The sequence below is a fragment of the Ricinus communis genome, chromosome 10 (assembly GCF_019578655.1).
Source record: "Ricinus communis isolate WT05 ecotype wild-type chromosome 10, ASM1957865v1, whole genome shotgun sequence".
Classification (NCBI taxonomy): domain Eukaryota; kingdom Viridiplantae; phylum Streptophyta; class Magnoliopsida; order Malpighiales; family Euphorbiaceae; genus Ricinus; species Ricinus communis.
The window spans coordinates 18,051,605-18,112,650 of record NC_063265.1 but is presented as its reverse complement, the minus strand read 5'-3'; the positions used below and the strand labels follow the sequence as shown (position 1 = coordinate 18,112,650).

The following is a 61,046-nucleotide window of genomic DNA, read 5'->3' as shown; positions in this document are numbered from 1 at the left end:
TATATAGTTAAAAATAGCATCTACATTTCAAGATATGTACACTGCATAAACTCATATCATATGATTAATAAATATTTAATAATAAAAGATATACATTATATAAATATATCTATTTTTTCATTGTATACTCGTATGTTCTAATGGGATATATTTATCATGTGATAGAGAAGATGTCTCCATGATATGATCTTCTCTATCAAAAAAAAATTCTCAATTAGAAAGAAATATATAGTGAAGCGATAATTTTATTTCACATATAAAATTAAAATAATAAACCCGACAAAAATGGTTTATGAGAAATTATAGATTACATATCTATTAAAAATAAAGCGTGGTATTAGTTTTCTACCATCAATATCATCTTTTGATTTATATAGAAAAAACTATAAAATGGGATTGATAATATTATTGACATCTGATTGCAACTTAAGGGATGAGTTATAATCACGGCTTTATAACATAAGCTCTCCAGTTAAAGAAAAGAAGCTGTATATGTGAATCTAAGAAAGAAAAGGTCATCTCACAATAAATGGTAGAGCCCAAGAAATAATGAGAGAGAAAAGAAGGGATAGTGACTCGTCCTTGAATGGCAAAGAAAAGTAGAATTATGAAGTAAAAGAGGCAGTTGGGTCATTAGAATAATTGCAAAACGAGTCAAGCATGCACGAAAAGAGCAGTCTGTATTTTGCAGAAACACACCAAAACTACCATCAATTTACCATTTTAGATAGAAACCCACGAAAAATTGCCATTCTACACACAACTCTAAAAAAATAAATCCTTCTTATAGCAACAAAAGTGAAGATCTCTCCCTCTCTCGTACCTCAAATTGAGAAGAAACAAATAGTTTTTTAAGCTAAACAACGGTTAAATTTGAAAAATAAAAAAAAAGGGGGTTGGTTGGTCCTTCCGGTTCTTGAAAGAAGTGAAAGAAAGAAACAAAACCCCTTTTGTTTACATAGATGACAAGTGTTTATAATCAGTTTCTATATCTTAAGATTGCTAGTGAGTGCCAAGAAAACACACCTAATTTTCTTAATTATTAGATTAATTCTTTTTAATTTCCTATAAATTATGTTTTTCACACTCTTTTTATAAAAATCCCAATTTACTTGAATCTTCAAAAACAGTTTCTAAAAACTCAAATAGATCTAAAAAGAGTTTCAAAAATGTCTTACCAAATGCATTGCTGTTATATGTATTCTTATATCCAAAAGCATAAGTTGAAGAAAAGAAAAAGGAAGCATAAAAATTAGTTTTCTTAGCATAATTATCTTCAGTTTTATTTATTGTAAGAAGATATAATAATGTTACATGTGATAAAGATTAAGTAGTATAACGCTAGTTCAACATTAGTTCATTTTGACTTCCTTTATTAGAGTGATCGATCATTTGTGCTTCTATTTATTCATGTGTAGACATATGAATTTATGACAGCTATTTTATATACTATGATGCATATATCAACAAATTAATAAGACTTGAGTGCACGCAAAATTAACTTTTAATTTGGAGTGCATGTTAAATAGGTCTAAGGTTTTTGCTTCATAACTTGGAATTAGTTGGAAACATATACAACTGAAGTTGCAATGATGGCTGAGCTACCAGCTATTTCTACTTACTTTGATGCACATTTTTGGCCGACATATCTATAACCTAATTAATATCAGAAAATAGATAATTTTGCAATTATTACGCAATTCCTAATTAAATAATTACCATATATAGTTTTATGACCTGTTTAACTCGTGATAACGATATTGTGATGCCATCTTTTTCATAAAACATTATACGAAGAATGCATGTTCTGTCGATGATCTTATTGTTCTTGAATTAATATTATAGAAATATCAGTATATTCTTTATTGCTCTCTTTCTCTCTCTCTCTCTCTCTATATATATATATATATATAGACACAAAAAAAGATGAGAAATTGATTCCATGCTTGTAGGATTTTTTTATTGCTCCAAGAATTTCTAAAATAAATAGAAAATTTATATTCTAATTCTATTGTATTTGCTGTATATATATTTAAACTAATAAAAAAAATGATACATATTATTTATAGGGATGATTTAGTACTTAAAATAAGATACCCATAAGATTTACGAAACATAAAATAGAGAAGTTAGTATTAGCTTTAGCCTCAAGTATCAAAGTAATCCACAGGCTATGGTTTAGGTAATGGTTCCAATCTAAGGAGAGAAAAATTGTGAACTGTTATTTAACTATTGTTATAATTAAAACATGTTCAATCTAATTATAATCAATGGATGAGCTTGTTTTCCAAGAGTCTCGTGCACGCATAATCGTTCTTTATCCAATTAGCAATTGCCCATATACATGTATATGGCAAATAGCTAGGTTTAATTTCAGTTACCTCTTTCAGTGATATAAAAATAAGCTAAATAATTAAATTTTTTTCCTTAAAGTGTGTATGTAAAATGAGAAGGCAAAAGAAGATCATGTCACTACAATCAAGAAAGAGAAAGAGAGGAGAGAGAGAGAGATGTACTTTGTAACAGAGGGAGTGAGAGAAAGAAAAGAAAAGAAAGAGAGATGATTAGAAGTGGTGAAATAGGAGGATGATCCATTCGTGTAATATGGGTAACATTTTTTGTTGAGGACCACAATTGGGTTCAGAATCCACTGCCACAGATATAAAAACAGCCAACAGCTATAAAGAACCATCACCAACTGCTACTACTACTACTACTACACCACCACCACCCACCTGGTCCATGAGAGAGAGATATTGTGTATTTTTAAGCAGAAAGAGAAAGAGAAAGAGAAAGGAAGAGAATAGTCTGTTGTCAATATTATTGCTTAGCTAGCTAGTTGATGATAATGAACATCTTTTCTTACATAACTTACTACTCTGATAGAGACAAGTTTATGCAAAGTATATTGTTTTCTGAGGGAAACAAATCAGATGTGTGTGGTGAACCTTCACTTTCTTATTGCATGTTGTCTCAACCAATCTCTTAATTGTTATATTACTTATATGCATCCTCCTTTTTGGATATATTCACAAATAATACAACATCCTAAAACATACCCAATAATTGACTGATGATCCATGATTATTACATTATATATAATAATAATAATAATCCATGGTCTATATTATATTTATTTTGCATTTCTTATTCTTTCCTTTTTTCTTTCTACCCCTCCTCAAGACAAGGGAAATCTCAAGCTAAATTTGTCTTATATATACAGTTTAATTTAATGACTATCACATATCACATGTTGAATTTATTTTTCATTTTAAGTTTTTTAGAACAAGATGAAATAATCTATTATATAATACAATAACTAGCATATATATTGGAATTATTTTAATCCACTCCATTGTTTGAAGTAACCTCATCTTTACCAATTGGGTGTAGATTAATTAAAACTGAATCATAGTCAATTATTAAAAAGAAAATTATGTTATTAGGCAATCAATCATCAATTATTTACCTTGGTAAACAATTATTAAACCTTACAATTGTTTTCGTAAAAAAGAAAAAAAGAAAATTTAATGTCAGAAAGTATATATTTTATATATTATACACATATGTATACAAACTGTTCAATTATATAAAACAAGCCACATGACAATTTCCTGAAGAGTGGTTTTCTAGAATATGTCCATGTTATATAGTTCCTGTAAGATATCTTTCTTCAAGTGATAACTGGCCCTAGTACACATATATTGTTAGCATCATAATAACTACGGAAGATACATGTGTTCCATGATTCATCAGAGACTATAAATAATATATAATATATATATATATATATAAATGGTGTATTTTCAGAAGCAATTTTGCCATCTGAGTTCTCAATCCAGTAAACCCTTGACCTGATAGAAGATTAATTAGCAAACACCAACATAATATATAGAGGAAAGGAAGAAAGAAAGTGAGGCCTACGTTTTGCCTATGTTTATAGGAGACACAATTGACTTCTAAACTATAATTGCTCGTTTTTACATAGGGTTTGAAGATGATCAATCACAAGAGAAAGCTTATTGAAAGAAATTATCACCCTAGATCCTACCTTTTCCAGCACACCAGGAACAGATTAAGAGAAGCCATGGCTTCCAAGCTTCTTTAGATGGTTGCCTGGTTTGTGATCTTTGACTTTCTCAGCCTACTAAATTATTTTGTTGATGTCTCTTGTTTTTCTTACAATCTGAATGCTTTTTCTTGAAAACATTGATAGGTACGTAAAAGCTATTACTGAACCCTCAAATTTCTATATTACTACGTACAGTTGATTATTAGACTTCAATTCATATGGTGATTATGTTTTCTGTCATTCAATAATATGTAGCAAATCATTGATAGAAAGAAGGTACAAATACCTCTACAAATTTAATTCTAGTATGCATTGTGTGAGTATCTTAATTTGAATAATATTTTAATTTTGATTTTTTTAATCTATAATTAAAAAGTATTCCGAATGTAAAAAAAATAATGCTGCTCCAAATTAAGACAACCTAGACTTATAAAAATATTAAACTATTATGCCAACAAATATTCAACTTTATATTTAATTTTAATTTAGTTATACAATCTTATTTGATTTATTTAAATCATTAAACTATATTTATATCTTTTATCCAGTCTATGATAATGATAATGGAAATGAAGACGAATTTAAGTTTTTCTACTTTTATTCTATTTTGATTTATGCTAATAGATATATTTATATATTATTATAATTTTATATTATATATATTATATTTTAAAAAGTATACGCTTGAATATGCAATTTTATTTTTTAAAATATAAATTAAAAATATATAAAACATAAGTCAAATATATATTAATTATTTAATATTAATAAAACCATTAAAAATCTAAAAGTTTTTTATTCCGTCCGGTCTCATTCCTATCTTTCATGGGGCGATGATGAGAATCTTAATATTTGTCATAATGCGCTATCTTGCTTTATTGCCATTTCTATTAGTCATTAATATCTGAATGACATAAATAACTAAATTATTGCAATACAATTAAAGTTTAATAATCAGGAAGATTCATATTAAAATTCCATAACTAAATCGAAATTAAGTATGTAATATTAGTGATGGTGGAAGGAATCATGATTTCTAAATCATGATTATCGAGAACTTTCCAAAACAAACCCAAATGAAATAGGTGAAAGCAAGGCAAAGATGGTACCTTTTGTTTTGTTTTGTTTTTTTTTTTTTTCTTTTTTTCTTTTTCCACAGTAAACGCAAAGATGGTACTTGGGTTTTGGTCTTTTAAAGATGGTACTTTGAGAAGCTCGAAGCCACTCTCAACTCATCTCATCTGACCAGAAACTTGTGGCCTTGTCAGCCCTCACTCTCAGATGGGTCACACCCCCCAAACCCAATTGTCCATTTATCAAACCACCCTCTTTCAACCGCACCTTTATAGGCCCCACTCCTTCTCTACAGACTACAATACAAACCCCCTCCTCCCTTCTCCTTCCCCTCTTCCTCCTATCTCCCATTTTCCTCCGCCTGCCCCTCCTCCTCCTCCTCCTCCTCCTCCTTCTCTCCCTCCTCCATATTTCTTGGTAACCTAAACAACTAAGATACATAAGAATTAGCATATACCTTCATGGATAAGAGTGAAAGAGAGACTCATGACTTCATGAACGTGGAATCTTTCTCTCAGCTTCCTTTTATCCGTCCAGCACCCGTCAAAGAAAAGAGCATTCGTCTTTTTGGCATAGAATTCGGAGGAAACGACAGTGCAGCGGGCGATGATTCTGCGTCAGCCGAAACCAATGAAGACAACACTAAAGAAAGCGAGGGTGGAGACAATAATAGAAGATTTGAGTGCCATTACTGTTGTAGAAACTTCCCTACTTCTCAAGCCTTAGGTGGCCATCAAAACGCACACAAAAGAGAGCGCCAGCACGCAAAACGCGCTCACCTTCAGTCGGCTATGGTTCACAATAGCTTCTCTGATGCTCATATCTATGGCATGATGAACTACAGGATAGGTTCAAATCCTACCCCAGCCATGTCTTACCCTTCTTGGAATAGTCACGCCAATAGTTCAAGGTTTTATGGTTCCCATGGCTCTTATCCGCAGCAGCCTATAAATGGAAGTCCATTAGGCTTGTGGCGGATTCCGACGGTTCACAGTAGTGCCACTCTTCATAGGGACCGTTCCATGAACCCTTTGCCATTATTTTCAGGCGAGGAATTGAAGCTATCCCAGGTGGGTGGCTCTAGCTCTCAGGGACGATATGGATATGAAGGAAAGCCAAGCGTGCAAGACCATGTGAGTTTAGATCTTCATCTGTAATTTGATATAACATCCAATGAAAGGAGAAATTGAGATTTTTCTTGAGCTGATGCTAATCTTTAATTTGTTCTGCAAAATGAAACAATTTTTAGAATAACCCATTGCTGTTTTCTACTTCCATAACCATCATCATCTTCTATTACTTGATTTTTTAGCATAATTTCTTTCTTGAACTCTGCCCTTGAATGCAAACTAGCATAAGACCTGAGATTTATGTACTTTAAGATTCTTTTTAGTCTTCTTAATTATAGTTTAACATAAGATAATATTTTTTAATTCTTTTTTCTTTCTTCTTTTGTTGACTTCAAGTACAACCAAAATCAAGAGAAGTAGAAACTATTCTTTTTCTGATAGTGAAATCTGAAAATCATGTAATTTAAAATGCTTCTTTTCTTTTCACAGTACAATTGATTGACATTGTAGCTTCATAGTATATGAACAAAACCCATGTTCAGTTTTCTCTGTGTATCCCTTCAGAACTTTGTCACACGTGTGAGGAATATAGTTTAAACTGGGTACATGAGGGTTAAGAGTGCATGAAGGTCTGTAGATAAACACGTGTATATATCTCTATATGTTTGTCCAAGACAGGTGTAGTGATGAGAAAGGTGAGTTTTGATCCACTGCAATTGTTCATCAGAGATAAAAGAAAAGAAAAGAGAGAGAAAGAGAGAGATCCAGGTGATAAGCTTTTCGTGTCTCTTCTGATTAAGAATTGCAGAAAGAAAATGATACATCAATGGCATGCATTTGCAGCTTGCACAAATAAAATCTTGCCATAATTGAATGCATGTATGTATTTATATATATATATATATATATATATATTGTTGTCTTTCTTTTTTCTTTTTCCTGTAGCTACCTTCTTATTATTATGTTCAGATGGAAAAATAGAAACCTTTTTCTTTTAATGTACGAATGTATTCAAATCAAAGCTTTAAATGATGTCTGATATCTAGTTAAGATTTGAGGTGGAACCTCTCCTGTCAAAAGTCCTGAAGCTAAGGAAATCTATGTGGCAATTTTAAGACCACTGATACAAATTTACATGGCTGTTCAAAAAATAAAATGCAAAATATACATGTTTAGAAGAAGAAGAATTATTGGATCTGCAAATATAGTTATAGTTAGATACTAAAACTGAAGAAGAATTAAATGTGTATATATTTATTTATATGATGCACATATATTCAACTCAATCAGAGGTTTTAAATTTAATTAATTTTTTTTATTAGATTTAATATTATTTTTATAATAAATCTAAAAATATTTCTGCTGCATAACTTATGACCCATTGAACAGTAATCAAATAGAAAGAAAATAAAAATGGTAGCATGGGGTAACTATGATAAAATAGAGATTATATAGAATAGTTACCAATGTATTTAATATTTGTATAATGAAGGGCATAGGGAGGGAGGGATGGGTCACTTTTGGTTACTGCTGTCTAGAATTGGACACATTTGTTCAGTATACCAAAGGTAGAGGAGTACTAAAAGCTTTCAAGGCTTTGAAATGGCAAAACCAACCCTCGGAGAAAAGGCTGTGTCCTTAATTTTTGCTGTGTGGGAGACACTTAAAGTAACCTATGACATGGTAGTTAGACAGCCCCATCTTTTATTTTCTCCACCTTTTATGTGTACCTTGTTGCCCTTTTATGTCTGCAATACAGAGAGAAGTTAGGTGGATATTTTAGTTTTGAGTGACTTAGACAAAACTTTCAGATTCTTATATGGAGAGGGGCTTTTTCTACTTTTGGCTTTTCTCCCGAATAGTACTTGAAAAAGAGAAAGGCTAATTCTTAACTATATTTATTTCCATACATCGCATCCCAGTAAATAAGAAAGTATTGTAAACAACGGTATCTTACATTTTAACGTTGGATATTTAATAATATATTATTATTTATTATATAGATGGTACATATACTAATTAATAATTTTTTAAAATAGATAATGATTTTTTATAAAAAAGCAACCGGAAGCTAAACAATTTTTTTAGGCACATAATGAAAAAGATCTCTTCATCCTACGTATATGATTTATAATATTTTCTTTTGATATTCATCACAAATACGATAATTTCTTTTGATATTAATAGACAGTCGAAAAGAAATTCAAACTTACAATCTTGCTAATTTCATAAGTGACAATATCAACTAGAGTTAAATATTGTAAGTGAAGATTTTGAACTGTTATAAAAAGCGATCACAGGCCTCTTAACTGTTTAATTTTTTTCTGAATTACATCATTCCAACTAATTGCAATTCTAAATTCCATTATCTATATCAAGAACTATACCAAATTATTTTAAATTGTACCGAATCGAAGAACCAAAGTTAAAATTAATTTCCTTTGGAAAAGTAAAAATCTGCAATCGATTTAAAAGCACTTTTTATTTAATCTTAACTGTTTAATTTCCTTTGTTTAAATTATTTATACTATAGAGTAAAAATTAGTAACCATGTAATGAATTGTATGACACTAATATAAATATGCTAAGAAAATTATTTGTCTTTTCATTTTTATTGCCATTAATTAAATGAAAAGTATTAAAAAGTAGAAAATTTTTGAATTTTTACTTAACCCGGAGAATACCAAATCGTTCTATTAGACGATCAAAATTTCATACAAAATCATTCCGAAAAATCGAGATAGTTCAGAATGGAAAGGTTTTAGGTGTTTCTGCAAACCCTAATTGAGGATCTCTGAGTTTGGAAATCTTTCAATGAAAAATCCCCATCACTCCAAATACTAATTAACCAGGCCATTCCTGATCAAAACTTTAGATAATTCAGGGAATCAAACTAAAACATATATTTCTTCCCTTCACATCCTTAGAAAGATCGGAGAACACCAGCAAATTTATGCCTCTTTACAAGCTACAGTGTGAAGATTCAAGTCTCAGATGAGCTCGCACTTGCATTGCATGGCTTATAGTAAAAGATTGGGAACGCAGTACTTCCCTATGTGTGAGTATTGCATATGTGAGACTGATTCCATTACTATTATCTGTTTGGAATTTTTCTAGTTTTTATTTTCTTTTCCTATTCTGAAGCAAGTCACTGCATTTTATGTCTTCTTCCCTAATCCCACTGTTTCTTTTTTTCTTTTCTTTTGGGTGGCAGCACAAGAGATCAGGTTTCCTTCTTTAATCCCACTGTTACTTTGGCAGCACAAGAGGTCAGTTTTTCCAAGATGCTAATTGGCATCATTCGGTGAATTTACTAACAAACACTGGAATTATAAAATTTTGCAAGATTGCGGATCCATATCATCAACTATTGATGTCGGGATTTGTGTTTTGTCTCACAAGCAAAATATATGCTAATTAATTCAGTTGTTCCATAATAGAGACAATTTGAAGCTGACATATTAAAGGTATTATGTTGCCAAAAAGCAAGTTTATTGCTATTACCAATAATCTTAAAAATCTGTAATGAAGACAGAAAAAAGATAGAATTGAGAACTGGGCGCACAGAACTCAAGACCTCTTACCAAAAGAGTTTGTCTGTGTGAATGCATTAGATGAATAAACATATATAAGATTGTTGCAAAATCATAAGATGGTCAAATAGAAACGCCAATCTTCTTACATCCTAGGAGAAGTTCAAGTGTATTATGCACTGTTGAATCTTAATCCTAAGATGTCATAAAGGAGCTTTTAATTTTTCCAGGAAAGTTCAACATCTAAATGTCACATAATTATGATGGCTTCTGTTACATCAGAGCTTTCAGTTTCAGCTAAAACTGCATTATCATGTGCTTCACTTTTTCAGTGAATCCATAAGACTGTCCTAAAAATAGCCATTCCCTCCAAACAAACCTCAGTTGGCATGTAGGCCTTACTTTGTAATAGAAGCTAGAAAGAAAAGACAGTTTTAAAGATTTCAATACTCATATAATTGCAAAGACATTATTGTCAAATTAACGGTGACATAATAAGTACTATTTGTACAAAAGATAAGCTCAATTATTACAAGGATGTAAGAAAAAGGCAGCAAAGTAAAATAACTCCTACCCAGCCAGCCAGGTCTGTCATCCACTGCCCCAATTATTGTACTGAACATGTATATAATTCGAATCAGTTTTGGAAAAATACTATTTAAAAAACCAAGCTTGAATGCATAATCATGATCAACCTATGCAAATTTCTGACCATACCTGGTACAAATCTTGTGAAGATTGTACTTTTAAGTAAGTGCTCAATTATTTAAAGGGCAGTAATTAATTGTTAAACACTTGATTAACTGTATTGCCTATCCACAAAATATGTTTGACCAAGACCATAAGCAAGTATTCATTAACCTATAAATCCAGTGATTAAGTGCCTCCATGTCTCATAGCACAGAAAGTTATACAGGAAATTAAAATGGAGTGCTTCCTTCCACTTTCCTTGGGTCATGTGAAAATTTTTAAGGAAAAAAAAAAAAGGAATAAAGGGGTCCAAACTAGAGCATCTCCAAAAAGGAAACCCACTCGTAATACCATTTATCACAACCCTAAGTTCTTGGTAGAAAAAGAAAAATATGATATAAAGGAATATTGAAGGTACAAACTACCACTGGTCAGTAGTCAACTGAGAACAATGATTTAAAAGACTTTGAGCAGCTTTGATAAATTTCAGAAGTGATGATACAAGGTGGAGGAACTATTCACAAACTCAAATGGGAAAACTCTCAACTCAAGAGTTCTTATCTTAATTTTGCCTATAGAGGACAGCCCACACAGCCAGAAGGTAAGCAGTAGGTCCAGCACTGCTGCTATAACTACATCTGTATCTATCTATTCCATTTTCACCACTGCACAGAAGTACCAAAAGAAAATTTACTCCTAGTACAGTGTTCTTTACTGCTAAATTCTAAAATGTACTTAAAAACAGAAAAATCTTTTGTATATTAAAGAAAAAAATAAGTTCTTGTATGTGACCTTGGAAATGTCAGCCCTATGATAAAGGGAAAAGAATAGGAAACCCTGTTGAGGTATTCTGTTTAGATGGTGTGGTGGTAGCAAGCGTCAAAAAGGAAAATAATAATAAGAAGAAGAAGAATAATGCAATTACGGATGTTCGTACAAACAAATTATGAGTGGGTGCTTTTGAGGACATTGAGATGAATGGCACTGAACTGGAACTTCATATAGCAATCCAGCAAATGAGAAATCTATCTTGACATACCAGTTTTGCTTAGGCTAACTGGCCAAGGCTATACCCACCCTACAAATTGTACAAAGGGACATATTTAAATACCAACCCATGCAGTAGACTGTAAGTTCAAACCTATGTTAACACAAAAGGATAGCAAATGAGACAACCCTCTCCCAATTAAAATAGGATTGAGGCTTCAGTTTCACCAAGAACTCAAAAGGGGCAACTGAGGAACCATCCAAAATAATGTTGCTGCATGCACCCAACTTCAATGTTAACATCAACCCCAACTATCTAGGGGTCCACAAGTAAATGCATCTAGGGTAGGGCATGTGATGATATAAAGAAGCAAAATAAAGACTTGTGAAAAGAGTACGTACATTATCATTAGGACCACTTCCACATTACCTACACAGTTCACTCTTTTCTCTTCCACTGTTAGCAATAGCATGTATACATATAAGAGAGAGAAAGAAAGAGGGAGAGAAAGATCAGTGGAATTTAAGAAGCATCGGCCCACATCCCTATGAAGTTTCAAACGAGGTTGATAGTTTATACAGTAGCTAGCCAACACTTTTTGCTAAATCTGCGCCTAAGTAGGTGCATCAAAAACTGCAAAAAAAAGAAAGAAAAGAAAAACCTCAACAAAAAGATTATTGCTTTTTGTTTTCACAGTACAATTGGGCTGAGGTGAGGTGACCGTGGTAGGAGGAGTGGAGGCGAAACCCATATAGCATTTTTGCATTTAATAGTCAACAAACATGTACACCCAAGTGGTCCGACCTTTCGTTCTGCTTCGGCCACCTTCGTTTTTTTTGTTCCTTAGCTTTTCTTTTTGTTTTTCTTACCTATCTTCCTTCCTTTCACACAGGAAAGAAAATTTTAACCATGTTATATACCTAAAGTCAATTTTGTCCTTTGCTTTTCTCTTCTCATATTAAATTGTTCTTCGCATCTAATTGCAAGGCTAAAACATCATTATCTAAACCCATTTGTGAAGAAAGGAATTAAAAGTGTATTAGGAGACCGTTTTGAGTATAGTTGGGACACAGAAAGTGGGGCTCCGAACCCAGGTCACTCTAAACCCTTAATGGGACTTTATTACGACACTGATAGAACATGTCTTTCTACCCCACTGTGTTGCCCACGTAAGTACATAACAACATCGAGGTTCAGATTTTGAAAGCTAAAATGCCGTTTGGAATTTAATGAAGGAAAATTCAGGTCCCATTATATAACTTGGGGAACAACTTTAAGGACCACCCTGCCAAAGCCGGACTGAGTTAGATAATTCAAACCTAATTTCTTTTTTATATATATTTTAAGGCAAAAACACCTTATGATTTACGAATAAATTAGTGTCAAATATGCTATACTTATGGCTTAACAATTTATGTTAAGATAGGAATTTAATTTTCTTATTTTCATGGACAAATAGTTTGATATATTTACAAAGTACAAGATTATTATTGATTCTTTCTTATTCAATTATTTAAAATATATATATTCTAAAAAAGTATTTGTTGAATTTGGACATTTACCTTACAATTTCTATCAAATTATACACTATAGCTGCTGTACCCTAAATATGACAATATTAAAAAACAAACAAATAGACAAAAGATCCTACAGCCTCAAGTAATGTGACCAGCTGTATTTCAATTCTGCAACTCAAGACTTCCAAGTTTACAGAGGCAACTAGGCCAAGACAACTCACTGGATCCTTTCTGCCCAATTACCATAACACTCACTGCGGCAATTAAATAAGTTTTATTTTAGCCCAGAACCACCTACCGCTGCTGCTAACCGTGCAATCCTGTAGAACTATGCATCAACTGCTAACGGTTTTTGTGCCTACCAATTAAGGACTACCCACCAATTATGTCGGACTCGATGAAGATTCTAACCAGAGACTAGAACCACCCTGTGGGTCAAGGCAATCAGCTCGAATTTCACACCCTTCTGAGTACATATATCTACTGCATGAGAATAAGGATGAAGCTAATGCTGTAGCAAATATCCACTCCTAGTAGCCATTCCAGATCACTGCATACATTTGCTAAGAACAGCTCGACCAACTTGTGGAAAAGATAGTTACCATACTAATCTTCCAAAATTTGATGATTTTGTAGGCCATCAAAACATGCCACCTACGTAGCCATAAGTAATATACTAGTCAGGAGTTATTGATAGCCAAAGACATCCTCTTGTTCACAACCATTTAACAAAAAGTTTCATTTAGTTTGGCTGCAGAATTTCAAATGTTAGAACAGCTAGTGACTCTTGAGAAGGCCTAAAAGAAAATGATGGGGAATCCTAAACTGTTCGCTGGCTAAAACCAGATGTGCTACAAAAGGAACCACCAAAGACATCATAATTTCACAATTGTTCATGACATTTCCTTATACTGACTTTCCATGCTTACTGATTTATTAAAGCCTAAATCCCTGTATGTTTCAACTTCAACAATGACCATATGAACAAATAATATCAACATCTACCATCAAAACATTAATCAAGTTAAATTTTTCCATAATCAATAGCATAAAAGATGTTATGCCATCAACCTTTACAAGTAAACTGGTTAAAAATCACCAAAAAAAGCCAACTCGACTGCAATATTTAGCATCCATCAAATTGGTTTTAGAATAAGGAAAAATTGTTTCTCGTAAAAAGTAAAAATATAAAGGTGGCATATTCCACCACCTACAAGACCATACATCTGCCAATAAATATTAAGTGCTTACAAGGTTGAGACAGCTCAAGTAATTTCTATATTATGTGCACCTGAAAAAATTCATCTGTGCCTTTCTTGCTGAACCCGAGATGTATGGGACTCTTCAATGTGTCGGGTGAGCAGTGAAATCCCATAATGTGAGGCACTTGAGGCAGCATAGTAGGATGTTACAGTGAGTTGAGCAAACTTTGGAAGTGCATAACCTACAAGAGTGCAATTTAACACCCAGATGAAGTTGAATTACATCTGAATCCAAATTTAAGAAATAAAGGAAGATAAAATAATGTTAAGAGATTCATTTAGATCGAACAGGAAGCTCTTCTATAAACAGTGTGCTTTGATAAGTGACTTTAATATCCTCAAACATGTATGACACATAACTAATAATAGACTTTAAACAAGCCCCATACAATGTCCATAAGAACACAATAATGCAACATCAAAGACTATCATGAGCATAGCCAAAAGATAAGTGACTTTCTGTAAGATCACTCATGAAATAGTAAATGAAAATGCTACATATATATCATACTTATCAAGCACTATAGTGAAATTTCCAAAATCCTAAGATCCTTGATCGCTAATGGAAATGCTCAAAACAAAATACAAAGTCTCTGGCCACAAGGCTATAGCTACATCTCTTCTATCGTTTAATTAGCTAAATCCTCGATTCTGAGAGGAACTCACTAAAACACAGACTCTAGTCAATCATTTCACAAGATTAACCTACTGTTGCAAAATTATATTCCTAAAATGTCTACAACCCACTGCCATATTACTAGTATGATCCAGCTTTAGATAGTTGACCTGATGTTATAACTTGTAAGAAACTATATTCCACGCAGGTCTGACAAGCACAGCTTTGGGCCCCTCTAAAGTAAGACAGGTCGAAGTTGAACCTCGTCCAGCTCAAGTAGGATAAAAACTCTAGACCTCATAACTATCATACTCAATTCTTCAATTCAGCATTGCTATCTGCTGTGGCTACTAATGTTTAGATTTCCTTGCCTTTCTCAAGACAGAACTACCTGGGTGCCTTTCTGGGATTGTTTGCCAGTTTATTTATGCTAGCCAACAAATTCTAATTAAAAAAGAATAATGACAATAGAAAAGAAAAAAGGTTCTTTACAGGGTGGTGGGGAAGGGACCTGACTGCACACAAGTTTGAAAGCAATCAATCTCGCATTGTCAGTTTCACATAGGATGAGCTCAAGCTACTCAAGCTGAAATTGCGAATCCCAAAATTCTTGCATTTCTATGCATAATGTGAAATCCTAACCAATTCAAGGAAAAAACTAACACGAAAAGTCCAAAAATCAAAGAAGAGCATATGTAAAAATTGAGGCATGAAGCCTAAAGCAGAAACCTACAAAATGACCAGCGAAACCCAGAAAGCAAAATTGAGAAAATTTCCAAAGAGGTATGTGGGTGAGGACCTCAATGATTTGCAAACAAGTGTTTTCTCGAACAAATGAAAACATGTGATAAATCGGAGGAACCAGATATCACCAAAATTGAGGCCTTTGGACCTTGTCTCTATAGGTAAAAGGAAAAGATCTTGTAGTTTAGGAATTGGCATACAATCATGTTGATTGGTTAGCCATTGTAAAGTCAAATTTGTATTAGAGAAATGATACAGTCTTGCGCTATTTTCTGCACCCAGCATATGCCCCTCCACCACCACAACCACTAGGGCCCCTTCTGTTCTTTGTGAAAAGAGAATTCTTAATACACAATTAGATATACCAAGTTACCAACAAGAAAGGTACAAACGGAAAAATAATGACAAATGTGGTTAAAAATGTTCAGGACAGTCTTGAACCAGATCTTGCAAAGTTATGCTTTTAGAGTTCTTTCCCTTATAACAAAGAATCCAACATTGCTAGCACATTTGATTGAGATTCGAGAAGCTTTGAGATAAGCAAAAAGACAATACTCTATTATGGAATCAAGATAAAAAGCAAAGTCCTACATTGCATGCTAAGAATGCACTTCAATCACAGTAATGGAGATAGATTCTATGCTTACCTCCAAATGCGGCACTAGCACCTGAAACCGCTAGCAAGGGAGGAAGCTGCCAACAGAGTAATAGAGAAGAAAAAAAAAAAAACCAATGATGATACTCATCAATGTTTAATGCCATAAAGCAGTAATAAGCTAAGCCTTTTATAGCTTAAGAAGACTTCAAATAAAAACGACCAAAGGAAGGAGATATACCCCGACTAGGAGAGACAGCCATTTAGGTCCCTTGAGACGATTTTGAAGGAATGGGATACCTAGAACCATTAAGGCACTTAAGAATGTGCAAACAACAAATCATAACATAATCTAACAAGACAAAAGGAATGAATCAGATAATTATACCTGTATTGAATCCATGAACAGCACTAAGCATTCCACCAATTCCAGAGCCAGCCTACTTAACATCAACAGGACAAAAGTTCCAAATAAATAAAACAAACACACACACACAAGAAAAAAAAAAAAAGAAACTAATATACGACAATTGCACACAGGTATATATACTAAAACATCGTTTTAATATGTGAAAATTGCAAAACCAGTAGGAACCGGAATCATAAACTTAACATGTTCAATTAAATAAATCATTAATTAAACAACAGACAGGGGTTTAAACAATCACACAAGCAAAGCAAATAAATATCAAATTAAAATAGCACAAACTAAAGTAAGAAATTTCAAAAAAATTAAAAAAGATTAAACGGACCACAGCAGTAGCGTCGTGTAAAACAGAGGTAATAGTCCATTCTCCTTTATCCTGAATTTCGAAAAAAAAAAAAAAAGATTTGAGTCGAGAATAATAATGGTTGAAAAAGAAGCATAAAAAGAAATAGGAAAAGGAAAACAAACATACAGAATTAGGGATTAGAAGAGAGAGACAGCGAGGGCAGCGAGGAGAACCGAGGCCAGGATTAATGGTTGGATCGTGGTGTAAATTCCCGTTCCTTAGTTTCTCTTCGTACACTTCTCTTGTTCCCATCTTTCCCTTTTTTTAATTTTAATTTTTTCTTTTTCTGGACAACCTCTAATTACATTCAGATATCAATTTCTTCTTATATTTCAGTCTATTAAACATTCCACAGCCCAAGTCTAACTTAACTCCGACTTCCTTTGATTCACCCTTCCTAAGGTTGATTTTTATTTAAAGAATTTAATTTTTATAATAAAATATTTATAAATTTTCAATTTTTATTAATAAAAAAAAATATTGAATATAAAAATTGAATCAGATAAGAGAATTATTCTAATTATGCATTTAGTCTTGCCATATAAATATGGATGTAGATATAAATTTTTTTTATATGTTATTTTTAATTAAATAATAATTTTAAAAAGATTATAGCTAACATGTTAATTAATAAAGACTTATTTAAATTACATAATAATTTATAATTTTATAAAATAATATAATTATATTTTTAATATAAATATATATTAGTGCAGTTAACACATTAACTAATAATATAAAACATCTTTTATTGAATTAGTTGTATGTGGATTTAATTTAAAACTAATTAAAAAATTTATATATGAAAAATTATTATAAAAATTTTAATTTTATAAATTAAAAATATATAAAATATCGGCCGTTCAAGAAATGTGGCGGCTGATCAATCATCCCAGCAGTGGTCCTCTTGCCTAGCGGGGTCAGCTCCCTCTATTGATGATAGATCAAGGGCCCTCTTACCGTCGTTTGAGTGACTCATAGGGCTTCCCTCAGCTCAGTCTTTTTGGTTCTTGAGAATGGTCGCGCCTCTAAAGTCCCTCCGCCAATAGATAAATATAGAGATGTCGTCGAAAGAGGTTTGGATATTGAATAACTAAAGACGATATCTATATATATTCTAAATTTTAGAGTATTGTATTTACGGTAATAAATTAATATATTTATATATTTATTTAAAAGAAATTACAAAATTTGAATAAAATTTATTTAAAATATTTTGATATGTAGTTTTTATATAAAAATTATATATTAAAATATTTGTACATAATATTTATATATATTTATTTAAGAAATGATAAAATTTAAATTAAATTTATATAAAATATCTTGATATGTAAATTTTATATAAACATTACATACTAAAATATTTCTATATAATTTTTAAAAAAAAAATTATGGAAAATAATCTAAAATTTTATATTTTTTATTTAATAAATAAATAAATATATTGAAAAGTTACTTGTTGAATTCACCCATGTATATTCCATTCATCAAACCTCCCAAGCATAATTTAAGTTTATAAACTTGATGTAAATTAATCTTTGTCATTTCTTGGCACAAGAAAACAAGTAAACATAAAACCACAGCAAAACACAAAACTAAAACACAGAAGCAATATTCTTTTTTTATTAAGCCAAAAGAAAAACAAACAAAATAGAAGCAGCCTCAAACTCAATAATGGAAGACATAGACATTATACTCCACAATAGCATCCCCTGTTTTCAGGTCAAGTTCATGAGTTTTCGCCTGAGCATAGCCCCGAGCAAACCGAAAAAGCCCACTTCCACCGACAATCGGCATCTCTCTGATCCCAGAAAAAACACTATTTCGTCCCAAAACACTCAGATTGCTACCATTATATTTACCTTGAGTGAAAGCAAAATTCAGCACCATTAAGAAACTGAGTTCACTTTGTGAAGCTGATGCGTAAATCCCTTGTGCTCTTCCTACAATTTTGGAGCTGAGATGAGGCTCTGCGGTTAAAGGGTCATCCATCATATTCACCAGTCCAAACGCAGATGAGGAGTGGTTGGTCATGTCTGCACTAGCTACCGGGACCGCCGTGGCGTTTCGGCCGCTAACTATGTCGTGGAAGTAGAAGTGAAGGTGGCTTAGTTTCTCCCTTTTAAGGCCTAGTGTGGCTGGGGATAGGATTCTTGAGAAACTGTTAGATTTTGCTGTAGTAAGAGTATTTGAGAAGAAGAGAGTAATGGAGAGAAAGAGGAGAGGAATAAAAGGGAGTCTTGAGAAGGTTTTGGCCATGGAGGAGAGAGGACTACTGGGCTAGTTATTGGCAAGTAATGGAGATGTTTTGGGAACGATGAAAGGAAGGGAAAGGTAATTTAAACGGGAAAATTATTTTACAGGAGATCCATTTATACACTAAATTTATAAATAATTAATATATATTAATTAATTTTAAAAAATTAATATATATTTATTAATTTTAAATAATAAAATATTTTAAAATATAAAACACTTGTATATATATATATCATTTTTTTATTAATTATATTATATGTACCAAAGTATATAAAACTTTCTTAGTTTAAATATGTATCATATTCAACTATACAAAAATAAATTTGTGTACAGTTTTAAATATAAATACAATCTAAATTAATTTTTTTATTATATATCAAATTAAATTTATAATAAATATAAAAAAAAACTAAACTTTTATTTGATCGAATAAGTTTTTTTACTGGTTTGAACTACATAAAAAATATAACTTAACTAAAATATGCATAAAATGTACTATGGTACCAATAAACAAAGAGCTGTAAAAATGAAGTGATTCAATCTAAAATGATCCATGAGACGGATATAGAAAGTATCATACTCTTAATGTATGGTGAATTTTATATCATTTAATTTTCTATCTAAAAATATTGTGGAGTTCATTATTAGATCAAAAGATTATATGGTTCTTACAAATAATAGGGAGGATAAGAAGAAGTATAAATAAATGGGACCAGTTTGAGGCTTACAAAATAAAGGTTAAAGGGACCAGTTTGAGGCTTACAAAATAAAGGGACCAGTTTGAAGCTTGGCAAACTGAGGAAAAAAAACAGAAAGGAAAGCATACTATGCCTTTTAAGGTCTTGACACCCGTCGTACAACCCCAACAAAGAAAAGAAAAGAAAAGAAAAGAAAAAGAAAAAGGAAAAGGAAAAGGAAACAAATTCCTTGCTTTCGGAACGGGACAATCCGAGTCCAAGCATGACCGAACATCATCATTTTTCTTTTGTAATAAACATGAATATGAATATAAAATAAAAATAAATATTAAATATTAAAAATGATGTATAAAATATTTTATTTCTCATAATTATTAGTTGTGTTGATATAATAAAAAATTACAATTTTGTAGATAAATATTTTACTCGGTGGTTTAAAATTATATATTTATTTTATAATCTTTTTTTATGTAAAACGTTAAATTAATTTTTTTCTCTTTATCAACTTTATAAATGGAGAACTCAACACTCCTACAAATTAAAAATTATAAAATTAATTAATATAAAACAAAAATATGAAAATAATTGATGGATTAAAAGGATAAAATTTCGGTGAATAACAGACAGAATTAAAAAGAAAAAGAGAGAATGAGACTACATAGCACAACTAAACACTTAGAATTCAAAAGGCAGTAAAACGATAGATTTTAAAATCAAATCATATTTATACTGATACACTTTTAATTATACTTAGTCAATATTAATGATATACCAATCAATATAATTAAATACATCATAAAATATATCGGGCATTATACTTATAGTAAAAAGTATATAATCATATGTGGCGAACAATAATAATTTATTTATTATTACCATTTTATATGCGAAAATTATTAATTAAAAGTAAATTAAGAGAAGGAAAAGCATGATTAAGGCACCAGAATGAAATTGTAATATGTAGGTACAGTAAGACAAATGGGTGGATTTTGGTGTATTTAAATGTGATCAGGTTTAAGGTCACAATAGAATGGGCATTCGATGATTAAAAACAAGTACTACATATCTAATTTAGGTGGGTACATTCTGAAATTGCACCATTCATGTGCGTAGTTGCTGTTGTGGTAATCAAATGCCATTCAAGTGAATAGCGACAATTAAATTAAATATACACATATATATTAATATATAGGTTGCTTCTATTATTACTTTGTTTAAAATAAAACAACTTTATTTTGAATTTGAATTAGAAATTTATTGAATTTTATTCATTCAATTTTAGACACTCTATCTCTTAAATATTACCATTTACGGAAAAAAAAATGTATGCCATTATGCAAAATTAATTATTTTTATGAAATGTAATAATTTAAAAAAGATTAAAAAAATTATAAAAAATATTAATTTTTTCATAAATACAAAATATATTACTATCTTATTCATAAATGATAAGTATATTACTATTTTATGAAAAAGTTATACTTTTTTTATAGTTTTCCGTATTCTAAAATAATTTTTGTATACTATTATTTTATGTTGCTTGAGCAATTCCGATTCTAGTTGGTAACTTGTATTTATAGGTTATCAAATTTAACTTTTTTTAATTTTATTTGACATAATCTTGTTGGTTGTTTAAAATAACATGCAAAGTGACTATATAATTTTCCTAATATTATGTTAGTTTGATTCATATTTTTTAACTATTTTATTACGAGAACTATCAAATTAAAATAATTATTTTTTAATACAAATTAAAATCTAAAATCATTATGATTTCTTAAATTATTGAACTGAATTTCAAAATCATTATTATTAAATCATAATACTCTAAAATAAAAGGAAAAGTACAAAATTTCACCATATGATTTAACCTTCGATATAAATGGTCATATAGTTTTGACTTAGTTTGGCAGTAGATGTATATCTTAAGTTGACTCATGCTCTCCTTATTCATAACTCAAAAAAATAGTTATGTGATTTTTTTATGACACTTTAATATCATAAGAATTAAAATTGTTAATCATTTACATATAAACTCGCTAATACTGTTAATTCAATATCAATTGTCTATAATTCAATTATCATTTAATTCCCTACTAACTTAGCTTTCATTTAAGGCTAGCCATTTTAATTTTTATAAAATTTAAAAAATAAAATAGATTTATAATTCAATTTTTTAATTTTAATCAATTCCAACGAATTTTATATTATATGCAAAACTAAAGAATTCTATTTTCACCATCTATCAGATAACATTTTACAACAAAAAAATCTAATTACTAAACCTATTAATAATATTAATAAATTTAAATATAAACTAATAATATAATTTCTAAAATAATAAAGTGTGATTAAAAAACACATCACCTTATGTTAAAAAATTAAACTCCTAACATAAAAAGTTGTGAGTACGGAAATGAAGTCATCAACTCAACCAACAGTCTTATACAGGCGACTAATGTCTTTTTCTATAAAAAAAAAATATCATTGACTATTTTAGTATTGCATCTATTTATCGAATAAATAATTAAATATTCTACATTTAATAAGAGGAAGAAGTGACATATATTTACATACAATGTGATATGTCCAAATTAACTTTAAAATAAATCCCAAAAGGAAACTGTGAATCCCGCGACGACAGGCCGTTGGATCAATGAGAAAGCAGAGAAGTTGGTCCTCTTGGTAAGTAAGTAAACAGGATTCACATATTTTCCTAATAGAGAACCAAATAAACTTCAACAAGTGAAGTCTTCCACGTTTAGGACCTTTCTTTTATATAATTTTGTTTAGGTTTGTAATTTCTTTTCCTTTTTTCTTTTGAAAAATGTTAGGTTTGTAATTAGAAAAACTACTTTATGACCTTAGTTGAAATAGCTAACTAATTAAATATTGACATATTGTAATAACTGGAAAAGAGACTGTTAATAAAAATATTATTTTTCATATTTATTATTATTTTTTTATTTTAGAGGAAAAATAAACTGTTTGCTAGAGAAAAAACTGTTTATTAGGTGTTTCGTAAAGAAATTGTTTTTATTCAAATAATTGTTGAAAAGAAAAAAAAGAGAGCATTAAATTAAAAATTATCTACTCATAATTTATTAGATATTTTTATATTAGTTGAAATTATTTAATTATGAATTTGCACTCTCAATTTAGACTCAATAAACAATTGATTCAAATTATAAATTTTTAAATCTATAATTGCAGCCTGTATCCATCAAATAGCAAGTGAATTAGAAAACTCATCGTTGAGACAGATTTTGTGTTGGCGAAGCAGTAGCCACTAGGAGACCATAATGGCAGAATTCCTTTGTCGCAATCTTATGCAGAGAAATTGGGAGTTGAGAAAGTTCAGCATGTGGCGAGGGAAGAAAATCATCCATCGGACTGGCTTGCGAATAAAGTCTCGTGTCGTGAGGGATTTCTGAGTTGTTAAGATTTGCTAGAGGTCCCCCGTCCTCGGAAGTTTTCAAACCCACAAAATCAACAAAATCGTAAGATCAGTGGGGGAGTCAAAACAAATAATATCTCATATGACTGGTTCCGGGTCGTTACATTAGTTATCTAATTGTTATTGTTGGTTCACAATCCAAATATAATAGAAGATTCACTTAGTTATATTATGTTCCCACCACTTTTCATTATTTTTTTATGATTATTTTTTATAACTTGGCTTCAATTCAAAAGTCGGAAATAATAAGAACATATTTAAGAATATATTGTATAGAATTGTTTAAGTATATGGAGGCTTCGAGCTTTAATTTCTATTGTTGAAATACTCGGACTTGATTAATTTCTTTGTGTCAAACTGAGGAATTGAGTCTGGCTATGACTAAAACTAAAAGATAAAATCAAATATATAAAATAAAATCTAGGTGAAATTCTTGGATGCTTTTAATTGAGTGCCTTTTTAAAAAAAAAAAAATTCAATGCCTTATTGTATCATCTAATAGACTTTGGACACTTAATTTTTTATTTTAAATTTTATTTAAATTTAAAAGAATAATAATCTGCTAATACATATAAAAGAAATATTTTTATATTATTATTATATATTTTATGTAATTTTTACCATTTTAGTGTCAATATTAAGATATTAACAATTAAATAAAATAAGTTACATAATAGAAACAAATGTGCACAAGTCAGTAAAAATTTACAAAAAAATATTATTACGTAAATATAATGCTATTTATATTATTTTTCATTTTTATATAATTTATATTATATGATGTACAAAATTACTAATTTTATAAATTTAAAGAAATGAGTTATACAATTTGGTTAAATTATTACTAAATTGGTTACATTATACATAAAATATTTTTATGTAATATTTATGCTGAATTATATAATTTTTTATTATATAAAATAATTTATTATGTATATTATGTAAATAAATTTTTTTGACAAGTTAATTAAAAAATTATTTAATCTGATAAAAATTTACACAAATTAATAAAAATTATAAAAAGATATTATTATGTAGATATAATGTTATTTATGTTATTTTTTCATAATTTATATTATAGTACAAAATTAGTAGTTTTATAAATAGTTTGGTTAGAAATTTATTAAATTAGTTATATTTTATATAAAAAATATTTTTATGCAATATTATATTGATTATATAATTTTTATTATATAAAGTAATTTATTTTATATATTATGCAAATATAAATTTTTAATAAATTAATTGAAAAAATTATTTAATTGGATAAAAATTTACACAAGTTAGTAAGAATTTACAAAAAAATATTGTCATGTAAACATGATGTTATATATATTATTTTTTCGTTTATCATATAATTTATACCATACACTGCATAAAATTTATAGTTTTATAGAGTTAAGAAAATAAGTTACATAGTTTAGCTAAAAATTTATTAAATTAGTTACGTCTTATATAAAAATAATAGGTGATGTGTAATAACAAACTTAAACAAAACTAATGAAATGAAAATAAATGTTAAAGTTGGCTATAAATTCAATGAATAATCTTAGAAGTATAAATGTGGGTAATGTCTAATAACCAACATTCTAATTAACTTCAACCATATTTCAAACGTTTTCAATCACCTCTGTCGCTAAATAAATAGTTGGTTAATTGAATTAAGATTTTAAATAAGTTAAAACCTAAAAATTCTTAATTCAAACAATATTTACATTGCAACAAGTAATACGATTTCAACAAAAAATTAATCTAATACAAAAAGAGGGGCAAAAAAATATATTAACAAAATATGATACTTTGAAACTATGAAATTAGCATGTACATAATATATATTAAACCTTTTAAGCCAATTTAAATTTAAAATTTAAACGAAACATGCATATTTCTTAACAATCTTAATTGTTATTCTAAAAAAAAGAAAATATTACTTTAAATCAATAAATGACTTAAATAAAAAGAAATTATTGTTAAATGATTGAACAAGCTAAGACCTTTAATTTAACTATTGTTCATGAAGTATTTGATTGATGATTTCAGAAAGTAAAGAGAGATATAATATAATAAAAAGAGTCGTAATAAAATTCTATTTAGATATTAATAAATAAAATTTCTATAAAAATATTAACGACCAAAATTAATTACATATAATCTAATGTAAATAGTTAATTACGACATTTTAACTACAATATATTAAAAGGTATACTTTCTTTATTTTAGAAAAAAATTATGAATTATTGATCCACACAGTATATATAGAAATTTAAATTTAAATTTGATTATTTTCATAAATAAAAAAACTATTATTAGAAAATTTCTTAAGTTTTTACCATATCACTTTCTAATGATATTCACTATCTAAAGCAAGTAAAATATTTTTTTTTTCACTTTTCTATTAAATCATTTATTTAACATTTATTAATTAGGCTTGTTTATTATTAACCTTTGGAAAAACATTATATTCTTAGGCTCGTTTATTATCATTTTGATTTATTTATAGTTTTTCTGTTTCAAACGTTCATTTTTTTAAAATTGTTTATTAGTTATAATAATAACTCCTCTTAAATAATAATAATAATAATAATAATAATAATAATAATAATAATAATAATAATAATAATAATAAACAGGCCTAAAGCCCAGCAAACTTAGTAGCCCAGAGCCCGATTGAGATCCCCTTATCACAAACCCTAAAGACACATATGACAATCAGTTATAAATACAATCATCTAGGGTTTTATCATTTTTCATAACCTCTCCAGGAGCCACCAAATAGAAGTAGAGCGGGAGAGAGAGTGAGAAAATGCCGGCAGGTCACGGTCTCCGTTCCAGAACAAGAGATTTGTTCGCAAGGCCATTCAGGAAGAAGGGTTATATTCCTTTAACTACTTACCTTAGGACCTTCAAGATCGGCGATTATGTCGACGTCAAGGTTAATGGCGCCGTTCATAAGGGTATGCCTCACAAGTTCTATCATGGCCGAACTGGTCGTGTCTGGAACGTAACCAAGCGTGCTGTTGGTGTTGAGGTCAACAAACAGGTATACATTAATTAATTTTAATTTCTACGAATGTTTTGTACTGTTTTCTGCCTTCTGTTGTTTGTGTTTTATGTAATCTTTTGTTGATATGAAATATGGGTTTGGTGATTTAGGGTTTTGGTCATTTGAAACTGATGATTTCTTTTTCTGTTTGTTTTTATTATTTTGGGTTTAGAATTGCGAGCCAGATGTTTGATCATTTCCCTCTACGGAAATGTCGAGTTGTGGAATTGTGTTTTGATTTTTAGTTATGATTAACACTTGGTCTCGGTTGTAGTATGTGTTGTTGATTATATAATAGTTAATAGGTGGGTATGGTTTTCTTGATCTTACTGGTGGTTTTGAGATCTGCTAGAGCTGCCGCTCATCTGACTGTTACTGGATTTAGATTTAAACATCCATTATTATCGATGATATAGGTTGGCATCGTGTGTTTTTATTTGTTACTGTTGGTGATTTATGCTTATAGGTTTGAGGTACTATTATGAATGTTCGTGTTATATTGCAACTGATAAAAATTCTTGCATTTGATGGTTGTCTTGTATTAACATTAACAGTTGGCCCTAATTTTGTGTGGATCATATTTGGTGCCCAGTTAACTTGTATACTTGTATGTATTCTACTCAGGTTTAAATTTACAATACCCAGGTATTGTTTTGTTTGCACAATATTTTCTTTAGTATTGTTGAGACCGTAGAGATAGAAATTGATTGTCTTTGGCTTTAGATTTTCTTAGTTATTTTCCTATCTGAATCTTTAACAGCTTAATGATATGTGTCAGTTTTAGCCTATCAATTTTATAATTTGCTGAATTAGTTGTGAATTAATAGGTTTGTTCTTTTTGACACTGACAGGTTGGTAACAGGATTATCAAAAAGAGAATCCATGTGAGAGTGGAGCATCTGCAGGTATCAAGGTGTACTGAGGAATTCCGTCTAAGGAAGAAGAAGAATGACGAACTGAAGGCAGAGGCCAAGGGAAGAGGTGAGGTGATCAGTACAAAGAGGCAGCCAGAAGGACCTAAACCTGGTTTCATGGTCGAGGGTGCTACATTGGAAACTGTTACACCTATTCCCTATGATGTTGTTAACGACCTCAAGGGAGGTTATTAGAGGCCAAATTCTAGGTTTTTATCTGTTCATTCTTGTTTGGTTTGAGTTGCAAACTTTTGTGTACTGGATTATTAGCTTTTTGATATGTGACTTGAATTATTTTCAGTTTTGACAAGACACTTATGAGATATTTGCTCTTACATATGGTTTATGCAATTTTCCCCTTAGATTAAGTGGATGCAGTTCTGTGCTATTGTTTTTTGCTTTTAGTTGCTTGTAGATGAATTCACTGGCACAGTCCATGTATCTTGATAACTTGCAGTTAAATATATCAAACAGCCTATAATACTCGTCAACCTTCTCAGTTACATCTATTTAGCAGAGTTCTCTGTTTTATTCGTTGGTGTTGCGGTTGACTTGAATTCTTCCATGTTGAATTTCTTGAGGACTGTATTCTCATATTTTTTCTGGCGCACAAAAATTTTGCATTTGCTTTTGTTGTACCTGGATTTCAAGGAAGAACGTCATCCTTATGAATATCCCTTGATTTCATAAAGATCAACATCGAAACAATTTTTTGGTTAGTTATCAAAGTCTTAATAAATACTTGAGGTAAGATATTTGGAAAATGTTGCAGCTTATGCCAGCCAGCTGCTGCTTTAAACCAGTATGAGGTGGGCAATATAGCTGTACGAAGAACAAGTTTCATATTCTCTCTGTTTCTGAGATCTTCTCAATTTCTTCCAGAAGTCTTTCCTGCCAACTCCTCATTCCTTATCTGAAGTCTGTTCAGAATCCTTCCTGACTTATAATAAACAATTGCAATCAAAACCTCATATGATCTTGAGTAAATTAGTGCTGACCGCAGGGAATAAGTATATGTTTACATGCTAAAATGTTTTATTTCTATTACAACTTGATGTTTCACATTCATCTTTTTAGAGGTCTAAATTGAGCTTGTTTTCAAGCTTAGGCAGCTCGGCTGTGAGTGATAAAAAAAGGATTTTGGGTGATTACCTATTCATGAAAGAAGGATATGAATTTGAGTGATCACACTTCCTTAACGTTTTCACACCTCTTCAGAACATATTGCATATGAGATGGAACTGCTGGTGTAGAGTTTCTTTCCTTTGCCTCTGCCATTCTGCATCACCAACAAATTTTGCTTGAGGAACAGTTTTGTAGCAAACTTTATACGAGTGTATTTCCTTCTATTAACTTCAAATTTTGAGTGACATAGTAGAATGCTCAAATTTTGGTCAGAAGAACTTATATTTATGTTAAACCGAATGACTGATCGAGCGCAAACAAGTCACCATTAATTTAAAACACTCCTAAGAGAACAGAATTTGCAGTCATAATGGTACAAGTGAGGCTGCAGGTGTAGGCCTGCGACAGATACAGGTTGAACTGAAAAGGTTTATCCTCTATTTGGTAAAACGATGTTAAAAGTAGGTTTTAAGGGTTGTGAGTTTAGTTTCCAGTGCTCTGATGTTTAGCTGGCTAATGTATCTCGGTAGAGGATCCTCTTCCCATGACTCAGTTTGATATTTAACTCGTTGTTTTGGTGAATGAATCTTAAAGCATTTGGTTTTAGTTCTGCTATTCCTTTATGTGCTGTGCATTTAAAATGGAATATTTAGTGATAAGATCCATGCATTTAAAATCTTTGCAATGCTTCCTGGTAGTTTAGCTCATCTTTTCTACACTGATTCAGTTGCATCTTTTCTGGAATGAAGTTCCATTTCATGATAAAGAAAAAGAAAAAAGGTGGTTGGTCTCATCAAGTTGTACCTGCAGATTTTATTCAACTGTTAAATCATTTGTTATTTGCGAGTAAACTGAAGACTGCAGAGCTCGATCTTTTAACAGTATGTATTAATACTGTTATAGCCAGAATTATGTTATCTTTTACCTTAACTAATAAGGAATTATTTGTAATGAATAAGGGGTCATTTCATAGTTTCAATTAAGTGAAAAAGATAATGTACATTTTTCCTACAAAGAGGTAAAATCCTACTGAGCTAGCTAATGACACATATGTGCAATGGTGGCACTTTTTCCTCAGTTTTTATTTTGTTGTTACTTCAATGAAGTTTGTACCTTCTTCTTGAGGGGAATAAAAATCTAAAAAAAAGTCAGTACAAAGAAAAGAATATATGCTCAACAGCTCAAGAAAAAAAAAAGAGAGAGCTTAATTATGACTAGTACTATAGAAGTGACTTGGGTATCTAAGATACAATATATTCTTTGTTGAAAATATTCACTAGTCACTGATTTGCATTGAACCCTTTATTTATCAAAAGAAGTTGATTTTTGCTTTATAAGCCATATACTGACTTGAGGATTTCTCTTTCTTCCAACCCAAGAGGAAGGAAGTTGATTCTGCATTACCAAGTTTTTGATGTTGAAGATGAGGATATCTTTTGCTCTCTTTTCTCTTCTGCTCCTACTTATTTCAGGTTGTTCTCTTGGAACCATATTCAACAATCAATGTATGAATTATCTTGTTTATTTTTGCTTCCAATCTCTCTTTCTCTCTCTGTATATACACATTGTCAAGCAAATGCAGTTCTATAGTTACTACTCATGTGGTGAATTCTTGACTCATTCAGAGATAATGAGAAAAATATACATCTCTGTCAAGCATATTAGTTTCAAAGAGAAAGTGGAAATCATAATATATTAAGATGATTGTAGGTAGCTAGATGAAAAGAATGAAATAGAATCCCCAGATAATCAAAATGCAAGATATAATCTTTGCTGATGCTCAAGAATAGGGATCAAGATCATCTAGTGGGTTGCTTCCCTCCTTGATTATGTGAAAAGCAGTGCCTTCATCCTCTCTTAAAAATGCCATTCCACTGTGGAAAACTTGCTCTCTTTGAATGAAGATGTCTAATCTCACTGTAAAAACACAAACCTTCTGTCTAAAATCAAATTTACCTCGACTTAAAACATAATATGCTGAAGTAATCATCTCTTGCTTTGCTACTTTGGTTGCCAAAATGATCTTGTTGCTTACAGTTGTGAATCGTCAGTAATTGAATCAATCAATAAATGCTGATCTAATGATTAGAAATCTATACGATTACTCATTCATGCACATTAAATTGCCTTCTCCTTTTGGCTTGTTATAATATTTCTTTTCTTCCTCTGGAGACAGCTGAATCCACTGAAGCATTAGGAGTCAAGAGGGCACATGCAGTAAGGATACCAGAACACACATGCCATAAGTCAGTAGACATGAACTTCTGTGACTTGCAGAAATGCAATCAAGAATGTTCAAAACAACCTCTGGGTGTGGGAGAATGCAAAAATACATTGTGTTTTTGCACCTATTACTGTAAACAACCTCCACTGTAATATAACACTTTTTATTTATTTATTCATTTTTTTTGTTTGTATTTTGGTTTTGAGGCTGTCTTCACTGCACCACTTTAGTTGAATATCATGGATCAAACAATACCCAGTTGGGCTCTCAAATGACAGTACAGTAGTCTGTGTATAAAGATCATTTGTTTTGGTAGAAAATCATTTATATGATATTTGATTCTACTCTTCTAGCTTCCAACTCTGTTATTTCTGCTATAGATATACTCTTTTGTCATCCAACTCTGTTAAAAAGGAAAAATAAAAATAAAAATCAAGAAAAGACCTCTAGCTTAAATTTCTTTTCAATACTTGCAGAAATTTTTAAAGTTTAAAGTTTTTAATTTTTTTTTATTTGATAAATAGACTGTTGACTATAAATATGAGCCAGATTTCTAATTTTATAAAAAATAAATTAAATATAACATTGTCAAATAAATATAACTTCCAATTGCTAGATGCATTTTTTGATACTTCTTTACTCACATAAAGATTAGTATGTAATAATCAAGAGTATGTGGATGTCAGCGGTTTGAGTCCGCTTATCTCCAACTCGTGAACTTAGCCGGTACAAAGCTATATGATAGCACCCCATTTTTCCGATTCGGCAGTTTGATCTATGATATTATCAATTTATTATTCATGAACATTGATAAGATCCTTCCATTTAGCAGCACCTTAGGATGACCTAGCCTTAAAGTTAAGGGCGAGGTTCAAAAGAAAAAAGGCTTACAATGGATACCTAGGCACCCAAAGACGAGGAAGGACGTAGTAAGCGACGAAATGCTTCGGAGAGTTGAAAATAATTGTAGATCTGGAGATTTCTCTCACTTAAAGTTTCAAGTTCGAATCTTCATCATATAAATATCTAAAATTTTTGAGGTAATGATGTCTCAATTATTATTCTTTATAATACAACTTAAAATCTAAAAATTAATTATTATTATTTTATTAGGTACCCATGCAAACTTAAAGTTATTCATGATATAAACGCATATAATATAAAATAATGATTAAATCGAAAGATAAGGATGTAAATAAACACATTTTCGTAAACTAGTTAATGTAAATCTGGAGTTCTGTCTCAATTATTATCCTTTAGCATACGATTTAAAATCTAAATATTTATTACTATTATTATTATTTCTTTTATGAGATACTGAAGCATACTTAAAGTTATAAATAAATTAAATGTAAATAATATAAAATAATAATATTCTAATTTTATATTTTCTTATACTTGAAAAGAAATCCATTCATTTGAAGGGTGGAGTGCTAATTATTAGTTGAGAATTTCATATTGTTGGGTTACTTTCATTTCCTATTTCTGTGATATGCCCTATTCTACACTGTCTTATCCATTTTCTAACTTTATAGTAATATATGTATATAATTTGAGATCTTAAAATTCCCATAAATGAGAAAACATACTGTTGTACTGAAATGCTTTAATTTTTTACTATATCAATTTTCTAATAATTTAAAGTCTATAAATTATTTTTGCTTTTCTATTAAATCATAGTATTTAGTGTTTATTTATTAGTTAATCACTTGTTAGAAAAAAAGTTAATTCTTAGGTTAGTTTGCGTTAATTCTTAGGTTAGTTTGCTATCATTTCGATTTATTATTTAATAGACTTTGAAATAAAATATATTTCCAATTTTGAGAACGTTTCAATATTTCATTTAAAAAAATAATAATAACAATTCCTCTGGAAAAATAGGTAAAACAACATCTAGGGCCAAAGCCCAGAAAATAGAGCAGCCCATAGCCCAATTCGAATCGTCCTATCATAGACCCTAAGAATACATAAAATGATCAAGATTGATCATTTGTAGAGCGATAGAAAGGAAAAAAATTATGAGCAATTCAGATTTTGGATGTGAGATTAAGAAGACATTGTTCAGTTTGAGAAGCTAGTTGGTTTTCTTAGATTTTAACCCATCATCTAAACCTAATTCAAGGGTTACATTTTACATGAAATGGAGGTGGAATTCACTTATTTTTTATTTTTCAGTGAATATACACCGTGGCACGATGTAAGCTAATCTTCATCGAATTTTCAATTTGATTAAAATTGCATCAAAATTTTGAAATTATATATAAATTGTTAATTATAAAAAGATTAGTTAAAATCGCACTTAATCGCAAAGGTTTGGATTTTTTTTTTTATAATTAGGCTAAAAAATCTTGATTCTAACTTGTGAAGAAGTGCAAATAACACCTATTGGCTAGCTTGTTGCTTTTGGTATTGAGGTTGGAACTTTAATTTTTGTAAAAAGTAAAAAAAGCAGTTTATAAAAAAAAATTAAAAAAAATTTATATTATTAAATTCAAATAATTTTAAATTTATTTTTTCATCAACCAACAACAATTTCAAATTCACTTTAAGAAAAATAAATAATACATAAGCAATGCGAGGGTGATTCATATAAACATAAGGAAAATCAGTAAATGTATTATTTGGTTGAATATTATAAGTTAGATATAACATATAAATTAAGAGCATTGCCAATTGCAAATACAATTGTAGCGATTTATAAATGTTTGGGTGCAAATTCCGGTCCCTTGATGTAACTTTGAGCATCGTGTTTGACATTTTGCTGCATCACAATTACCATCTCCTTCTCCTGGGAGTTCATTATGACATATCTCTTGAGCTTCTCCTTTAGGAACCATGAAAGCAGCTGACATAATATGAACCACCAAGGATATAAAAATGGAGAACAATACAAATCAACTATACTTATATACAAAAAGAAAGGGCTCATGGTAAAAAGAAATTCAAACTCATGTGATTTTTGACAATTTTAGCCAGTCTTTTTAATTTTGGAAAAAGTGGCTAGTATTGTAAAATCATTTATAATTTTGGCTAATTCTTAATTTTGGTCAAAATTATATAAGTACAATAATGATGTAGCTTATTTGTCTCATGCCACCAAAGATGATACGTCATCCAGTTTTGATCAAAATCGAGACTCGACCGAAATTGCCAATAGTTTTATTATTTGAGCTATTTTTACTAAGATTATAAAAATTCATAAAAATTACCAAAAATCATAAAGATTTGAAATTTTTTGACCACTAGGCCAAAAGGAAATAATCAGCAAGCGTCACCTGATAAGACAAGGAGAAAGACAAAGAAAATGCTGCAAGAGAACTTGGACATTTTTACTGTATGTATGCTTTAGAAGGATGCAATTCAGAATTTTGCTGTTAAGGGTTGTATTTTATAGGGTTGAAGGACTCAAGAAGTGAAGGGTAAAAATCCCTGTGATATAGAGAAAGTCACCTCAAGAAATGGAGTTTGATTGAGTGATCACAGCCTCTGTAAAATCATTATAATAATCTTGGGATTTTTCAACTTAGAAGAAGTTATGGCATGTGTATCTTTTGTGCAAAAATTAAGAGGATCAAAGTGTTGATAGTTCAGAGAATTTATTTAGGGTTATATTTCCATTGTTCATCATATTGCTATTATATATTTAACATTAAATGGGAAGATTCCACACTAGAAATTGCAAGAAAACGATGAACGGTACCAAACAAGAAAGGAATCAATTTCCAAAGGGAAGGAAAAGAATCAAACTCCATCTTGTAGATTTGTTCTTCACATACAATATTCGAATTGATTCAGTCTTATATAAGATTAACTTTGATTTAATACTCTGATTGTTATTGAAACTTGTAATTTCATAATTTTTTTAAAATTTTTTAAAATGGATGGAATTGTCAATTATTACTGTAATAAAAAAAAAGAATGTCAATAATTAAATCTTTTAATTTTTCCGTACGACAAGATAAACCCTTCGTCATTGAGCTACTTGCTACGTTTTTTTTTGGGGCCTTTTACTTCACTAAATGAAAAAGGACAAGAAATATACCTAAATAGACGTGTTTAAGAAATATTTTCCCAACTATGTCATTTTTAGACAGTGGCAGAGGTGTCGACTTGGGTACAGATGTATAGTCAACAGTCATACTGTCGATCATACACACAGTAGCAGTAACCATCCCAAATCCTTCGATTGAAAATATTAAAACCAATCCAATCCCCAAAATGAAAAGAAATCAAGGCACAATCTTGTAAAGCTTCATTTCATCAATCCAAGAAGTGAAGGAATTCTTGGATTTCTAGACCCCAAAAGCCCAAGTTCCTTGCTCTTATTCATACTGAAAATCACAACTTTTACCACCCAGTTTAACATTAAAAAAACCACCGACTCATTCTGGCTAGCAATCTCTTCCCACACCGCCTTTTTCCTTTCATCATCTCTACTAAACTCATTCTTTTCTCTCTTTCCTCAAATTGCTCCGCTAACACTTTTCAAAAATATTTCCTTTTGAACACATCTCCACTGTCATAATTAAAAGCTTCAACTTTCGCATAAAGATTCAATAATGCCCAAAATTGTTGCTAGCTATCAAATCAGCCTCTGATGCAACTGAGTAATAATTCCATGTTGCTCCGGTTCAAGAAAACAGTAAAGGGGTTGATAACTGAGCAAAATATAAGCCGACTGACCAAATTCGACTAATAATTAACACAAAATTATTAACTAAATCCGAGTAGACCTAGCCGGGTTGTCACAACTAAGAAACACAAAATTAACTAAATTCAAATTCAAGTACAATAAGAAATCTGAAAGATCAAATCTTAGTCGGACTTTAGTTAAAAATTTGACCCGATCTAGAATTTTGTTGTATAACCAAAAAGACTAATTCTAATAGGATTGAAAGACTTTATATTTACAAAGTTCCACTCCTTGTAGTACTAGGAGACTTTTAGTCTTTATACATTTATTATTCCATAATTACTATATACTTTACAACTTAAAACTATTACGGACTTAGCTATTGGAGTGAGTGGCTGTACAATCGTGTTTGACACTTTTTAACAATTATTTTAGATACATCAAAACTCGGATCAAAATTAAAATCTTTTGTTAATAGCTTATCTTTCTTAACCAAGTTATCGAGACTCGTGTTTATAAAAAGCTGCATAAACACAAAGAGTACCAATAATATTCTATAAGTTGAGAAACCAAAAATTTGGTCTGATCTCCGACTATCATGTTTTTTTTAATTGTGTGTTAAAAAAAAAAAGATTCTCTTGTTTTAGTATATATGGCGTCGCCTTGTTTTGAGCATGGTCAACCCCGTCAGTGTTGAACATATTGTTGGATTGTGTAGTTGAAATTCCATCCCACCTGTCAAGAAAAAATATATACAGACAAGTTTTTTCCATATATATATTACTTAATTAAGTAAAATTTTCATATATTTTTTTAAATTCTTAATTATATTGACTGATTTTTAATCATGAATGCTTAATAGTAATAAATATACTAATCAAAAGTAAATATAATATTTAATAAATAATATCAGATATCAATATTTAAATCAATCCGTTTATGAATAACGTGATAGACAAGATCTATTTTTAATTTTTTAATTTTTATTTTTAATTTATGTTTAGCTTGAATACATAAATACTATACAACTTATTAAGTAGTAAAATCTAAATGATCATGTTGCCTATTTTAGTTATTCTATTTATTTTATTCTTATTTTTTAACTTGTTTAAAAATTTAATATGTTATATATATATATATATATATATATATATATATATTTATATATATTTAGAGTTAATCTAGAGCGTGCAAATAAAATCTTATGGCCGACAAAACACCACATTTAAGAGTTTTAATACAACTATATATTCAAAATTCGAATTTAAGACTTTGGTTAAGCTAAAAGATTTTTTTCCCATCTTATCAACATACTTTTAGATAAATTTAATATGTTAATAGAGTAAATCTTTTTTTTTTTGTTAATTAAAAGACTGCTAGATTAAATAAACTGAAAAGTTACAAAAGAGAGAATAACACAATCAAAGGTCACCCTCCAACAACCATCACCAAGCGTAAAGGCCCAACCATAACAATTATACATAAAAAGGGTTTAAAAACGGAGTTCAAAACCTGATAAACACCAAAAGTTTAGGCTTACAGCCCAAGAACACGGCTCCATGGCCGGCAAACATTGAAAAGATACTAACTAGTCCCTGCAAAATCCACATGCTGCTAAAAAAATCCATCTTCTTCCCCAGAAATGCCTTCGACACGGACCAGAAACTACAAACCCTAGCCTTCTGTTGTATCTTATCTCCTTTGAACTTACAGAAAATAGACCTTATTGGCAAAATAGCTAGGATTAAGACACGAACACACAACCACCAGAAACGGAAAAGACCGGCGAGAGAAGCCCCACGCACCATCGCTTGCCCAATCGTCTTCTTGCTTCTAGATATGGAGGCGTAGAGAGGATGAGACTGTCAATCTGCTGAGAAACGACTTCCTTTAGAGCTCCATTGTGCCTCCAGCAGCTTCCATTCTCTCTGACCCACTTCCGTCTAACGACGAAATCCCATAGGACATCGGCAGGCTCGAGAGGCGAACGTATCTGCACTACCATTACTGGCAATAGCCAAGCCAACCAACCCCTGCAACGCAACAGACCTAGCTAGGGCCACCATAACACAAACAAAATCTACATAAAAATGAAAATGAACAGAAAAAAGGAAGGCCATAAAGACCAAAGGGGAGACCGCTGGTGGATAAAATCAGCAACAACCGCCCAACAAGAAATCTTAGAAGGACTCAAGTGAGAGAGAGGAAACAAATAAAGAAAACGATAATAGAGAAAGTCTGACTCGGTTTTAATTTTTGATTTCCTATTTGAATGTCTAGTGTAGTAGCCTTGGCTGGTTATTGTGGCATTTTAGAGGAAGTGCTTTACCTTTATATTTAGTGGCAACGAGATGTTTACTTGAAGAAATCTATTAGAAAATCTTTCATTATTTAAATATAAAAAGTTATAAGACTTATAAATGGTAAAGTCCAAATTACCCAAGTGTACTTTGGTAATAGTTAATTTCAAGCCTAATAAAATTTAATTCATATCGATTTAAATTCATATTAATACACCCAACATTTTACCCACTTTATTAGTCACTTCTGATCTATTTCAAAATTTAAACCTAACAAGATTTTAGTTGTTTAACATATTAAAGCAGTGAAATGCCAAGGGTTTAAGCTTTCCAGAAATGATAGGATATCCTTACTACAAAATAAGAAAAATCTAGATTTCATTCTTATCTAAATTACCCCATATGGCTACCCATACTTTAGTTGTTCAACATATGAAAGCCATAGGTACGTACGTAAAAGGATTTCCCTTGCTTAAAATCAACAAAACTCTGGATTTCATTTGCTTGTTTTGGATTGTGCACTGATAACCCCCTAAGCACTAATACTATATATACACCTATCCAAATAGCAGTCATGCCCACCTCAAAAGCATTTCTTGGACCAAAGAAACAAAGAAGACTTCTGTTTTATAGATACACATATTTAGTTAGAGATGGCTTCTTTCACTCGTTTCTTCGTCCTCCTTCTCATTTTCTCAGGTTATTTTCGTTCATTATACAAATAAATTAATGCTAAGAAATTCAACCGAGTGCAGGCACGGAAATTTTCTTGGATAATTTTTTTCTTGAGGGGTCAAACATCTATTTGGCCTTTGGCCTCCGCTGGGTGGGAGGGGAAAGGGGCAAGCCTCAGTCTGCTCCACCCCTCGGTGCAACGAGGAGATTCTTTTAGTTTTGATTTGTCTATTTTGGTTTTTCTACCGGAAATAAAGAATTTGAATTCAAATCTTTTTCATAAAATAAAATGCACATTTAAAAAAAAAATTTAGTATGCATAAAATGGATATATTTTTCTTATGCATATTTATATTAATTCTACGTATACTTTGGCAGTTTCATCAACATCAATGGTGCTCAAAGCATATGGTCAACAAAGGATATGCGAAGAGGTTTTAAGGAACCCAACAAAGCCTTTGTGTGATCCTTCGGAGTGCGATGAATTCTGCGAGCAAAGGCATGGAGATGTCAAATGGTATACCAAATGCGTAGAAACAGTTTGCATTTGCTTTTGGAAATGTAATTAGTTATTAATTATTAATTATTAATGTTGGCTAATTTTTTGTTGCTTCTTATAATAATAAGGGAGAGGAAATAAGTTTGAAAAGTTTCCTCGTGCAATTGTTACGAATGGAGAATAGACTCTTTATATTATATTATATTATATTTTATTTTTATTTTTATAAATATTAATGGTTTGATTTTTTAAATATTAGTTAATTAAATATATAAGAATTCATAATATGTTTATTAAATTTAAAATAAAAATGAAGTTTGACTTTTAAATATAAATAGCGAAATCAACTCTTTATTTTATATTTAAAAAATAAAAAAAAATACTGAAATTTTATTTTATGAAACTACTCTTTAAAATATCAAGTGGTGCTCACCAACTCTCTTTCTTAAGTTAAATAGTTCAAAGATGGGGATATTTGCATTCTAATTATATAAAATTTTTGTTTAGGCTTGGTGTATGTTACTACTTATACACAAAATTAATAGATGATTAATATATAATTATTAGTTTTAAATAACAAAGTATGTGTCAATCATTTAACACTAAAATCTAAAATACTTATAATATGTGTCAGAGTTCCGGCATACTACTTTATTATGATACCGAACCCTTAGGGAATTTCACTACTTTGAGAGTAGAGTTAGGCCTTTTATTTTGTTGTGCTTGGGCATGAGTAGACTGCGTTCCCTATCTTTATTCGATACATTTTCTTATTTAAGATAGAAGGTCTTCCCTCATCACTTGTCCCATTTGAAAGTTCTTCTAATAGTCAATGAGCAGGAATAGGTTTAGGAACTATATTAAAGCAAGAAAGGTAAGTCCATTGACTTGGCTACAATAGGGCTATTCTTCCCATTGAGAAAGAAGAGTTTATGCTGACTCTATGACCTTGACTCGCTCACCACTACCTACTAGTAGTCTTTCCTCCAAGAGATTCAATAGAAGGGCTTCTTCCTCCAATAACAGGGCTAATGCCGACTCCAAGACCTCTTATGCTTATGCCTACTCTGATCTTTCCTTTGCTTCTCTTGAGCCAAATGTGGGATTAGATATGGGAGTAAGGGATGTAACTTTGGATCTTTTGTTAATGCTGGACTTTCTATTTCAAGTTTAGGAGGTGTACTATAGTGCTTATGTAAATAGTTCTTGTTTGTCTTCCTATGATATAAGTAGCTCCCAGGGGACTCATCGGGGGGTACCGTTCCTTATTCTACAATTATGATTTTGCCTTCCTTATTGAGGAAGATTAATCCACAATTCAGTAATAAATATCGTACGCGGGCTATTTCAGTAAGAAAGAACACTACAGAACTCTCTCCTCACTTTACAGCAGGCAAAAAGAAAAAGCGAAATTCCCCCTTAAACAGGCAATTAATTAGCCGATGACGTTAAAAAAAGAAGCAAATCCAATGGGAATGGTAAGAAAATAACAATGGAATCTATAAGAACACGAAGCAACAACAAATTACTGAAAGAATTATGTTAAAGAGCACAACAAGAATCTTCCTGTCTATTACGCTCAGTCACGCAGAAAAAAGGAGAGTCCCCCACCAAGACTCTGCTATTTATTACGATATATACACTAAGCCTAGTTAAATTATTATAATCCGACTATCACACATTTAAATTAGTTTTCATCCCTCTTGTACGAGGATGCAAATTACTATGCACTACAAGTTTTTCAAGAACCAAATCACATACAGGCGAGAGAGCTTCGGCATTACATCCATGAAATAATTGAAATTTCCATTTCAAATAGTTAAAAAGGAAAACAAAATGAAATTAGTCTCGCCTTCATACGAGGCCTTTTGTTTCTTTCAAAACGAAAGGAAAACTTCTGTTTGTTACATATAGAGATAACCCTTTTATGATATATAAGTTTGTAAGGTTAGAGTTGGGACACCTAAGCAAACACTGACCAAATAATACAAGAATACATTCAATTATGATACATGAGACCACTCCTATTAATACTGTAACACCCGGAATTTTTATATATTTAATAATGAGTTTTTATTTAAGTTAATTTTAGCTTCATTATTATTGGGTTTAATTTGAAATGATTATATTTTGGTTATTCAAAATTTTTCCAAATGCATATTTATATAAGTAAAATTATATATTGAAAAATTTTGGAAGAAATTATAAGGGATGTTTTTATAAAAGAATTTTGAGGAAATTGATTATTTAATTTAATTGTGTGTAGGATTTAATTGGAAATTTATTTTGGAATAAGGATTGAAAGTATAATGTTATTTTTATGGGGTTTTAATGGAAATTTGTGAGCTTGGTATTTTTGTAAATAAATATGTCGGTCAGGGGTATTTTTGTAATTGTGTATTTTCAATAATTCGGATTTGGCCCAAAATTAAATAGTTAAGGGCTTAATTGTAAGGCTAAAAAGAAGTTTGGGGGTTAAATTGGAATTCTGCGGGATGAAATTGTAAGTAATTAAGAAAGTTGAGGGACGAAATTGTAATAAGGAAAAGTTCAAGGGTCAAATGTCGATATTGAAAGAAAAAGAAGTCGGGGAAGAAGAAAGGAGGAGAGAGAGAGAGAGTGCGGCGTCGGGAAGAGAGAGAAGGGGAAGTTGCAGGCGTCGGCGTGGCCGTCGAAGGCGTGGGCGTTGGCAATACGGAATACGGCACGCGGCTCAGGCGTGAGGCGGATTCGCGTGTGGCGGCTTCAGGCGATTCGGCCGAGTTGGGTGGCGATCGGCCCTGAGGGCTTTCTTTGGTAGCAATGGCGACACTGTGGTGGCCGGGAGACGGAAGATCCGGTGGAGAGAGAAAATGGTGGCGGCGTGTTTGGGCTTTTCCGGCCAGCCCGGAGGATGGACAATCGGAGGATGTATCCCGACTCTCCTCGACTTCAAGCTTCGCGATGGCACTCGGTTTCCTGGCGATCGGGCTTCGTTTGCAAATCGACTACCGTGATCGTTCGCAAATCTCTCCGGATGGTCGGGTGTCGGGTCGAAAATCGAAGCGGGATCGCCATCAGCTGCCGTTGTGAGTCCGATGGTGTGTTCGGATCGTCGATTGGACTCCGTGGCCTGGAAGTAGTCGACCGAGCGATCGAGCGTCTCGGTAATTTTCTTTGGCCCGTTATTTTTAGAAATTCTTAGTTTAATTGTGTCTTTTGGTTTATATTGTGTATTTGATGGTATTTGTGGGTCAAAAATAATTGTCCGCTGCCTTGTGTTTTGTCTTTGTGTGGCGAGTCGGAAATAGTGAAGTTTGGGGACCCGACTCCCGTTGTTTTAATTGTAAGTATTTGGAGTGTTTTCCGGCAGTCCCTGGACCCGCTTTTACGGGGGGTAATGTTCGTGTTGTAGGGGAGGTTCTGCCGGATTTTCGGTAGAATTCTCCCGAGTCGAGATTCTTAGACAGTCAATCCTAGGAATCTAGACCTAGGATCTATTGTAATTGTTTCATCGTTTTGATAAATTGTTTTCCGTGATTAGATGATCTGTCTGTTCGGCTCGCTCCTACCGAGGCACCGGAGCTGAGCTAGGAGGTCGCCAAACCTGTGAGTTAAAGTCATATATCGTTTACGCACGTGTCATGCATAAAATTTGATTTGCTACTGTGAATATTTATTTGCAATTTCAATTTTTCATTCAATTATTATTATTATCATTTGCATGATGCTTTTAATTACTATTTAAATATGTTTTTCCTTTATTACCAATTTTAATATTGCATGATGACTCAGGATGGGACGGCAGTAGAACATAGGAGTTGGATGAGTGTCCAATATAATATGAGAGAGATAAGAAAAGGGTAAAGAGGTAAAAATTTTAAGAAAGAAAGATTAGGACTCGCCTGGTCGAGCATCGCCTCTCGGGCTTAGTAGAGTGTGGTTGCCGGAGTAAGGTCCCTGGTCGAGCATTGCCTCTGGGCGCCGGCTTATTTGGAAATTTAAGTGACCAGACTGGAGGTAAGGTCCCTGGTCGAGCATTGCTCTCGGGGCGCCAGTCTTATTGGATTAAGAGAGTCGAATGGCTACTAGATTTCTTATTTGGATATTTAAGTGACTAGACTGGAGGTAAGGTCCCTGGTCGAGCATTGCTCTCGGGGCGCCAGTCTTATTGGATAAGAGAGCCAAAAGGCTAAGGCTGAGAGTTAAGTGACCGGACCGAGGTAAGGTCCCTGGTCGAGCTTTGCTCTCCTGGGAGCCACCCTATTGGAATGAGAGGTTCGAGATGATAGAGTTGAGGTTAGTTGAGACATAAGTGTTGAAATAATCGAGATTTTAGAGTTGGGATTAGAGTTCTACTCAAGTACTCATCCCGTTGCATGTGGAATAAATTTTGTTTAAGCACGGCATGACACGTATGGTTCGCGTGATTTACTAATTATTTTAAAATTAAATGAATGTGACATTGAGATATTTGAAACTGTTTTAGATGTATGATTTTAACTCACTCGGTGACCCATACCCATTTATTTTTTCAGCCAGGATCATAGTTCTCCGCGACTCTTATTCAAGAACCCGACTCCTTCATCATCGGGTGAAGTATTTGATTTGGTATGTAAAATGGTAAATCTTAGATTCTCCGCAGTAGTAATAGTAAATGTATCAGTTGTAAATTTTTCTGAGCTTCGGGTCTCACCTAGTTTTTCTGGCAGACCGAAGTAATTTTGCAAAGTGTAACTATTAAGATAATTTATGGCTTTAATAATATTAATTTGAGATGAGATTTGTTTAAATCAGTGAGTGTCAGGCTTACTACGGGTTTCGGTGGCCTTAAGCCTACCCATTCCCTAGTGCCGGTCACGGGCCCACGGGTGGGGTCGTGACAAATACATTCAATTATATAACGTATTTTATTTTTCTATTATTGTAAAGAAGGAATATAATATTTAAATTTGAAATTTATAGCCTCAATTAAAAATTTTGACCATATTATTGCTCAAAAATAATGTTTTGATGTCTAAGATTCGAAATCAAATTTGGTTAATAAATGGATTGTCGAAACCCTTCAAAATAAATTACTGATTTTTCTAAACTAACTCGTAGAAATAGTGAAACCAGGTCAAATTCCAAGGGAACCAATGTGAATAGCTTCTCAAAGTTAAATAAAAATGAGGGGATTTTGAATGTTTGAACCAAAATTATAAATAAACAGAAAATAATGAAGGCTGAATATTAAGGTAAATAAAAATCAATCTTACCAAACTTCCAATTCAAGAGTGCAAATTCGATCCAATTGTAATCATATGATCATAGGTTTAAATATCAATTTTTCTATTCAAGTACTTAGTCTACTTATTCGAAAAAGCCGCAACAAGTGTAAATTCTTCCAATATAATTAATTCAAACCCAGCATCCAAATCAAAACTTACCATTAATCAACTGGGCACGATAGTGTTCCATATCAACTCAATGATAGCATAAAGAATAATGAGAATGACTAAACCAACATTAATTAATCGAGATAGCTGCAATTGAATTAATCTTGTTCCTTTATTTCCCTAGAGCCTATCATGCAAGCTATGTAATTCGAAAAGGCTACACATGAGCCAGCTCCTTGCTACTTGTGTCAATCGTTCATGACACTTACGGATCACAAACTGAAAGTTTAGCAATAAAAAAATCAATATCAAAATTGAGTCGTCAGTTCAATCAATATCAAAAGTTTATAAATAATAAAACAAGAAATAAAGAATATTTGAATTAAAGAAGAATTCTGTTAAGCACAAAGCCTCACAAAATCATAATTAGAATTTATTCACTCTTGAATCAAGAACTAAAAACTTAGCCACACACGGTGGAGTAAAAATTCACAAGAACAGAATTGTAGGAAATAGAAGAAGAAAAATAATAAATAATCAAAGCACTCTCAGCCGTCCTTTTCTTTATAGAACTAACCACTTTATGTAGGAAGTCAAACCTAAACCCTAATAAGATAATCCTTATCCAAAAAAAATAAACATCCTATATGATCTTAATCTTATAAGGAAGGATAAGATAAAAGGTAATATAAACAAATTTGGGAGTCAGATTTTCTTATCTAGCACTTCCAAAATAGAGAAATAACATAAAAGTGGGTCCACCATGAATTTAACTAAAAATTCAAAATTCTCTTCTACAGATTCCAACAGCTCACAGATTGTAAAGCGTGGTCACGCCTTATTGAAAATGATGTTCTGCATAAATTTTTACTCTTCCTTCAAAAGACTTGGTTTTTGATAAGTGATGCTTTAAAACATGTCTTTAGGCTGAACTCCACTCAATCCTTGATATTTCACCACTTCGATCAGAATAAACACAATTTTCATAATTAAGCACATTATCCAATCAAAATGTAAGGGAATTAAACACAATAAGTAATAACTATTTATAATCTATCAAAGTGTCACATTTATTACTAATTAGTTTTCGTAGCTGATGAGTAGTGATTGACATTCCTTTGTTACTAATTCTAAATTTTTTTCCTCTTCCTACTCATTTAATTTTCTTTTACCAATAAATTTAGCTATATATTTTTGTCCATCATTAATTTTAAATTTTTTCTATTATTTTTTTCTTGTTTTTGCTAGTTATTTATTTATTTGAAAATAAATTTTTATCCGTCACTAATTCTAAATTTTTTCTCTACTTTTTTTCATTTCGCAATGGAATTAGTGATGCAATTTTTATCCAGAAATTCAAAACTTTTTCCTATATCTTTTACTTTTTACTGCAAATTTATTCTTGTAGTGATAGATTAGTAATTAATTTTTGATCTATCTACTTACTCGTCAATAGTGACAAAAACTTACTTTTAGCAATGAGTTTGTTCTATTACCCATTTTTATATATTTCTCTTTCTTCCGGTCTCTCTTCGTTTCCTTCTCTATTATGTTCTCTTTCTTTCTCTTGATATTTATTTATATTATTTTTTCTCCCCCATTGATCTTCTTTCCTTTAATGCTTGTCCCTATCATTTATCTTTCATCATCTCTTTATTTTATTTTTGTTTTATTCTTTCTCCTATTCTTTCTCTATTGTATTCATTTTTAAATCTCCATCATTTTTTTTCATTTTCTCTCTGTCAATTTTACTTACTTTCTCCGTATCAATTTTTTATTACTTTATCTCCAAAACAACTTATTTTATCCTTCATCATCGCCATCATCATTATTATTATTGCCAATTTATTATTATTCATGAAAATGTATTCAACATTAATGTAAAAAAAATAAAAAAATTACCATTACTGGAGATATGTATCGGATTGAAATTGAACAAAAATTTCTCAAAAGAAGTAATAGCTTTGCAACAGATTAATAATGGATATGTATATTTTCTTAGAAAATACACTTAATAAGTTAGTGATGCTTTTGTCTGTCTTTGCTAAGAAATAATATGTGACTAAGGAAATAACTTTTATCCCTTGATTTGGTAACCGTCTGCGGCTAATAATATATAATTTAATGACAAAATTAACCTCGACGACCATCACTTAATATCAGATTTTAATTATCATTTATCACTAGTCCATGAGTCTCTAATCATAGAATTTTAGCTTTAAGCATATTTTATAAGGATACCAATTGAAACAAAATGATCAATATAATATCCTTAATATATGAGATTTCATATATTTTTGTTTGTAACAAGATAGGCATTAGTCATTATGATTACAGAGAAAAGAGTTACAAATACTACGAAATATGTAAATTTTAAAGTTAGATTTGCGACACTTAAGTAAACAAATACATTAGGAAATTAGATGAAAGATAAGACCAATCCTCACATTATAAAAGCATTAAATTAAATTCAAATTAGGTATCAGTTTATATTTTTCAATTAAAACGAAATTAATATTTGAAAAGCATTAAGTAGATTTTGACCCCATAATGCAAAAAATAATGCAAAAGATAACATCTTGATGCCTTATAAGATTTGCGAATAAAATTTGGTTAATGACACAATAATGTTTGCAAATCACTATCCCTATAAATACCACAATGAAGAAAGCTCATGTACAACATGCAGTCTTTTTATAGATCAAGAACATACTAAAAAGCTAGGAATTTGTCAAAGAACAATGGCCAATCTTTCTTTCACCCATTTCCTCATCCTTTTCCTCATTCTATCAGGTTTGATTTTCTCCATTTTTCTCCCAACAATGCTTTATATACATATATGCATGTATATGTTTGTTTTTAATTTTTCATTTAGCCGAATAATGAGTCTATTAATATATATGTTTTGTTGCAGCTGCATGAATGGTGCCTGAAGTGAATGCATAAAAGAGGTATCAAGAAGAGCTATATAAAACTGGGTGTATGCTAGAAGATTGCAAAAAGAAGTACTATGACAGACACCATGATCTTGGAGGGACATGCATTCAGAATGCCGCCATGACTGCCTATGCTTGCTATTGCTTTTGGAATTGTAATTAATTGTACAATATTATAGCCCAGCTAATAATATTTGAGACATTAATTATGTCATTGAATAACAATGCTTAACTACAAGTTTTTATTTTTTTCAAGTGTTCGGATGACTATATATTCTTATTACTCTCAAATTGGCTTCTCTATTTTATCATCCTCGTACGGCTTAGAAATGTTAAATGGTTGCTGTTAAATTAATAATCATTGCATATCAGTATTCATAACATTTACATCTAATACACATGTATAATAATTAAAAAAATAGAAAAAAATAAATAATACAACTACAACTAGAAAGAAAATATTTTACAAAAATTCAGTAGAATAAAGAATTAGTGATGAAATATTGCAATTAAAGTAACATACACAAAACGTATATTATTTAAACAATTGAGATTTTTGCAAAAAATTAGTAACAAAATTTTAACAATGAACAATTATCATTTTATTTGTGCTCGACTTTAGTGACATAATATCGAGTCTTTTTAATGATAAATATTATTTAATATGATACCAAATAAGTATTACATTTACTACTAATTAGTTTCCGTAGCTGATCAGTAGTGATTGACATTCCTCTGTTACTAATTCTAATTTTTTTTTTTCCTCTTCCTACTCATTTACATTTTTTTTACCAATAAATTTAGCTATTTATTTTTGTCCATCATTGATTTTAAATTGTTTATATTTTTTTCTTGTTTTTCCTAGTTATTTATTTATTTGGAAATAAATTTTTATCCGACACTAATTCTGAAATTTTTCTCTACTTTTTTTCATTCCGTAATGAAATTAGTGATGCAATTTTTATCCAAAAATTTAAACTTTTTCCTATCTCTTTTGTTTTTTTACTGATAATTTATTTTTGTAGTGATAAATTAGCGATTAATTTTTGATCCGTCTACTTACTCGTTCAATAGTGGCAAACCTTACTTTTAGCAATGAGTTTGTTCTATTACCAATTTTAACCGTTTCTATACAATTCTCTTTCTTCCAGTCTTTCTTCGATTCCTTCTCTATTATCTTTTCTTTCTTTCTCTTGATATTTTTATATATTATTTTTTTTCTCTCGTTGATTTTCTTTCCTTTAACTCTTTTCCCTATCATATATCTTTCATCATCTCTTTATCTTTTTTGTTTTATTCTTTTTCTTATTCTTTCTGTATTGTATTCATTTTTAAATCTCCATCATTTTTTTTTCTTTTCTCTCTATCAATTTTTTATTACTTTATTTTCAAAACAACTTATTTTATCCTTCATCATCGCCATCATATATATTTTTTTGTAACAAGGAAGGTATTAGTCATTATGATTGCAGAGAAAAGGTTTTCAAATACTACAAAATATGTAAATTTTAAAGTTAGAGTTGCGACACTTAAGTAAACAAATATATAAGGAGATTGGATGAAAGATAAGACCAATCCTCACATTATAAAAGCATTAAATTAAATTCAACGGAATTTATATTTGAAAAGCATTAAGTAGATTTTGACCCCATAATGCAAAAAGTAACGTCATAATGCCTTATAAGATTTGGAAATCAAATTTGGTTAATTGCACATTAATGTTGGCAAATCACTATCCCTATAAATACCACACTGAAGAAAGCTCATGTACAATATACAATCTTTTTATAGATCAAGAACATACTAAAAAGCTAGGAATTTATCAAAGAACAATGGCCAATCTTTCTTTCACCCATTTCCTCATCCTTTTCCTCATTCTATCAGGTTTGATTTTCTTCATTCTTTCCCAACAATGCTTTATATATATATATATATATATATATATATATATATATATATATATATATATATATATATATATATATTTATTTGTTTTTAATTTTTCATTTAGTTGAATAATGATTCTACGAATATAAATGTTTTGTTGCAGCTGCATCAATGGTGCCTGAAGCAAATGCACAAAAGAGGTGTCAAGAAGAGCTATATAAAACTGGGTGTACGCTTGAAGATTGTAAAAAGAAGTGTTATGACAGGCACCATGATCTTGGAGGAACATGCATTCAGAATGCCGCTATGACTGCCTATGCTTGCTATTGCTTTTGGAATTGTAATTAATTGTACAATATTGTGGCCCACATAATAATATTTGAGACATTAATTATGTCATGGAATAACAACGCTTAATTAAAAGTTTTTATCTTCTCAAGTGTTCTGATGACTATATATTCTTATTACTATCAAATTGGCTTCTCTATTTTATCGTCCTCGATTCGTACGGCTTAGAAATCTTACATGGTTGCTATCAAATAAATAATCATTGCATGTGAGTATTCATAATATTTACATCTAATACACATGTACAATATTTGAAAAAATAGAAACCAATAAATAATACGACTAGAACTAGAAAGAAAATATTTTACAGAAATTCAGTAGAATAACGAATTAGTGATGAAATATTATAATTAAAGTAACAGTCACAAAATGTATATATAATTTAATGATAAAATTTAGCCTCGACGACCATCACTTAATGCCGAATTTTTATTATCACTTATCACTAGTCCATGTGTAACGCCTGCATTTTCTCATCATCCATGTTATGTGCATTTACATTTAATCATTGGGCATATGATGGTATATCAATGATATTTTTATTTTATGAGAATAGATATATATTAATTATAAGTAGAGAATAAGAAGCATGATATTAGAATTATTAATTTAGATAAGTTGATTAAGTACTTGGGTTATGTGTTTTAAGCCTTAAGACTTAATTGAACCAATAGTTGAAGGTTGGGTAAATAGATTGGACTTAAAAGATATAATTAAAAGTTAGTACCTATATATGGTTAGTAAGAATTAATTTAGGGTGATAAAAATAGTTTAGTAGGTGGTGGCATTAAGAGAGGAATATTGGAAATTGGAACCATGAGCAAGCTCATTTTACCTCTTCATTTCTCTAAAATTCGTACATGGCAAAAAACACAATATTTGGAATAAGAGAGAGGAGTGGAATACCTAGAAAAACTTAAGATTAAGATAGGATTTTGCCAACTATTGAAGGAGCCAAGCTAAAGCTAAATGATTTAAGCATATTAGCAACCCAAAAGCTGAAATTGGTAAGTTGTTACTTGAGTGTTATTAATTTGTCATTAGGGTTCTTGATTACAAATTGGAAAAACTTCATTTGATGCTCTCATTGATTAATTAAAGGTCTGATTATCATGAATTAGTAGAGTATTGAATGATTGCATAAAGATTAAGCTTGATTTAAGTTTAAGTATGTTAAGATAGAAAACTGTCAAAATTCCAGCAACCTTGATGTTCTGTATTTTAGGCATAACATGGGTTATATAAGTCCAAATTAAGCTTAATTGGTGTCTATGGAAATTTTAAAGAGTCCTCTATAACTTTGTAGTTTTGTGAAGTCTCCTCCTGATGCATTTTTATATGCAGTTATGTGATATATATGGAAGTATGCCTTATAAGGCATAAGAAGATGTTTGTAATACTTGTTAAATGATGTTTAAGTATAATCATATATTTATATGTTAATAACCTTGTGTCTGGATTCTTAACAACCTACATATTGACCTATCTACTTGTAGTATATATTCTACGACGCTTGTATGCTTCCTGGCTAATGTTTATTGGTTAGCATGTGATGGGGGTGTTACACCATGAGTCTTTAATCATAGAATTTTAGATTTAAGCATATTATTGTAAGGATACAACTCAAATATACAATTGAAACAAAATGATCAATATAATATCCTTAATTCATGAAATTACATATATATTTTTTTGTAACAAGAAAGGATTAGTCATTATGATTGCAGAGAAAAGGCTTTTAAATACTACGAAATAAGTAAATTTTAAAGTTAGAGTTACGACACTTAAGTAAACAAATATATTAGAAAATTGGGTGAAAGATAAGACCAATCCTCATATTATAAAAGCATTAAATTAAATTCAAATTAGGTAACAGTTTATATTTTCCAATTAAAATGAAATTTATATTTGAAAAGCATTAAGTAGATTTTGACCCCATAATGCAAAAAGTAACGTCATGATGCCTTATAAGATTTGGAAATCAAATTTGGTTAATTGCACATTAATGTTGGCAAATCACTATCCCTATAAATACCACTTAGGAAAGCTCATGTACAATATACAATCTTTTTATAGAACAAAAACATACTAAAAAGCTAGGAATTTGTCAAAGAACAATGGCCAATCTTTCTTTCACCCATTTCCTCATCCTTTTCTTTGTTCTATCAGGTTTGATTTTCTTTATTTTTTCCCAACAATGCTTTATATATATATATATATATATATTTGTTTTTAATTTTTCATTTAGCTGAATAATGAGTCTGCGAATATAAATGAAGATTGTAAAAAGAAGTGCTATGACAGGCACCATGATCTTGGAGGAACATGTATTCAGAATGCCGCTATGACTGCCTATGCTTGCTATTGCTTTTGGAATTGTAATTAATTGTACAATATTGTAGCCCACCTAATAATATTTGAGACATTAATTATGTCATGGAACAACAACGCTTAATTACAAATTTTTATCTTCTCAAGTGTTTCGATGACTATATATTCTTATTACTATCAAATTGGCTTCTCTATTTTATCGTCCTCGATTCGTACGGCTTAGAAATCTTACATCGTTGCTATCAAATAAATAATCATTGCATGTGAGTATTCATAACATTTACATCTAATACACATGTACAATATTTAAAAAAATAGAAACCAATAAATAATATGATTACAACGAAAAAGAAAATATTTTATAGAAATTCAGCAGAATAATGAATTAGTGATGAAATATTATAATTAAAGTAACAGTCACAAAACGTATATTATTTAAACAATTGAGATTTTAGCAAAAAATTAGTAACAAAAATTTAGCAATGAAAAATTATCATATTATTTATGCTCGATTTTAGTGACAGATTATCAAGTCTTTTAATGATAAACATTATTTCATAACTATAATATGATATCAAATAAGTGCCACATTTATTACTAATTAGTTTCTGTAGTAGTGATTGACATTACTCTGTTACTAATTCTAAATTTTCTTTTTCCTCTTCCTACTTATTTACTTTTCTTTTACCAATAAATTTAGCTATAAATTTTTTTCCATCATTGATTTTAAATTTTTTATGTTATTTTTTCTTGTCCTTCTTAGTTATTTATTTATTTGAAAATAAATTTTAATCCGTCACTAATTCTAAAATTTTTCTTTACTTTCTTTCATTCCGCAATGGAATTAGTGATGCAATTTTTATCCAGAAATTCAAAACCTTTTCCTATCTCTTTTTTTTTAATGCTAATTTATTCTTGTAGTGATAGATTAGCGATTAATTTTTGATCTGTGTACTTACTCGTTCAATAGTGACAAAAATTTACCTTTAGCAATGAGTTTGTTCTATTACCAATTTTAACTGTTTCTATATATTTCTCTTTCTTCCGATCTCTCTTCGTTTCCTTCTCTATTATCTTTTCTTTCTTTCTCTTGATATTTTTTTATATTATTTTTTCTACCCATTGATCTTCCTTTTACTCTTTTCCCTATCATATATCCTTCATCCTCTCTTTATTTTTTTTATTTTATTCTTTTTCCTATTCTTTCTCTATTGTATTCATTTTTAAATCTCCATCATTTTTTTTCCTTTTCTCTCTATCAGTTTTACTTTCTTTATCTGTATCAATTTTTATTACTTTATTTCCAAAACAACTTATTTCATCCTTCATCATCACCATCATCATTATTATTATTACCAATTTATTATTGTTCATGAAATGTATTCAGCATTAAAGTAAAAAAAATAAAGAAATTACCATTACTAGAGATATGTACCGGATTGAAATCGAACAAAAATTTCTCAAAAGAAGTGATAGCATTGCAGCGGATTAGTAATGGATATGTATATTATCTTGAAGAAAATACACTTAATAAGTTAGTGATGCTTTTGTCTATATTTGCTGAGAAATAATATATGACTAAGGAAACAACTTTTATCCCTTGATTTGGTAACCGTTTGCTAATAATATATAATTTAATGATAAAATTTAGCCTTGGCGACCATCACTTAATGCCAAATTTTTATTATCACTTATCACTAGTCCATGAGTCTCTAATCATAGAATTTTAGATTTAAGCATATTTTTGTAAGGATACAACTCAAATATACAATTGAAACAAAATGATCAATATAATATCCTTAATACATGAAATTTCATATATATTTTTTTGTAACAAGAAAGGCATTAGTCATTATGATTACAGAGAAAAGGCTTTCAAATACTATGGAATATGTAAATTTTAAAGTTAGAGTTGCGACACTTAATTAAACAAATACATTAGGAAATTGGATGAAAGATAAGACCAATCCTCACATTATAAAAGCATTAAATTAAATTCAAATGAGATATCAGTTTATATTTTTCAATTAAAACAAAATTTATATTTGAAAAGCATTAAGTAGATTTTGACCCCATAATGCAAAAAGTAACGTCTTGATGCCTTATAAGATTTGGAAATCAAATTTGGTTAATTGCACAATAATATTTGCAAATTACTATCCCTATAAATACCAAACTGAAAAAAGCTCATGTATAACATACAATTTTTTTATAGATCAATAATATACTAAAAAGCTAGGAATTTATCAAAGAACAATGGCCAATCTTTCTTTCACCCATTTCTTCATCCTTTTCCTTGTTCTAACAGGTTTGATTTACTCCATTTTTTTCCAACAATTCTTTATATATATATATATGCATGTATATGTTTTTTTTTTAATTTTTCATTTAGTTGAATAATGAGTATACGAATATAAATATTTTGTTGCAGCTGCATTAACGGTGCCTGAAGCAAATGCACAAAAGAGGTGTCAAGAAGAGCTATATAAAACTGGGTGTACCTTGAAGATTGCAAAAAGAAGTGCTATGACAGACACCATGATCTTGGAGGAACATGCATTTAGAATGCCGCCATGACTGCCTATGCTTGCTATTGCTTTTGGAATTGTAATTAATTGTATAATATCGTAGCCCATCTAATAATATTTGAGACATTAATTGTGTCATGGAATAATAACGCTTAACTACAAGTTTTTATCTTTTTAAGTGTTCTGATGACTATATATTTTTATTACTATCAAATTGGTTCTCTATCGTCCTCGATTTGTACGGCTTAAAAATGTTACATGGTTGTTGTCAAATAAATAACCATTGCATATCAGTATTCATAACATTTATATCTAATGCACATGTACAATAACTAAAAAAATAGAAACCAATAAATAATACGGCTACAACTAGAAAGAATATATTTTACAGAAATTTAGTAGAATAACGAAATAGTGATGAAATATTGTAATTAATATAACAGACGGAAAACGTATATTATTTAAACAATTTAGATTTTAGTGAAAAATGAGTAACAAAAATTTACCAATAAACAATTATTATATTATTTGTGCTCGACTTTAGTGACAGATTATCAAGACTTTTAATGATAGACATTATTTCATAACTGTAATATGATACCAAATAAGTGTTACATTTATTACTAATTAGTTTCCATATCTGATCAATAATGATTGACATTCCTCTGTTACTAATTTTAAATTTTCTTTTTCCCTTTCCTATTCATTTACTTTTCTTTTACCAATAAATTTAGCTATAAATTTTTGTCCATCTTTGATTTTAAATTTTTTCTATTATCTTTTCTTATTTTTCCTAGGTATTTATTTATTTGAAAATAAACTTTTATCCGTCACTATTTTAAAATTTTTCTCTACTCTTTTTCATTCTGCAATGGAATTAGTGATGCAATTTTTATCAAGAAATTCAAAACTTTTTCCTATCTCCTTTTCTTTTTACTGCTAATTTTTTCTTCTAGTGATAGATTAGCGATTAATTTTTTATCCATCTATTTACTCGTTCAATAGTGAGAAAAACTTACTTTTAGCAATGAGTTTGTTCTATTACCAATTTTAAACTTTTCTATATATTTCTTTTTCTTCCGGTCTCTTTTCGTTTCCTTCTCTATTATCTTTTCTTTCTCTCTTGATATTTTTTTATATTATTTTTTCTCCCCATTGATCTTTTTTCTTTTAACTCTTTTTCCTATCATTTATCTTTCATCCTCTCTTTATTTTTATTTTATTTTATTCTTTTTTCTATTCTTTCTCTATTATATTCATTTTTAAATCTCCATCATTTTTTTTCTTTTCTCTTTAAGAATTTTATTTTCTTTCTCTATATCAATTTTTTATTACTTTATTTCCAAAAAAACTTTTTTCATCCTTCATTATCGCCATCATCATTATTATTATTATTGCCAATTTATTATTGTTCATCAAAATATATTTAGCATTAAAGTAAAAAGAAAATACCATTACTGGAGATAAAAAATGTACTGGATTGAAATTGAACAAAAATTTCTCAAAAGAAGTGATATCTTTCCAACGGATTAGTAATGGGTATATGTATATTTTCTTGAAGAAAATACACTTAATAAGTTAGTGATGCTTTTATCTATCTTTGCTGAGAAATAATATGTGACTAAGGAGACAACTTTTATCCCTTGATTTGGTAACCGTCTGCTGCTAATAATATATAATTTAGTGACAAAATTTAGCCTCGGCGACCATCACTTAATACCGAATTTTTATTATCACTTATCACTAGTCCATGAGTCTCTAATAATAGAATTTTAGCTTTAAGCATATTTTTGTAAGGATACAACTCAAATATACAATTGAAACAAAATTATCAATATAATATCCTTAATACATGAAATTTTATATATTTTTATTTGTAACAAGGAAGGCATTAGTCATTATGATTACAGAGAAAAAGGTTACAAATACTACGAAATATATAAATTTTAAAGTTAGAGTTGCGACACTTAAGTAAACTAAAACATTAGGAAATTGGATGAAAGATAAGACCGATCCTCACATTATAATAGCATTAAATTAAATTCAAATTAGGTATGAGTTTATATTTTTCAATTAAAATAAAATTTATATTTGAAAAGCATTAAGTAGATTTTGACCCCATAATGCAAAATGTAACGTCTTGATGCCTTATAAGATTTGGAAATCAAATTTGGTTAATTGCACAATAATGCTTGCAAATCACTATCCCTATAAATACCACACTGAAGAAAGCTCATGTATAACATACAATCTTTTTATAGATCAAGAACATACTAAAAAGCTAGGAATTTGTCAAAGAACAATGGCCAATCTTTCTTTCACCCATTTCCTCATCGTTTTCCTCGCTCTAACAGGTTTGATTTTCTCCATTTTTTTCGCAACAATTCTTTATGTGTGTGTGTATATATATATATATATATATATATATATATATATATATATATATTATATGTATATATTTGTTTTTAATTTTTCATTTAGTTGACTAATGAGTTTACGAATATAAATATTTTGTTGCAGCTGCATCAATGGTGCCTGAAGCGAATGCACAAAAGAGGTGTCAAGAAGAGCTATATAAAACTGGGTGTACGCTTGAAGATTGCAAAAAGAAGTGCTATGACAGGCACCGTGATCTTGGAGGAACATGCATTCAGAATGCCGCCATGACTGCCTATGCTTGCTATTGCTTTTGGAATTGTAATTAATTGTATAATATTGTAGCCCATCTAATAATATTTGAGACATTAATTGTGTCATGTAATAACAACGCTTAACTACAAGTTTTTATCTTTTCAAGTGTTCTGATGACTATATATTCTTATTACTATCAAATTGGCTTCTCTATTTTATCGTCCTCGATTCGTACGGCTTAGAAATGTTACATGGTTGTTGTCAAATAAATAATCATTGCATATCAGTGTTCATAACATTTATATCTAATGCACATGTACAATAATTAAAAGTAACGTCTTGATGCTTTATAAGATTTGGAAATCAAATTTGGTTAATTGCATAATAATATTTGCAAATCACTATCCCTATAAATACCACATTAAAGAAAGCTTATGTACAACATATAATCTTTTTATAGATCAAGAACATACTAAAAAGCTAGGAATTTGTCAAAGAACAATGGTCAATCTTTCTTTCACCTATTTCCTCATCCTTTTCCTCATTCTATCAGATTTGATTTTCTCCATTTTTTTCCCAATAATGCTTTATATATATATTCCTTTTCAATTTAAATGAAACTTTTAAAATGAAAGAAAATTTTCAATTAAATTGAAATTTTTTTTTTTTATTTATTATTTATATTTAATATTAATTTCAATCTTTTTTATTTAATAATATTAATATTTTTATTTAATAATATTATATATATATATATATATATATATATATATATATATATATATATATATGTTTGTTTTCAATTTTTCATTTAGTTGAATAATGAGTCTACGAATATAAATGTTTTGTTGCAGCTGCATCAATGGTGCCTGAAGTGAATGCATAAAAGAGGTGTCAAGAAGAGTTATATAAAACTGGGTGTACGCTTGAAGATTGTAAAAAGAAGTGCTATGACAGACACCATGATCTTGGAGGAGCATGCATTCAGAATGCCGCCATAACTGGCTATATTTGCTATTGCTTTTGGAACTGTAATTAATTTTACAATGTTGTAGCCCAGCTAATAATATTTGAGACATTAATTATGTTATGGAATAACAATACTTAACTACAAGTTTTTCTTTTTATATTTTATTGTCAAGTGGTTTGATCACTGTATATTCTCATCGTATGGCTTAGAAATGTCACATGTTATTTTATTGCACTAAATTTACGTTGCTAAAAAGTCAAATTAAGCAATTCCAACCTTCTCATAATGGAATTAATTATTTTGTACCAATCAATATGAAAAAAATATACGTATTAGGGCTGAGCATGGATCTTGGTAATTCCCGCCCGAACCGAATAACCGTACCGAAAAATATCAGAACCGAAATAACCGAAATTTTTTATAGCCGAATTGAACTGATCTGAATTTTTTTTCTATTACGGTATGGTATTGGTTCTTTAGTAAAAACTGTACCATAACCGTACCAGTACCGATCCGTCTTGTACTGATCCGGACCAAACCGTAGAACCGAATTTTTTACATATATTTATTAATAATTATTTATATTATATAAATAATACCTATTAAAAATAACTATAATATTATAAACTACTTTATATTCTATAAAAAATTATTTTATATTTATCATTTTATATAATTCAAGCAAGTATTATCGAAATAAAAAAAATACTACATATTAAAAATAACTATAATAATATAATGTACTTTATACTCTATAAAAAAATATAAGTTATATATTAATATATCATATAGTATACTAATACTAATATACATATTCTAATACTAAATTTGTAAATTACTATCTACTAACTTAACCCTAATATCTTTTCTTACCACATACTACAAGCATACAACTAAAATTTGAACACACCGTCTTTCTCTTTAGAATACACCGCAGCACCTCCCATTTTACAATTCAGAAAGACAAAATCCGTAAGGCAAATTTCTAGATAGAAAATCAAAAGGAAGAAAGAAGAAATTGGCTCGCCTAGACGTCTTCCTCTTTAGCTCTCTCTCTTTCCATAATTGTGCCATCATTGCTTAGTCGCAGATATTTTTCTTTTCTTTTTTTCTTTTTTATTTTTATTTTTGATGGGTAGATTGTTGGTTGCAACTGTGAAAAATATTTTATTTTAATGATTGCCATCTGCAAAATATTTTTATGCTAGCAGTAACATATATTTTAATAGTTTGTATCTGAATATTGAATGAATTGTTATACTTTCAGGTTGTTAAGAATGTGATTGCAAATTTAATTCAGATTTTCATGCTACTTTCTTTAGGTTGGTAATCATATTTTCTCTAAATGTGTTTGATTAAAGATGAGATTAAAGTTGTGTTTTTTTTAAATCTTTTAGAACCGAAAATAGTACCGACCGAACTGTATTTAACCGTAAAAATTGGTATAATACGGTACGGATCCTTTTATATTTGGTACGGTACTGGTATCTTCAATTTTAAAAGAACCGAAGTTTGATATGAAATTGGTGATTTATAGATAACTGAATTGGACCGATCCGTGCTCAGCCCTAATATGTATTGTGAGCCCTAATATGTATTGTGAACTAGACCAATCAAGAACAAACATTATTAATATCAAGAATGAATGTAAGTTCAAAAATTATATCTTCTTGCTTAACATGTACAAAAAGACACTAATAATATCAAGAACAAAAGCATACCACTATTTATTTTCCTTACGTAATATTCAAACAAGCAAATGTTAGTGTTTTAATGTATGAAATACAGCATTTAAACCCTGAGACATTTTGTTTTTTTCACGGTAGCGATAAAGGATTATAACCGTATTAGAGAAATGAGACGAGCATGGGAAATATTTATTAATTCTTGAAACTGTACCATTGAGTAATTAATTTTATTAATTCATTGAAATATTTATTAATAATATAAAAAAATATTAAATTATGAGTTCTTAATATTTAAAAAATTAGAAAAGAAATATATGGAAATTCCTGTTTTGTCATGCACCCACTCCAAAAATTATGAATTTTTTTGGGACAGAATGAAAATCTCAAAGATTCAAATCTTTTTATATTTTAGATAATATTATAGATTATCTTAATTATTAAATTTAAATTTAAAAATTGAAATTTTATTTTTTAATAATAAATAATCATTCACTATATAAAATTTAAATTAAGTATTTTCAATAAAATCTGAATATAATTTATATATTATAGAAATTAATTAGTTGTATGGTCTAATAATCTCATTATTAAATATTTAGTTTTTTTCTATTATCTAAAATTCTTAAATTGTATTCTATTAATACTAATCTCTTTCTTTTTGTCATTTTAATTTTTATCTTACATAAATGTTTATGATAAAAATTTTAAAGCTAATTATCACTAGCCAAATCAAACTTTAAGTATTGCATGTGATGTTAATTTATAGAAATCATTTTTAGAAATGGATTTTCAGTAATTTCATCAATTAAAAAATTATAAATATGATAGTTTATAGTTTTTTAAAAATCGTGAGTAACAATATAATATATATAAATAAGCAGTTGAATTTTATTTAGAAAAATTAAAAATTCATACTACGACTTAAATAATTTACTTAAAAATTAAATTAATTTCAAATTTTTTATTTCATTTTATTATAATAAATGAGTTTTTAAAAAATATTTTCAATTTAATTTTATTCAAATTATATATATTAACTATCAATAATATTATCAAATTTAATAAAATCTATTTTATTAATTCTGCACGGTCGTGCGAGTTAATGTCTAATTTTATATAAAATGAAAAGTTTGTTGCTGTAATTAAGTGCAACAACATGAAAGGTAAAATTGATATTAAAAGAAAATATTAAATATTTCTATTAAAGTATAAATGAGATTAAATCTGAAGTATAGAAGGTAATTTTAATTTAACTCGATACGATGGCACTATAATATCAAAAGAAAACTTGCTTTGATAATTTGACAGCCCTTTAAATTTTTTTTGTCTGTTATTCAAGTAAGGAATTTCTAGATATTCTAAGAATTTAGAACGACCACATTTCATTTCCTTTTTATTTTAGATATCTGAATAATGCTAATGCATATGCCTACAAAAAAACCCCACCTTAGTACTATTTGCTTTGAGATTTCTATCTCTCTCCCACAAAAACTTGAGATGGGGTAAATAATTCTTAGGTGGATATATCTTTCTAATTATATAAATATTAAAAAATTCTTTTATATATATGTTAATAATATACTTTACTTCTTTCAAAAAGATAATA

At 29.8% G+C, this 61,046-nt stretch overlaps 5 protein-coding genes and 1 long non-coding RNA gene across 8 annotated transcripts; 4 read left to right on the top strand and 2 right to left on the bottom strand.

The window, feature by feature from the left end:
* Nucleotides 1-5,103: 5,103 nt before the first annotated feature.
* Nucleotides 5,104-6,400, top strand: LOC8268101 (zinc finger protein 8). The gene has a single exon (XM_002531130.4). It carries the CDS (start codon nt 5,608-5,610, stop codon nt 6,301-6,303), a length of 696 nt encoding a protein of 231 aa, XP_002531176.2. The 5' UTR covers nt 5,104-5,607; the 3' UTR covers nt 6,304-6,400.
* A 6,495-nt stretch (nt 6,401-12,895) lies between these two features.
* Nucleotides 12,896-17,352, bottom strand: LOC8268100. Of its 3 annotated transcripts, none has more exons than XM_048370009.1 (6): nt 16,914-17,352; nt 16,550-16,601; nt 16,403-16,461; nt 16,214-16,259; nt 14,236-14,388; nt 12,896-13,598 (listed from the first exon to the last, which is right to left on the bottom strand). In XM_048370009.1, exons 1-5 carry the CDS (start codon nt 17,184-17,186, stop codon nt 14,246-14,248), a joined length of 573 nt encoding a protein of 190 aa, XP_048225966.1. In that variant the 5' UTR covers nt 17,187-17,352; the 3' UTR covers nt 12,896-13,598; nt 14,236-14,245. The 3 variants fall into 3 exon arrangements, with proteins under 3 accessions (XP_048225966.1, XP_002531175.1, XP_048225965.1); XM_002531129.4 differs by lacking the exon at nt 12,896-13,598 and having other exon boundaries at nt 14,006-14,388; nt 16,914-16,964; nt 17,061-17,340; XM_048370008.1 differs by lacking the exon at nt 12,896-13,598 and having other exon boundaries at nt 14,006-14,388; nt 16,914-17,348.
* Nucleotides 17,353-18,533: 1,181 nt separating this feature from the next.
* On the bottom strand, nt 18,534-19,287 carry LOC8268099 (dirigent protein 22). Its single transcript, XM_002531128.3, has one exon. The coding sequence runs from the start codon at nt 19,194-19,196 to the stop codon at nt 18,606-18,608; it is 591 nt and encodes a 196-aa protein (XP_002531174.1). The 5' UTR covers nt 19,197-19,287; the 3' UTR covers nt 18,534-18,605.
* Nucleotides 19,288-26,084: 6,797 nt separating this feature from the next.
* On the top strand, nt 26,085-27,676 carry LOC8268098 (60S ribosomal protein L21-1). The gene is made up of 2 exons (XM_002531127.3): nt 26,085-26,391; nt 27,246-27,676. The coding sequence occupies exons 1-2, from the start codon at nt 26,155-26,157 to the stop codon at nt 27,501-27,503; spliced, it is 495 nt and encodes a 164-aa protein (XP_002531173.1). The 5' UTR covers nt 26,085-26,154; the 3' UTR covers nt 27,504-27,676.
* Nucleotides 27,677-38,168: 10,492 nt separating this feature from the next.
* LOC125368693 lies at nt 38,169-38,984 on the top strand. Its single transcript, XR_007214453.1, has 2 exons — nt 38,169-38,289; nt 38,644-38,984. It is a non-coding gene; the product is annotated as an uncharacterized LOC125368693 (long non-coding RNA).
* Nucleotides 38,985-48,390: 9,406 nt separating this feature from the next.
* Nucleotides 48,391-54,200, top strand: LOC125371387. The gene is made up of 3 exons (XM_048380369.1): nt 48,391-48,941; nt 49,108-49,284; nt 54,055-54,200. Exons 1-3 carry the CDS (start codon nt 48,731-48,733, stop codon nt 54,198-54,200), a joined length of 534 nt encoding a protein of 177 aa, XP_048236326.1. The 5' UTR covers nt 48,391-48,730.
* Nucleotides 54,201-61,046: the final 6,846 nt, after the last annotated feature.

Coding starts and splice junctions, on each gene's coding strand:
- LOC8268101 (XM_002531130.4), top strand. CDS start 5,608: ATGGATAAGAGTGAAAGAGAGACTCATGACTTCATGAACGTGGAATCT.
- LOC8268100 (XM_048370009.1), bottom strand. CDS start 17,186: ATGGGAACAAGAGAAGTGTACGAAGAGAAACTAAGGAACGGGAATTTA. Junction 16,260..16,402: donor GGCTGTCTCTCCTAGTCGGG/GTATATCTCCTT, acceptor CTCTGTTGGCAG/CTTCCTCCCTTGCTAGCGGT. Junction 14,389..16,213: donor TGCTAGTGCCGCATTTGGAG/GTAAGCATAGAA, acceptor GCACTCTTGTAG/GTTATGCACTTCCAAAGTTT.
- LOC8268099 (XM_002531128.3), bottom strand. CDS start 19,196: ATGGCCAAAACCTTCTCAAGACTCCCTTTTATTCCTCTCCTCTTTCTC.
- LOC8268098 (XM_002531127.3), top strand. CDS start 26,155: ATGCCGGCAGGTCACGGTCTCCGTTCCAGAACAAGAGATTTGTTCGCA. Junction 26,392..27,245: donor GTGTTGAGGTCAACAAACAG/GTATACATTAAT, acceptor TGACACTGACAG/GTTGGTAACAGGATTATCAA.
- LOC125371387 (XM_048380369.1), top strand. CDS start 48,731: ATGCCTTATAAGATTTGGAAATCAAATTTGGTTAATTGCACATTAATG. Junction 48,942..49,107: donor CCTTTTCCTCATTCTATCAG/GTTTGATTTTCT, acceptor GTTTTGTTGCAG/CTGCATCAATGGTGCCTGAA. Junction 49,285..54,054: donor TTGCTATTGCTTTTGGAATT/GTAATTAATTGT, acceptor ATTTTGTTGCAG/CTGCATTAACGGTGCCTGAA.